The sequence below is a fragment of the Sarcophilus harrisii genome, chromosome 2 (assembly GCF_902635505.1).
Source record: "Sarcophilus harrisii chromosome 2, mSarHar1.11, whole genome shotgun sequence".
NCBI lineage: Eukaryota > Metazoa > Chordata > Mammalia > Dasyuromorphia > Dasyuridae > Sarcophilus > Sarcophilus harrisii.
In genome coordinates, this window is record NC_045427.1 from 44054622 (window position 1) to 44123250 (window position 68629).

At 36.0% G+C, this 68629-nt stretch overlaps 1 protein-coding gene across 1 annotated transcript; it reads right to left on the reverse strand.

The window, feature by feature from the left end:
• Positions 1–9029: 9029 nt before the first annotated feature.
• Positions 9030–49973, reverse strand: LOC100922607 (cytochrome b5). The gene is made up of 5 exons (XM_003758536.4): positions 49764–49973; positions 20621–20749; positions 20216–20239; positions 11082–11104; positions 9030–10380 (listed from the first exon to the last, which is right to left on the reverse strand). The coding sequence occupies exons 1-5, from the start codon at positions 49893–49895 to the stop codon at positions 10290–10292; spliced, it is 399 nt and encodes a 132-aa protein (XP_003758584.1). The 5' UTR covers positions 49896–49973; the 3' UTR covers positions 9030–10289.
• Between the last annotated feature and the right edge of the window lie 18656 nt (positions 49974–68629).

Genomic DNA, 68629 nt, shown 5'->3' on the forward strand with positions numbered 1-68629 from the left:
CAGAGAATTTCCGGAGGGATTAAGGGATTGGAGTAAAACAAGCCAGAGTCACTTCAGTGGTAGATGAGAAGGGAGGTTGTGGAGATCCTATGTCCATCCCCTTCACTTCTACCCCTAAAGACCAAGAATAAAGACCAAGGACTTTTGCTTATCCTGACTCTGGCTGATTCTAAGGCATCCAGGGTGCTAACACGGTGTTCACAATAAGTATAAGTATTAAGATCTCCCCCCATTGCCTTGGGTCCCCCCATTAGGGATGGGGCTCTGACACAATTGTCCTTGCTTCCAAGCTCTTTTCCTAACTTTGAAATTAAAATTTCTGTTGATGTCCCCACTCTCCTTTCTCTAGACAGCTTTCTTTGACTCCAGCCACCCAGAGGTTGGAAGCTGGTTCCGGTTTGAGATATATATATATATATATATATAAAAGAGAAATATATATGTGTGTGTGTGTGCATATATATATTTGTGTCTAATGTATTCATGGAGGGACTGGGAGAGAAGGAAAAAAAGCAGCTACATAACTTTATTATATGTTTAAAAGGAATAGAAGTTGTACATAACAGATCTGCAATTTCATGTATATTTTGTGCTATTCTGTTATTGAAATACTATTTTAAGTTCAGAATAATATAAATAAAATTTAAAAACAAAATCTTTATTACTGACTCAATTTTTTGACAGTACAGTAAGCACCAGTGAAAAGGTTGCTAAAAGGTAAGCAATTCCTTACCTTTAGTAAGCACTGTACAGGATGCCAGGAGGGATATGCAAGAATGAGACCAGACCTCCTGTTTTTAGAGAATTTACATTCAAGTTGGGGGGGTAGGGGGTGGGGAAGGGATGGGACATAAATCCATTGTTGTTGCTTGTCAACCTTCATGATCTCATTTGGGTTTTTCCTGGCAAAGAAACTTCCTTCTGCAACTCATTTTAGAGGCAATTGAGGTAAACAGGGTTAAATGATTGTCCAGGGACACACAAGTGTCTTAGACCAGATTTGAATTCTGGATGAGACTTCCTGGCTCCAGGCCCAATACTCTCTCCACTGTACCACCTCTAGCTGCCCTTAAGGACATATACTCACCAAATAGTTAAATAATACATGATCATTTATAGTTTACAGACTAAAGGAGTGATAAGTTCCACAAAAAGTAAAGAGTGACCTATGGTCTTTCTGAAGATAAAAAGCAATTAACAAAAATTAATTCTCTATTACATCCTGGGAACTATACTAGATGTTTAGGGAGATACAAAGTGGTATATTATAATCTCCACCATTAGGAACCTTGTGATTTAGTCAGAAAAATGGAATACAAATATACACACATATATATGTATACATACATATATATTATAAGTCAGATGGCACATGAGAAATAAATGTCTTACACCACATAAATGCTTCATAATGAGTTACTGAAATTAATCTGAGTAAAACAAAACTATGTATGTTCAGAGAAAAAAGATCACTGTGTTTGGTTTGGAATAGTCTGAGAAGTCTTCATGGAGGAAATGGAATTTGACCTGAACTCTGAAGGATGAGTAGGATTTAGATAAAATGTAAACTTCTTTATTTAATTTTTTTAAAGTTTAAATACAATTAGGCCATGTTTCTTGTTTCACAATTTTCACCTGCCTCCATAAATGATTTCCTTCACCACCTCCATCTCTTGGGATTTCAAGCTTCCTTCAAAGTACAAATCAGACTATACCTCCAGGCTTTTCCTCATTACCTTCAGTTGTTAATACTCTGATTTCTCCCTAGAATTATTGTCTCTTTTTATGGTCAAATATTTAGTATCTCACCTCTATCCCCAATATGAAACAAATTAAAGGCAAGAACCATCTTGGTTTCTATCTTTTTATACCCAGCAACCTAGTATGGAAGTAATGGGGAAATATTCGTCTAGAAATAGTCACCAGTTATTTGGATGTATAGTTTGTACTGGAAAGGAACACATTCACTGGAAAATAAGACAATCAGGGTAACAGGTTCGATGTTCCATGTCAACTTGGGAGATAATATTTTCTTTCTATCAAGTCACATTTTACATCTGAAAGCTTCTGCAATTTATATGATAAAATGTCATCATGATATAAGGCCAAAAATGCATTCCCCGATACTTTCTTTCCCCTCACCCCCATACATTTTTGAGAAAGATCTAGTATTTTTAAAAAAGGGTTGTGACTCTTTCATGTCACCCTAAACTACATGAAATTTAAAAAAAAGAAAAGATCAAGCAGTTAATGTGTGCCATAGCAAGGAAATTAGCATGCAGAAGTTGGGAAGAATTCCCAGAAGACAGAGGGGGGGAAAAAAGCAGCAGCAGATCCTGAAAAGCAATACTTCCCTTTTTCTCTGAGGGGTTAGATCCTAATACTCTCAGGGTTCTTAGGATCAGATTTTCAACTGGAAGGGGCCATAGAGGTCATTTAGTCCGACCACTTAATTCTGCAGAGGAAGTAACTGAAATACCCAAAAGTAAAGGGGTATGACCAAGGTCAAAATCTACTTTTGTTAGTGGATAAGCACTTATTAAGTGCCTGTTAGGCACCATGCTAAGTACTAAGGATATAAAATGAGGCCAAAGCCAGTCCCTGAACTCATGGAGCACATAAGTCAAACGGGATTGGGGGAAGGAGGGAGACAACACATAAACTATGTATAAATAAGCTATATATATATATAGGATAAATAGGAAATAACCAAAAGAGAAGACACTAGAATAAATAAGGGTTGGGGAAAATTTCTTGTAGAAGAAATAATTCTAGCTGGCACTTGAAGGAAACCTGTAGTTAAGGAACAGCATTCCAGAGAAGGGGGTCAGGAAAAAATGCCTGAATCTGAGAGATGGAGTATCTTGTTCCCGAAATAGAAGAATGCAACATGGAGGAATGTAAAAAGGCGGGGGGGCATGTGGTGTAGGTTATGAAGGGCCATGAATAACAAAAAGAATATATTTGATCCTGGAGGTAAATAAGAGATATTGGATTTTAATTAAGAGAATGACACCACTGGATGTGCACTTTGGGAAAATCACTTTGCTGGCTGAATGAGGAAACCCACCAGCAACTATTGCAATAATCTACTGCAAGGTGATGAAGGTCTGCACCAGGGACCAAGCAGGCAGAAGAGGCCAAGCCAGGATTTGAATACAGGTCTTTGGAATCCAAATCTAAAGCTCTTCATTGAATCCAAAATGCTCCATACAGCCCGTTGTATTATCTCTTTAGTTTTTCTTGCTTAACCTAAGTGCTCTCTATGATGTCAAAGACACAGGATTCAGCATTTCTTCACCCCAGTTCTTCCTCTGTGCAGTTCTTCCATTGAATTCTAATAGACTATCTGCTATTAATTGAACAATCACAGCAAGCTTATGACATGACTCGTTTTTGTTATGCCATTTAATCAGATACACTTTAGGTAAAATGCCCACAAGGAAAACTGGTTAAGATTCCAGGAAGGAAGATTCTAAAAGAAAGTCGACTACGGAAATGGTGAATTCCAAGCATCTGGTCCTTCTCTTTTCCCATCCATGTGGTTCTAATGTTAACATGGGCGTGTTTGAGTCACAAAGATTAGAACCAGAAACACAAGAACAATAGGAAGCTGCTTTGAGAATGGCACTATTGGGCTGAAAATGCCATTTGTTATGCTGGTTAACAAACAACATTTGTCGTTTGCGTTGTTGAGGCTGTTTATCCCGATGACCTTATCTTTTCACATTATGACCATCTCCAAAGCTGAAAATAATCCTCATGGAGGTTAAGTTCAAGGCTCTCATCTCATTCAGATTTCCACATAATATAGAAGCTATCTACCCAAAACAAAATGAGTAGAGATTTACCCCTTTTAAAAATGTTTTCTTGAGTTTCTTTAGTAAAATACCAATCAGTGGCACTGAACAAGATCTTTAGAGTATAGGGCAAATTTCATCCTACATGAGTCTAAAAAATTTTAATTCGAAGACTCCCAATTTCTCCTCCTTAACCAAAGCAAAATTTTTGTTTTATTCCAGCTTTCCTCCCCATATTTTAAGGCTTTTCCTAAAACCCTAAGAAATATATATTTTTTTAAATTTATTTTTTAGCATTTTTTAACATATTTAAACAAAACAAAGCAGAACGTCATCAAACACCCAGCAGAATGTCAGCAAGGATTCAAAATATAACAATGAATTTCCAGTTCAAGAAAGGATACATAATAAATTATATTCATGAATGTTCTTTTCTTTACTTCCTTATAGGTTGATCTTTTGTTCTCTGCAGTGCACTTTTTTACTTTGTTCTTTTTCTTCCTTTTCATCCTCCCCACAACGCCCAAGCAAGCTATATGTAATAGATACATACATACATACATACATATACATACACATTGCCGTACATATATACATATATCTCTATATACATACATACAGCCACATGCATACATGTCTACATTTACTCAAATACACACACATATACAAATACCCATATATAAATATGCATCTACAATGTACTACAATTAGTATAGCTGATACATAATATAAATTACAGGTTTTGACTGTGTCTAAGATCAATGACTACTAGCCATACTTTTTAAAAATAAATTCACTCCTGATCTATGTCTTAGTGTTTATGCAGATCTCTTCCTTCTTATCTCTGCTAAGTCTGCTCCTTAACTTGCCTTGCTATTTATCACTTAACAGAGATCCCTCGTTATCTTCTCCCTTCACCCTGTACATCCTCCTTTGCCTTTCTCTCCCCCCTCATTTCTATATAGGTTTGGCAGGGTGCTATACCCTTCATGGTAACTTTTTTTGTAAATGAATTTCAAATTCTCTCCCTCTCTCCCACTTATCCCCCACCCAGTGAGAAGACAAGCAATGTGCTCTGATATTTTAAAATCAATTTCTGTTTGGCAATATTAAGTTATATCACAAGTTTCTCAAGAGAGTGATTTCAGAGGATGTTTTATTTCAAGTAGAGATTTGTTTTTTCACTCAAAAAGCATTTGCAGAATAATTTCACTTAAAAAAAAAAAGACACTGATACATGAAGTTGAGATGTAAGCAGTTAACTTGATGTTGAAATGCATAGGGATTAATTAGAATTATTTAATTAGATTTTATTATTTATTTAATTAGATTAATTAATAATACCCAACAAAGATGGACAAAATGTAATAGACTGGGCCTTGGCTGGCATTCTTATTCTCTAACTCATGTTTTGTTTACTTAGCTGGACTTATCATGGGAGTTTAACCTGCCACACTGAACACATGGTTAGAGAAACTACTACCCTGCTACTTTACTGAAGGATCAGTAAAGGTAGAATCCTAATACCTTCTGATCACTGACGGACCCAGCAAGGATCAGAAAGTAGCTGATTATCACCAGCAGTCCTCATTTCTACACACTTAGATGCTCATTTACAGATATCCTTTTTTACACATTAAGAAATTGAAGTAATAGCAATTAGCAGAGCCAGGATTTCTCAGTGGAGTTGCTCTGCCTCCAAATCCAGAACTTGTTTCCATTCTAGAATTCATCCCATCGGCTTTGGCAACAAAAAGGGAGCAACTTGGCATCCTTAAAACCAGTCTTTCAATCTTTCTACCAGGACTAGGTAATGGTAAGGTGATTTAGTTAAGTTGACATTTTGTCTAATGTGGACTTGGGAGTTGGAAGAATTCAAACCTCACCTTGGAAGTTGCATGACAAGTCAACAAACCTTTCTTGGCTTCAGTTTTCCCACTGGTAAATTGGAGATAATAATATACCTACTATCCATCGGTGTTTCAAAGACAAATTAGAAAATATATATCATGTGCTTTGGAAGATATGAAGTACTACATAAATAGATCCAGTGCTTGTATAAACAGAACAATACTTCTGAGCAGCAAGCAAAAAACCCAAAATTGCTAAAGTGCTTATTTTTTAAAAATATGATGCTTTCTTTCAGTTACACAAGACTTTGCTACAAGGCAGTGAGGTAAGCTGTATAGGTATCGGCTCAGTTTTACCAGTAAGGAAAAGAAGGTTGAGTGGTATTATGGGACTGAGCAGCAGACCTGTCATGGAGCCCAAGTATTATCAGACCAAGCTTCATCTTCTTACTATTGTACAAGGTTATGAGATTTATTGGAAGAAAAGGTTCTGGATTCACATGGTAGGAAAAATCATTCAGTTTGAGTTTAATTAGTAGATTTACAAGATTCTCATCTCAGTATTACAAAGCCAGAAGTAATTAAAGTACACTAGTTTTCTTATTTTGATTTTATAATTACTTACAGCTTTGATCTCAGAACTGAAAATTTCCGAAAAGCATCTTCCTTGTTCATTTTTACAGAAAATATACTATTATCTTATAATGTTTTCATTTTAAAAGACCTACTTAAACATTTGGTTTACACTGTTATTGTCCAAAAAGTCTATGAGGTTTTCCTCCCCCTCTTTATCTTTATTGAGGCATTTTCTTCAGCCTGTAAGCGGCAACAGAAATCCTTCAGACCAACAGTTTCAAATCAGGAGAGTCCATTAATCAGAAATCTTAGCCTAGCCACAGATTATATTCACAGGATTCAAATGATCTCCTTCCAAAACACCTGAGAATAAAGAAATCTAACAGACTCCCAAATCTAATATTAAAAAAATGTTACCCAAGTCAGGAAAAAGGAAACAGTATCTTTATTGTTGTTCCCACTCGAACAAACATTCACTGTCTGTACATCCCATTAGAAATCATCTTTGTGCAAAATATTCTGAAATTAAAAAGGTAAACACACTCCATTACTGATTACAAAAGATGGATGCTGATGTCATACATTTACTATTGGTCAGGTAAGTATGCTGTAAAGAAGGGCAATTTAAATTATATTAATATTTTTTCTCCAGTTAGATAAATTTAAGATGTGTGTTGAAAACAAAGTTGCTAGTTAGGGAAGAAATAAGGTGCCAAACCAAGAAATAGCAGGTAATTGGAGAAACATTTCTCTTCTGCATCACCCCCGCACATTCCAAGGCTAGCTCTTGGAGAGCTGAGACAGCCAAATCCTGCTCAACTCTCCAATGGTTTTGTCATGCTGGCCAACTACAGAGGGAGATAGTTCGACAAATCAGATTCTTGTTGGGACAAGTCAGGACTGACTACCTCTTAGAGCCCTAGGAGAGTAGGAGCAGGTATTAATTTTCTGCCTATGTCATCTCCATCTCCTAAAATGGAATTTAAACTAGATAGGTATCACCTCAGATTTTAAGCATGAGGTGCTGTAATGACATACTTGGCCTGTAAAATATTTTTCATTACTCCACAACTGAATAGGAATATTCACAAGTGAATAGGAACTCAACAATGCTCTTATTTCACAATACTTACTTTTATGACTTCTGCTACAGGAAGGAACTCCAGAGGTTGAAATTATAGGTTCCAATGGATTTTGCTTCTGGTGAAGTTATTCCCCTGAGAAACACAATAATAACTTTGTTTCTACTACCTCCCTCTCTTGACAAGTAGAAAAATTACCGAAACTAATTCCTCCAGGGGTAGGATGAGAGAATTCTAGGGAGCTGGCACAAAGACTCACCAACTGGCACAGCCAACGGCGTCTATTCTTGGTAGCACCAGCCCCCCTCCCCCGCCTCTTTCCTAAGTTTATTCCCTAGACATCATGCTTCTGACTCAGTGCAGCTAGTCTATGGGAGCTAATTTTCCTCAAGAATAAACAAGAAAATGCCCCCGAGGCCAGTGCCAGTGAGCACTGGGAGCCAAAGGGGAGTTCTTCCACAGATGCCTGAGACCAGTTTTTGCCACCTACCCAAAGGTGCTGAAACTGCTGTGTATTCTGTTACCTGGGTCTCCTTGCTGCTCAGACCCATCAGAAAGGGCAGCCGTGATATGGGCTCTCCCGCTGGAGAGGTCCCTGCAACATAGGCATTTCCAACATAACATTGCAGCAAATGCACCCAACAGCAGTTTTAATAACCCAACTAAAGATGTCATATGAGCAGTCTAAAAGTCCAAAAAGGAACTCGGTTTGGGTGGGTTTTATGTGTGGTAGGGATGAGACCAAAGAATTTTCATCTGGCTCAAGGGAAGAATAATTCCAGATATAAACAGGAAAAGATGTCCTGTACAAAATAGAAAAACACATCAAAACATCATTTTTACATGAGGATAGTTTTACAAAATCTCTTGTAAGCCAGCTGGTTTGCATTCAACTGTGAATGTTGCCAATATACTTCCTCTAATGCGTCTGGGTTATCTTCTGGCTTCATTTACTTTTAATGTTTCCTTCTCTAACCCAGCATCCCCACCACCACCAAATACAAAAACAAAAACAAAAACAAAAAAACACCCTCACATTTCTAGATAAACCCATTTATCCGCATTGTCACCAATCCCTTTACTCGAGGCATTCCTGTCCTGCACAATTTAGAGGAATCAACAGACAATGTTCCTTTACAAAGAGCAACTAAACAGATTTTCTCAACCATACAGATCACATCTTAAAATAGGGGTTTGCAATAGATGCCAATACATTTTCCAAAAGAAAGGTTGCATCACACACATATCCCAGAAATCCATAAAATTTCCTCCAGAAACCTTTAGGTATCCAACAGGCAGTAACCATATGTGCATGTAAAAGTTTATAAATACTATTTAATGAATTCTGTATTCACTCATCTGCTAAATCAGAGGATGCAAGACCTTGGTTGAACTTTTTCTCAAATAGTTTGCATGGGCAGACACAGGTTTGCTGAGCAGTTTCCTGTCTCGTTGGGTCCCTGGCAAGTGAAGGAGGGGAGGAGGAAATGGTAAGAGCTGGTGGGGCTTCCCTGCTGGAAGAGGCACTAGTCCTTTAACTATATTCAGCAACAGAGTTAAGAAATTCTCAAAGGACAAGTGGGAATCATCAACAAAACGGCTCCTCAATGGGATCCAGTGTGGTGTGTACACAGGTGCTCACAAGGAGAAAGGAGAAAGTCTAGAGTTTGGGACAGTCTGCTCCTGAGAAGCCAAGTGAGCAACAGATAAAAACACCATGGCAACAAAAAAAACAAGATATCTCTTTTATTTTAAATACGTTCCAACAGGAAGAGTTACAAATACCTGGGAGCCACAGAGGTGAAAGAGAGAGGCATAAACGCAAACATTTTCTCTTCTTGTTTAATCCCACCCACAAATACCACATTATTGTACCAATTATTTCCCACCCCAAATGTCATAGATACATTTGGAGTCACAGTCTCTTAAGCAATCAGTACCCCTCCAAAATCTACTACATTAAACAAATACCCTGAGAAAGCTCAACAAACTAACCTGGAGCTTAGATTTGCTGTTAGTTTTTAACAGACCCCCCAAAAAAATAAGTATCAAGCTATAGGAATGGTTACTGTGTCTTCAAACTGTTTCTTCACTTGCCTAGAGTAGTACCTCAGAATCCTTTTCATCCAAATACACTGTCACTCCTTACCACTTTCACACCCAGCTGTCCCTCAGGGCTCCTTAAAAACTCATCAGCTCCACTAATCCACCAAAGGAAAGACGAGCTTATTTCAAACACCACTTTAAAAAAAGAAGAAATTGGGACCACAGAGGTCAAGTGTTACTGTTATGGGGAAATGAAAGTACACTATTATCCTCAAAAATGACAATTTAGAAAATTGTGTTCTAGGTGGCAGTAGTGATGCACTTGATACTTCAAATAAATAATGCAGAAACAACAAAATAAATGGAATTAAGTTAAGACTGTAATTTTTAAAAATTGGTATTTGCTTAAAAGTAGCTACCAATATAGAGAGAAAAAATAAACATTCTCTCATCCTCAGAACCAGATATTTTGCTGCCCTTCTTTTGAGAATGCTTGTTTTAAGTTCAAAGTGCCAGAGGCAGACACTTTTATTGAACAACATTATAAACCAGCATTTTCTTCTCTGTAAAAGCACAGAATTGTTTTACATATACACATTCAAATGACTTCTTCACTTTCCTGAAATGACTGACAGAAAACTGTGAAATGAAGAGCTATTTACAAAAACTTCAGGAAGAAAAGATGAGCTAGAGAATGGAATGCTCAACAATTATGGTGCCTCTTGGGGGTAAGTAAGGCATTGCAACTGTATGATGAGGCGCATGGTCCCAGTTCGGAGGTGGACAGTTGACATGCCCATTTTGACTCAGCAGGGGAGCAATAAAATTGGCAGGATTCAAAGAGGGGGGAATCCAGCAGTCCTACCAGAGCAGGACTGCACTTTTTCTCTCTCTCTCTCTAGGATGTTCTCTTTCCAGGTTCCAGCGAGGCTGGCTCAGGACAATCTGCTCTCGGCCATGTAGAAACGATACATGACAGCTAAGAGGACAGCACCCATGATGGGGATGATGCAAGTTGAGCAGCATCTAGGGAAAACAAAGTAAAACAAAATGCAATAACGTTATGCCCATTTTCCAAAATGTTTTGCACAATCAATACCTTTTTTTCCCTAGGCAAAAAACTGGGAAATTTACTTCCAAATAACAACACGCAAGTGAATAATGAACTGACATTTCTAACTGTCATAGTATCCAGTCACATTCAGTAATAATTAAGATTTCTGCAGAAGACTTTCTCCATCAAGTTATGTAAGTCTAAATAATGTTATAACATGAAAATGACTACTGAAAGGCAAAGACACACTCAGTTAAAGGGATTGCTTAGATTTTTCTGAATAAGTTTCAAAACCAGAAAGAAACTGCTTGAAAAAAGATTTCTTTTTACTAGAGCTCTATAGGTCTTAAAACCATAAGGTTCGACATAGCCTAACTGGCCCTCTTCTTGATATATATGTAGTTAATGAGGCTAAATAACTTGAACACATTCTTGTCTCATCTCAGTGAACAAATATAACATGGTGGGAATAGTACCTTTATATAGGGCAGAAAAGAAATCTAAAGGTTATGATGGACAAGTTAGACTTGTGAACTGGTGGGAACCTTCCTTTTAAAAAGCAAGATTTTTCAAAGCTGTAACTTTTTATCGTATTGTAGAAAGTAAATATTTATTATCATGACAGATGGAGTACTCGTAAAATACAAGAAAGTTTGTTAAAGTAATACTGTACCTTTTAAAAAATGAACCTGAATTCTGGAGATATGAACAAAAAGAAAGAAAGAAAATATGATTAGTACTGCTTATTTAAAACTGGAAAATGCAACATAAGTACAAATTCTATTTTATTTTTTTTATTTTTACTTTTTTCAAACTCTACTTTAGAGCAAAGCTTCTTAAACTGTGGGTCACAACTCCATATGGAGATCACAAAAAATTTGCCAACAGTAAAAGGTCTCAAATACCCCAATTTATGTAAAAATAAACAAGCACATTCAACTCAATAGCATGCAAATTTGCTTTCATCTTTAATAGATGGTTAACATTAAATGTAAACAAAGAATTATTTCAAAATAAATTTCTTTATGAGATATTATCATCGATTTGTATGTCTATTTTATATACCTACATATTCAAGGTTATATAAAAATTTCTAGGGTAAAAAAGGGTCAGAAGTGGAAAAAGTTTAAGAAACCCTGCTTTAGGCCAGCTCTAAAACTAGATACAACTTTTAAAAATCCTTAATAGTAGGTATGCAAGAGGAGGGGAGCTCAGGTATAACAATTCCAGTGAAGCGAACTTATGCTCCTACTAGGCTATCCAATCTATTGGGCTTGCCATTGACAAAAGCTCAGACCACATGTTCCTGAAACAGATCAAAATTGTTAAAGTTCTTCTGGAATACAATGGCTAGTTATGTAGTATTCCACACAATGAGAGTTTCATTACATTATTATTTTTAGGGAAAATTGATTTGCTTTCTACACTTATAACTGCATACTACAACTATGATTAAAGACTGTAAAACTTAAATGGTACCATAAAAAGAGAAGTGAAGATAAGAAAGGAGAACATCCACCTAAAACTCATATAAAATAAGAAAGATTCCATTATCAACAACCTTGAATCCAAACATCTCATTGCTTATATTTTCAAATGACAGGTAATTTCAGAAATTAACACTATCACACAAAAAGTCTGTAAAACCACTGACAGTGAGTAACAATTCACAGATATAAGGTTCTTCCTCTCAAAATATGACTGTTGCCTAAGTGTAGAAGTCTGTAAATTTCTGACAAATTAGTGAAAGGCTTCCTAGCAAATACTTCTGAATAGTGTGGAATGAAGTTTCAATCTTGCATGCCTGTTATTTAAGCCATGCAAATTAAGCCGAGTCTTTCCTTAGCACCAGAAAGAAATTAAATGCCAAAAAAAAAAAAAAAGTAAAAAATGTTCAATGGTCTATGCTAACTATGATGGTATTTGAGGTCTTTGAATCCACAACCATGGGGCACATGTCTAATGAAAACTTCACAGCCTCAACTCTTGATTCTATTTTAAGCTAATTACCTAAAATGTTGCCTAATCCTTTACTTCTTACATTTCTCAACAGCAAAAACAGATGATCTGGCTGCATCGGGAAAAGGACAATGGTCTCATTTTTAATCTAATAGTAGCATTGAGATTTTTCATATTGGTGCTTAACAGAAAAGATTTGTAAAGGGGCTATGAAACAAGATGTTTTACTAGAAATTTTGAACATAGGCCAAAAATGAAGGAATTAAAGGACAAGTTATACACTGTAGGACTCAGTCTAGAACTATGAAGGTAAAAGACATACTATCTATGTAAAAGTCTTCCCTTAAAACATTAGTTTTTTCTCTTGATTATATTGTTTAAAATTCTGAAACATGGAGAATGCAGAGGATTTTTCTGGTCATCTTCAAATATGGCCTAAAAGTAAAAGGGTCTAAAGCTAGAAAACTGGATTAAACTGTTAAAACAACTTTCTAATCAATGTTTGAAAGCATATATGCTTTTTTTTAAAAAACCAAAAGTACTTCAAAATTCCCTGATTTTAATCATAACCATCTACCCAGAAGATAAGACACATTCTTACCTAACAGATTACAGTTAAAAAAAAAAAAAAAAAAAAAAAAAAAAGGAAGGTAAAAAATTTGCTCTCCCTTAAGGATATTCACAGCCAAGTAAATGCCAGGCTACAGTGGCCCCACTTTTAATCAACTACAATGAAAGAGTTGTTTAAGGCAGTGCTCTTAGAAGCCAAGTCCCTCAGCCAAGCTTGGAAAGAAGCCAAATAAGTTATTTTTAATTTCCACAAAATAAAAAAAAAAGTAAGACATTCAGTCCTTAAATTATTCTACTAACACATATGTCTACCTTTACCTTTATCCTTCCCTCCAAATATCACTTTCCAATCTACAGCATCATCCCCAAAGTTCTGATATTCAGCCTAATGGGTTTTAAAAGAAGAACCTTAAGAGTTCCCTTTAATATATATATATATATACTTTTGGCCATGGAGGAAAATCAACTGGTTATGACCCTCCTCTGACTTAAATTTCCATACAAGGTTTTGAGGGAGCAGAACATAGCGACTCTTATAAATGTCAGGGCTTTCTACTCTGTGGTATAACAGAGTAAAAAACTAAGTGCTAGGATATGAGTACAGGGGAGTATTTTCAGCCTTCAAAAACAAGGAATTCCTTTGCATGTTTTCTTATGGATATTTTGGATATAACTTTCAACGAATATTTTGGATATAACTCTCAATGAATATTTTGGGTATAAGTGATCAAGAGTTAATAAACCCCATCACAAATGTACTGTGATTTTTAAGAAGAAAAAAAAAATTAGTTTCCAAATTTAAAAGAAAATCAGGTCTTTAATAGCTTCATTAACACATTGGGCAACAATTTTTAAAACTCATAAATTAAGACACTAGATGGTCTTGGAGAACTGAAAGGAGACATTTACTAATAACTAAGTGGCCCTTTTGGAAAGCTACTTATAATTAGAACTGGGGCCACCTCCCTCAAATCATAGTCATTTAACTTTTCTCTTTCCTCATCTCTAAGCTAAAGAGGCTATACTAGATGGTCTCTACCACTCCCCTTTTTCTCTTTAAAATTCTACTACTTCCTTCCATGTCAAATTCAATTAACCCATGTAATTTTCTTACCAAGTCATTCCTAGGAGAATTATCCTTAGCAAGCTTGACTAGAGGGTAGGCAGTGAGGGCTTTCCCTTGAGATAAAATGAGAAGGTCCTGCTTCCTTTCCAGTTTAGATTCTACCCCTATTACCCTGGGTGATAAAATCTTTTGATATGGCCCCAAAAGTTCCTTAGGATTTCCAGAATTGACAACCATGTAGGAAACCAGGTCCAATAAAACTATTTTCCCTAGGATCTCTAATCCAAGAGAGTAGCTTAAGAGAGCCCACCCCTGAAGACTAGGTGTCTCTTGCTATAGGGGCATCCTATATACTTTTATATCCTTTTATATACTTGTATATCCTATACATCTTTTATTGCAGAAGTATAAATCTAGCAAAAGATACCTAAGAATACCAGCAATCTTAAGGATATACAAGGTTATCATAGATGAGGAAAGATATTGCACATATAGAAACAACTCTACCTTCAACTGAAAAATGAACATTTAGAATTTCATAGTTAAAGTAAAATAAAAAAAAGTTTTACAAAGTATCCAGTTATACAATTTATTTTAAAAATCACAAATCAACTGGTTATGAATACAAGTATTTGAAATAGAAAGCAAAATATCCTAAGCCACAGGGAAAATTCCAGGAAAAATAATGAACATTTGGAAGCCCTAGTTGGGAGTCTTATCTTCTAATCAGAATAGAAAAATTTCAATTTTTTTTGGACAATTATTCCTGAGAAGAAACTCAGGATGTTAAGGCTTTAAATAAATGTAAAATTTTCCCCTCTCAAGTACATTAAAACCTTGCTTTGCCACAGTATTTATCCTATGGTGAGTCTCATCTTGAACTTCAATTAAAAGAAATCCTAACTCATTTTATTTTCAAATATACATCTATCTACATCAGGGCAGCTGGGTGGCGCAGCGGATAGAACTCTAGACCTGGAGCCAGGAGGATCTGAGTTTATATGAAACCTCAAGACACTTGCCTTCAAAAAACAAAAAACAAATATACATTTACCAATGTAACAGTGATATGGACATGGGGGAACTAGCATTAAATGAGTTCACAAACAACTAAAATTTCTAATCTAAAGTTATTCCATCTTATTATATAGGTAGAAAATATGAGTGATTTTGGCTGCTTTGATTACCACTTTGCAAAGCAGTGATGCTGATATCTAAGAAAAACATCCTGTTTGTTACTGTAATATGGCTCCATGGGAATAAAAGCACAATTCTCCAAATATAAATAAAAGAATATTCTTCAAAAAACTCTTAACGAAAAAAAACTCAAGAATTCAATCAACTAGATAAAAGAAAAAGATATATTTATATTTTAGTACTTCAGGTGATGTTTTTCCATCAAGGTGGATGACTGCGTCTCCTTCACCAATAATCTTTTTGACTTATTATAGCCAAAACAAAACAAAATAACAAAATTCTCAGGCCTTTACCTTCTAATGCTCAAGCTCCTTCCTATTTAACATGGTCAGTGTGTTTGGACAACAGACCATCATTGAGAATATACATTAAGTCTTTCTAAGACTTGCATTCCTGTTGCCATTGAGACGCCTGGGTCATCTCTGGACAACAATGTGACATCCAAATAGGACTTTTGTGGAGGTAATCAAAGCCATTAAAATGGAAGCATGAAATGATGTATACCAGGACCTAAGAATGACGGCTCTGAGAATGAGGTTGGGCTCTGGTGACCTTTGTTTTTAAAGATTAACTCTGAATGGAACTTGCTGTTTTACAAAAAAGTAGACTACAGAGCAATCTCAAGAACTGACATGAAGGGCACCAGCATTTTCAACAGAGTCCACTGAATCCTAAGATTCAGCACAAAAGATAATATTACAAAATGAGTGTTTAACAAATGCAAGAAGGAATCTAATTTCCTTCATAATGATGCTTCAGCAAGCAGCGATCATTATTAGACCTAAGTGCAATGGTAAAGTGAAGGTCTTCACAAAAATTCTGCCTACTTCTGAACTTGAATAATTTTATAGATATGATTTTTTAAAAAAAAAATCCTTATCATAAATGGCTCCCAAAATCACTTTGTTCAAGTTCCATATAGCTACATTTGGCCACCTTACACAGGTATTCTTATTTCATCTTGTGTCACAAAATAAAATAGCACAAAGGATTTAAAACCATGTTCCATGGTGAGCAAAATTGAAGAAAGCTCATTATCCCGGGTGAAAATAACATTCAATTTGTCTTCAAAAGCTGTTTTCAGGGAGAGTTCTATACAAAACAGGCGAGGGTCTAAATTTAAAGTTATCTCATATGCACCCTCCCCAAACTGCTAGAAACAGACCAAATAAAGCAACGAACTACAACATCTTTTAGGGATTAAAATCTTTTCAGTGTGGGAGCTCCCTCCACCAACTTAAATCAAGGCCCCATCTTATGGTTTTTACTGAGTTAGTGACCAAAAAAAGAAAAATCAAACCAGTGAGCGGCCAAGCTTCTCAAGATGAACTTTTCTGATCTTAACTGGGATGGTTGTGCACACATTATACAGATGAGATTATTCATACAATCTGGTGCCAGATTCATCAAGGTCAAAGTATTTCCAGCTTTGCAGAAGTAGCCGAAAGCTGTGCTCATTTGCCATCGTCACAGAGCCCAAGGTCTATGCCAAGGACTTTATGATGTTAGCAGAAACAGTAGGTTAACCTCTGACACCCGCATAGCAAAAGAATGGAGAAGGTTTTCTGAAGTCCACCCCTCTTGATCCATGGAGTTGACTTCCTTACACTTATACTTCCCCCCCCCTAGAAAGGCAGTGAGTTCATATCAGCTGTCTGCACACAACAGAATCCTGGTCAAATTTAACAAGAGAAATTAATAGAAACTACTGGCTAAGCCAGTTTATGGAGTTTATCTGTGTTCTTGCTCTCTAACAGATAATCCCAAATTTTTAACAGGTAATCCCAAATTAACTCTCTTGGCAAATGATTGATCAGGAGAGATTTGCTTTATGGAACATGAAAGTTCCTAATTCCAAACATGGCCAAGTGATTTTCAAGATGTCTACTGCACAAAACTGCACAGTAAGGAACATGCACTGCATGCATTGAACTATAAAGGTCCATTAGCTCAAGGGTTTGAGAGGCTTCTCAGTTCACTAAACTGACCTTGTCTAGAGCAGGTAAGAGGGTCTTACCTAGACACTAGAAACTAGGCATGAATGAAAGTGAGTTTTCTGTATCTGTCTGGTGCCCAGGCCCTTGAGCTACCTTAGTAAAGTGATCTAGATCTAACACTTAAATCACGGTAAAAAATGACCATGTCTCCTGGATAGAGGGCACTGAAAAGAACATGAAGAGGAACTCCGTTACTAACTAAAATGAGCTGTAAGTCAGAAAGGTAAACTTTAGGGAATTTCACTCTGATTACACATTAAAAAAACTAGATTAAGTTTAACCAAATAGATAGTTGTTATTTTTACATATTTTGTTTTTTTAATGTTCTAAAGAAAAACGACCTAAAGTAGAATAGCAGACTTTTCCACAGCCTCCTTCACATTTCACATTTATCCTACCTACATAAAAAGTAACAAAGAGAGTGAGAGCTCTCTTCATATTGTGAAGAGTAAAGTAAATAGAAGAGATATTGGGGGAGAGGGGAGGGAGAGAGAAACCACCTGATTTTTATCAGGCCAAAAACTCATTTATTGACAAAGACTGAAATAACCCTTATACCCAAGCGGATAAAATCCTCAAATTTTTAAAAACTGTACTTTCAACAGTCTCCCCCTCTACCCTCTTCAAAAATCAGCTAAAATAAAAAGATGTGATTATATAAGAGATTTTACCATTTTCTTTTTTTCCCCCTTTTTTCCTTTTCCCTTGATTAGTTAAGATAAGTCAGAAAGTTACCAGAAATGGCAGTTTGGCTAGCTAGCAAACAAAAGCACATATTGGAAGTTTTATCTGATAACTTGAGAGAGGAAGTACTTCTTAAGTTGCTTAAGGAACTGAAGTCCTTAAGTTCAGGTTTGGAGTCTGTTTCTCTGGGAGGTGACAGGTTCACTGAATCATAGATTTAGAATTGGAAAGGACCTTAGAGGTCACAGAGTCCAACCCCCTTGATTTACACATTAGAAAACCAAGGCCCACAGAGATCACATGACTGCTGCTACATGTCTGAGGCAGGATTTTCATGTAGGCCTTCCTGACTCCCAGTCACCAGTTGCCTTTACAAAATGTCTAAAAGGCCATCTGTTGCACATGAATCCTGAACTAAAGAGGAAGAGAACTAAAAGCAAACATGATGATCTAGTATATGTCACTTTTAGAAGAACTATGATATCTACATAATTATGTTGGACATGAGGAAAAACTGAGTCAGTAATCAAAACTTTATCTTTGGCCATCAGTAGAAACTAACTGCTAAACTGTCAGCTGGAAGAATTTATTTTTATTATTATAATAGTTATCTAGTGTTCTTTCATTAATATTCCATAGACATAACAGGGATTACAAATCATCTGCATAAGAGAGTAGAGGTGAATAATCAAACCATAAAACGCTATGGAAATGTCCATTATTATCACTTCAGTAAATCTTGTAAAAGGTATAAGGCTCTAGTCAAACTTTCACATGACATTTTTTAATAAAAACCTCTTTAGAGGGACATGTAGGATCTTTACTTCAAATGAGATTGCTTTCTTATCCCAGAAGAATATCTTCTTAAATTTCCAACTGAAAAAATAGCCATTACTAGCAGCTGCCAGACGTTATTAAATCACTGCTTCAACTCTCAACTGTCCTCAAAGCCCAGAGCTTCTTTAGCACCTGCAAGAGGGACCTAACTTCAGCACAATATCCTCTTCTTCAAGGTATGGGAAAGAAACTATAATTCCATGGGAAAAGGTGCAAGAAATAAGGCTTTCTCTATTTCAGCATTCTGAATCTATTTTAAGGGTTGAAACAAAGATGCATCTATGAAGGAAAAGCCAGGACGAATCTCCTAGGCAAACAGGGACCCACCTGCAGGAAGCATAGACCCTCATTAGACCTGTTAAGGCTTTCAGGACAACTTTGATAAACTATATAAGAACATCTGGAACTGTTCAATTCAATTTTATTGACAAGGGCTCAGAAGCACAGAACACAGGCTGAGGCTGTAGAAGTATAGTTTATAAGCCAATATTGCTCACAGCTAGTACAGACAAGTTTCTTTTTTTCTGAAAATGATTAGATGGATTAGCATAGTGAGTGTGTGGGGCACAAAGAGCAGATTGCACTCCTCAGACAAAGCCATTTTGAGGCATCTCAAGCTTCAATTCCTGTGTCTAGGCCAACATTAATTGCTGCACCAAACCTGCCTGGCAATTCAAGCCCAAGGGAATGGAAGAAAAGCCACAGTGATTTTATGATACTCCTATTCTATCATCTATAAAGGTGGGTTGGAAAAGGAGGCAGGGCTGAGAAGGAGGAAGGGGAAGAACAGGAAGTCAGTGAAGAAACAGATGTCCTGAAGCTAGAGATGCCTAAGAAAGCCCTTCATCTTTTTTGTTCTGGGCATGATAACAGTGGGAAGCATCTGCTAACTCTCAACTGTACTGAATGGTGACGGATTTCACTCTTCCTGCTAAAACATAGAGAAATGGATGAAAGGAAATATTCCTGAGCATAGCAGCTTCCACATTTTTAATTGGTAGAAGAATTAGATTACTGGATAAAGAGTAGAAAGCCCATTTCTATGTGGATTCATCCCACAACTCTTGAAAATGGAAATAAAGAGAATATGTATATATGTATATGTTTGTATTTGGAAAGGAAAAGGAGAGGATGAATGAAAGAGAAAAACCGATGCTCTAAGTCTTTGATGCCAAGAGACTTTAAAAAAAAAAAAAAAAAATCACCAGTTCATCAAGCCAGATATCATTTTTCTAGGGTCAAGCTCCAAATTTATATGCTAATTAGCTTGCAAATTGATTGTATAGGACATTTTTCCTATTATTAAAACCTCAGCTGTCCTATTCTCCTATGATGGAATTTAATTCAAAATCCTTTTAAAAAGATAGGGGAGTGCTTCTGCCTGGTTTTTAAAAACCCATAACAACACAATTTAAACTAAAAGCATACACCAAACTGGTAGGTCTATTAGATAAAAGATTCTGCTTCAGGGGACAGAAGAAACAGATGCTTTCTTACCTGGGATCCTTCTTTACGGTCACTCTGAAAGAAAAAAAAATCAAGTTTAAGGAAATTACTCAAAAAATGAAGAAATATATATATGCAGAGCTAGCTGTTCTAAGGAAGGAGAACCAAGCCTCCCCAACCACACACACAGAAGCTACCAGACAATGGCACATGGCCAAATCGCTGTAAGGAAAGGTGCTTTTCATTATAAGTGAAAAATTCACAACCTGTTCCTTTTGATTGTGAATCAACAGAAAGTGATCAGTCTTATATGAACATGAATCTGAGGGCAGGAAAAAGTTGTATCTGTCTAGTAAGCTAAAAAAAACCAAAAAACCAACCTCTAATTCATTTCACTCTTGTTTAATGTGCCTTTCTCTCCTCCCCCATCTCAGGCTCTAGCTCAAAGCCCCTTACCGGGTGAACTTCTCCAATGTAGTACTGTTTGAGCATGTCCTTGGCATCCATAGAGTGTGCTACATCTTCAAAGCTTTCAGTCGCATCCCCGCCAGCTTGTTCTACGAGAACCTCATCTCCACCTGGGTGCTGAGAGAAAAGAAAAGAAAAAGAAACCCCCTAAATCCAAGGTTCACTGGAGACAAAAGTAAGAACTCTTCTGCTGCCATGATCTTCACCTTTTTTACTTCAGTAAAGCAGTCCAAAGAGCACAAGTTTTTTATTTCAGTAAAGCAGTCCAAAGAGCACAAGTTCAAGACACTTCTGGTTAGAAATCAAGGGGTCTCCCCTAACCTTGAGGCAATCCTAAAGAAGAGGAAGGGAGAAGAATCCCTGCATTCACTCTGTAACTAACTTGAAGAGCTTCACAAGCAGCAAATCCCTTCCAGCCAAAAGGATCAATAAATAATATCATTTCACCTTTTGTCAGAAAGAACTTAGTCCACAAATCACACTTACATAATAACCTTCAGCTCAGGTGGGGAGATCCCATCTAACCTCCATTAGGGATAGAGATTAAAAAAAAAAAAAAAAAAAAAAAAGGATGATGATAAATATATATAAAGATATTAAAATAATTTTTATAAAGCTTTCTTCATGAGTTAGTATAGTATACAATTTGGGTATTAAAATTATTAGAAAGACAGAGTGGCTATCTAATTATAAAGTGGATAATTACACTACCTGAAATAGAACTACACATAGTGAAAATAAGGTTTTATATAATCTGCTGTCTATAAAAAAATCACTTCTACCACCCCTGAAATTTCAAGAGGTTCCACAGTAGAATATAAAATCCTTGAAGACAGGGACTTTTTCCCTTTTTGTACTTCTATTCCTAGCAAAGTTCTTTGCATATATTTGGATTTTTAATAAATGTTTGTTGACTTAAATTAATTTTGATTATCCATATCCTAAAAAAAAAAAAAAAAAAAGAATATCCCTCAAATTTACAAGCTTCAGAGCTAGAAAGGAGTCTTCTTTTATTAATTTACTATTATGCAGCCCAGCCCTCCTTTTTTTTTTTTTATTATAACTTTTTATTGGCAAAATACATGCATGGGTAACTTTTTATAACATTATCCCTTGCTCTCACTTCTGTTCTAACTTTTCCCTTCCCTCCTTCCACCCCCTCCCCCAGATGGCAAGCAGTCTTATACATGTTAAATATGTTATAGTATCTCCTAGATATAATATATGTGTGCAGAACCATACAGTTCTCTTGTTGAAAAGAAGAATTGGATTTAGAAGGTAAAAATAACCTGGGAAGAAAAACAAAAATGCAAGTAGTCTGCATTCATTTCCCAGTGTTCCTTCTCAGGGTGTAGCTGATTCTGTCCATCATTGATCAATTGAAACTAAATGGATCTTCTCTCTGTCGAAGACATCCACTTCCATCAGAATACATCCTCATACAGTATTGTTGTTGAAGTGTATAATGATCTCCTGCTTCTGCTCATTTCACTTAGCATCAATTCATGTAAGTCTCTCCAAGCCTCTCTGTATTCATCCTGCTGGTCATTTCTTACAGACCAATAATATTCCCTAACATTCATATACCACAATTTACCCAACCATTCTCCAATTGATGGGTATCCATTCATTTTCCAGTTTCTAGCCACTATGAAAAGGGCTACCACATTTTGGCACATATAGGTCCCTTTCCCTTCTTTAGTATCTCTTTGGGATATAAGCCCAATAGAGACACTGCTGGATCAAAGGGTATGCACAGTTTGATAACTTTGGGGGCATAATTCCAGATCGCTCTCCAGAATGCTTGGATTTGTTCACAACTCCACCAACAATGCATCGGTGTCCCAGTTTTCCCGCAACCCCTCCAATTATTTTTTCCTGTCATCTTAGCCAATCTGACAGGTGTGTAGTGATATCTCAGAGTTGTCTTAATTTGCATTTCTCTGATCAATAGTGATTTGAAACATCCTTTCCTATGAGTAGAAATAGTTTCAATTTCATCATCTGAAAATTGTCTGTTCATATCCTTTGACCATTTATCAATTGGAGAATGGCTTGATTTCTTATAAATTAGAGTCAATTCTCTATATATTTTGGAAATGACAGCCCCTTTTATTTTATAAATAGGGAAATTGACAGCCAAAAGATAGTGACTTGCCCAAAATCATATAACTCAAACTGATTTTCTGATTTCCTAGTTCAGGGCTCCATTCACACTGTGCTCTTCCCGAGATAACAATCTAAACACACCAAGACAACAATAGTCTACTAGTTAATCCTTATTACTCAAAAAAACCTTTAAGTTAGACTTTGACCAATTTTCAGGAAACAACCATAACATGTAACCAGCTCTTCTTAGTCAAAGTGGATAATTAACCAAAATAATTGTGAAGATGAGTAGACTTCCTTAATTCATCCTGATTGGTTTAGAAAAATGACTGCTGTCAGAAGCAGGGGAAATGACCTATGTCAAAGTACATCAATACTAAATGCCAAGTAATATTGCACTAAATTTTAGAAGTTAAATGAATTACAGGAATAAATAGACAGCAAAACCAAACTAGATGGGGATTTCAATTTCCCTCAATCAGAACTAGATAAATCCAACCACAAAATAAACAAGAAGTTAAAAAGGTGAATAGAATTTTAGAAAAGTTAGATATGACAAACCTATGGAGAAAATTTAATAGGGATAGTAAAGAATATACTTTTTCTCAGCAGTATATGGCACTTACACAAAAACTAACCATATATTTGGATATAAAAACTTTATAATCAAATGTAGAAAATTAGAAATATTAAATGTATCCTTTTCAGATCATGATACAATAAAAATTACATATAATAAAAGACTATGAAAAAACAGACTAATAATTAATTGGAAACTAAATAATCCAATCCTAAAGGATAAGTGGGTGAAACAACAAACCACAGAAACAATCATTTCTTCCAAGAGAGCGAAATAATGAGACAACATTATTTTATTCATGTAAGTATAAATAAAAGCAAGTAAATCAATGAACTGGGTATGCAACTAAAAAAACTAGAAAAAGAACAAAATAAAAACCTGCATTTAAATAACAAATCAGAAATTTTGAAAATCAAAGAAAAGATTAATAAAATTGAATGTAAGAAAACTACTAAACTAATAAAACTTCAGAGTTGGCTGGAAGAAAACTAAATTACCAGTATAAAAAATTAAAAGGGTGAACTTGCACCAATAAAGAACAAATTAAAGCAATAATTAGGAGCTATTTTGCCCAACTAATTGCCAATAAATCTAATAACCCAATTGAAATGGATATTTGTAAAAATTTAAATTACCCAGATTAATAGAAGAGGAAATAAAATACTTAGCCCTATTTTAGGAAAAAAAAAATTGAATACCATTAATGAATTCCCTAAGAAAATATCTCCAAGGGCAAATGGATTTACAAGTGAATTCTACCAAACAATTAATTCAAATATTATATATGAATTATTTGGAATAATGGGAGAAGCCAAATTCCTTTTATGATACAGATATAATACTGAAAGCTTAATCAGGAGGAATCCAAATAGAGAAAAATATAAACCAATTTCCCTAATATTGATGCAAAAATCTTAAATAAAACATTAACAAAGAGATAACAGAAATTTAACACCAGGATAATACACTATGCCCAATTGGGATTTATACCACGGCTGATTCAGTATCAGGAAAACTATCAGCATAATTGACCATATCAATAACAAAACTAATAGAAATTTATGATTACCTCAATAAATGCAGAAAAAGCATTTTTAAAAAATACAGCATCCATTCCTAATAAAAACACTAGAATATTTTTTCTAAAATGATTAGTATCTGTGATCATCAGCAAACAATATATATAATGAGAATAAGCTAGAAATCTTCCCAATAAGATCAGAGATGAGACAAAGATGTCCATTATTACCCGTATTATTCAATATTGTATTAGATATGTTAACTTTAGCAATAAGAGGAAAAAAAGAAATTGAAAGAATTAGAGTAGACAATGAGGAAACAAATCGATCACTCTGTAGATAAGATGATGCTATATTTAGAGAATCCTAGAGAATCAACTAAACATTAAATATTAACCACTTGAAACAAATAACTTTAGCAAAGTTGAAGACATAAAATAAATCCACATAAATCATCAGCATTTCTATGCATTATCAACAAATTTCAATAACAAAAGACAGAAAGAGAAATTCCATTTAAAATAACTTTAGAGAATATAGAATATCTGGGAATCTACCTGCCAAGAGAAACCCAGGTAACACTATTAAGTAAAATAAATAATCTTAAAAAAAATAAAAATAAAAAGACATCTGATAGCTACTGGACCATGGCTTAAAATAAACAAAGGCTGAAACTTTCTTGGCCAGGGATGGAAGGGAACTTAACAGGGTAAGATTAAGAATGGATTTGCTTAGAATCTAGAGAATCTAATCAAAAAGGCTTTAAGATGTAAAAGAAGAAGGATAAAATAATCAACATATACCTCCCTGTATGTATGTGTGTGGAGTAGCTGAAAATGTAAGGAGAATGGCAAGAGATACAACCTTAAATTCACTGCAGAATATATTCAAAATAAAAGTTAGCCATAAAACCCACAACCTCAAATACCTAGACAAAATGCATTCAGGATGACATTCAGAGTGAAATAGAAATCATAAGAGGAAGAGGCAAATTTGACATCATATCTGACATAAACTTGGTAGTTTAAAATTTTTTTATGGGAAACTCTCCAGAATGAAATTCTGACAGAAATATTGTGATGAGGAGAAAAAAGAAAGGATGCCTAAAAAAAACAATTAGCATGGATGCACAATGTTTGTTTGTCGAATGGCAATCTATAAATTCAGGTTTAAAAAATACAGGATATGGCAGAAACTAGGCATTGACCCACACTTAACACCGTACACCTAGATAAGGTCAAAATGGGTTCATGACCTAGGCATAAAGAATGAGATTATAAATAAATTGGAAGAGCATAGGATAGTTTACCTCTCAGATCTGTGGAAGAAAAAGGAATTTATGACCAAAGAAGAACTAGAGATCACTATAGCCTACAAAATAGAAAATTTTGATGCAGGCAAGATTATAAGGGAAACAATAAACTGGGAAAACATTTTTACACTCAAAGGTTCTGATAAAGGCTTCATTTCCAAAATATATAGAGAATTGATTCTAATTTATAAGAAATCAAGCCATTCTCCAATTGATAAATGGTCAAAGGATATAAACAGACAATTCTCAGACAAAGAAATTAAAACTTTCTAGCCATATGAAAATATGCTCCAAATCTTTATTAATCAGAGAAATGCAAATTAAGACAACTCTGAGATACCACTACATACCTCTCAGATTGGCTAGAATGACAGGGAAAGATAATGCGGAATGTTGGAGGGGACGTGGGAAAACAGGGACACTGATACATTATTGGTGGAATTGTGAACACATGCAGCCATTCTGGAGAGCAATTTGGAACTAAGCTCAAAAAGTGGGAGGGGAAAAATCGGAACAGAAGTGAGTGCAAGGGATAATGTTGTAAAAAATTACCCTGGCATAGGTTCTATCAATAAAAAGTTATTAAAAAAAAACAAAACACAAGAGCAGTGGGACTTAGCTGCCCTCAGAGTATCCAAGTTAATAGCTCTGGTATCAAGTTCTATCTTAGAGGAAGGAGCAGGTAACCCTACTAACTGGCTCTTAGTGACTTCTGAAACATCTTGAAAAAAAAGAGAAAAGCCACATAAATGGAAAAATGTGAACGAAGAAAAGGGAAGTCCCATATGTCAACTGACTTCCATTCCTACAAAATTCTAGAACACATTTTTAAGGCAATGATTCGTAAGGACTTAGGAAGGAATATAATGAACAATAAAAGCCATAACTCCTTAAAGAATGGGATCATGCCAGATTAATTTTATTTTTGAGAGGATGACTAGACTGGTCAATGTGAGAAGTGTCAAAAATATAGTATACTTAAAGCAAAGCATTTGACAAAGAATTAGATGCTGTTGGTAGAACAGAAATACATGGACTGGACAATAGTATAGTGAAGTGCACTGGTGCTGGCTAAATGTAGATACAAAGACTAATGGGACAATGCTAATGTTAATGGTACAAAAGAAATAGTGAGTGGAAACATCCCAAGAATTTGTCACCAGCTCTGTAACATTCAATATTTGTATCATGCCTGTCAAATTTGCATCTGGTACAAAGCTTAGCTAACAGCTTAGCTAGATGACAGGATCCAGAACCAAAAATATCTTGACAGGCAAATAAAAGGCCAAATTAAATAAGATAAAATACAATTAGGGACAAATGTAAAATTCTGTATGAGTTCCAAAAATTAATTTTACAAATATGAAATTTGGTTAGACAACAGTTTCTGTGTTTAAAAAAAATATTCTGGTTAGTGCCTCAGAAGCACATAAGTCAAAAATAATAAGCTAGCATTTTATATAGTACCTTAAGTTTACAAAGTACTCTGATCCTTACAAGAGGTCTTGGAGGAAACAGATGCTATTATTATCCCCATTTTACAGATGAAGAAACTGAGGTTGAGGAAGCCTAGTGACTTCCTTATTGACACATGACTATGAAATGTCTGAAGTAGAAATTGAACTAAAGAGTCTTCTCGACTCCAAGACTAACACTTCCCAGAGCAACCATCCCAGAGAGCTGAACTGGGGAGTCTGTAAATCCAGTGTGTAATCCCTACCTCCAGTATACCCCATGTCACTCTAACCTTTTTGAGCCTAAATTTCTTAGTCTGTAAAAAGGGGCTATCTCCAAAACTGTGAAACTCAAAAGAAGCAAGGTAGATAAGATTCTTGGTACACCTCAAAGAAGAGGTCCAAATATAGACACAGTGACCCAATATTCCAGATCAGATTAAAGTGAAATTTGGAAACATTTAACAAAATACATTTTTAAAATACTAAATATATATATATAAAACATTATACTTTAAAACTCATAAATTACCAGTAAGGATTGGATTAGTGGTCCCCTTTTCAACTAAAGTATACCACTATATTCTTAAAGCACTATGCAAATATCTATTATCATGGTCAATTCTCATTCACGATCTTAAGGGGAGGAGGGGTCCAAAAGGAAGATATTGATTTGTTCATTCAGCCCCAAAGAGCAGAACTGTAACTGTTCAATCAGTCTAGATTTATATTGAGAAAGAAGGAACTGATATTATGTTGTAAGAAAAAAATTGAACACTAAGGGAGTAGTTTCCTACTGTTTCCCAATGTGAGAACAATTAAGCAACAGTATATAAATTTGGTATATGAATATATAATGGTATATAAATGCAAGTGAATCATCTTGCATAAGAAACTAAAAGGGACAGAAAGTAAAAATCCTGATAGAAACCCAAAAGATTTTTATGAACTAATGCAAAACCAGGTAAACAATTTATAAAATAATCACAATCCCTTAAAGGAAAACAACTATGAAAAACAAGAATTCTGATCAATGAACAGCCACCATTTTAGAAGACCAATGGTGAATTACACTTAATAATAACAACTAGCATTTACATAATGCTTTATGGTTTGCAAAGTGCTTTTATGTACATTATCTTATTTGGTGTTTATAGCAATCCTATGGGAGTGTATTAACAGATCCACTTTATAGCACAGGAAACTGAAGTAGAAGGAAGTTACATAACTTGCTCAGTCACATGGCTACTATGTGTCTGAAGCAGAATTAGAACACAGAGCTTCTGACTTTTCCTTCACTACACTTATTCCTAAACTTATTCCAAGGCATAGTGGCTTATTTCATTTTGTTTTTTATTTAGTGAGCTATGGAGGAAGTAAGTAATAGAGATATCCCCCCCCCCCAAAAAAAAAGATGAAAAGAAAGAAAAAAACATCAAGTATTATAAAATATAAAGAGAGCATAAGGAAGCTTAGAAAGAGGACAGGATTAGAATTACATAATTTATTACACACTTTTAAAAAATAAACTGCATGATTGGCTAAGATGACAGGAAAAGATACTGCAGAATGTTGGAGGAGGGGGAGGAGGAAAACTGGAACACTGATACATTGTTGGTGAAACTGTGAACAAATCCAGCTGTTCTGAAGAACAATTTGGAATTGTGCTCAAAAAGTTCTCAAACTGTGCATACCCTTGATCCAGCAGTGTTACTACTGGGCTTATATCCCAAAGAGATCTTAAAGGAGGGAAAAGGACCCATATGTGCAAAATTGTTTGTGGCAGTCCTTTTTGTAGTGGCTAGAAACTGGAAACTGAGTGGATGCCCATCAGTTGGGAATGGCTGAATAAGTTATGGTATATGAATGTTGTGGAATATTATTGTTCTGTAAGAAATGACCATTAGGATGATTTCAGAAAGGCCTGGAGAGACTTGCATGAATTGATGTTAAGTGAAATGAGCAAAACCAGGAGATCATATACACAGCAACAAGACTATACAAAGATCAATTCTGGTGGACATGGCTCTCTTCAACAATAAGATGACTCAAACCAGTTCCAATAGTTCAGTAATGAAGAGAATCAGCCACACCCAGAGAGAGAACTATGGGAAATGAGTGTGGACAACATAGCATTTCCACTCTTTCTGTTATTGTTTGCTTGCATTTTTGTTTTCCTTCTCAGTTTTTTTCTTTCTAGATCCGATTTTTCTTGTGCAGCAAGAATATAAATATGTATACATATATTGTATTTAACATATACTTTAACATATTTAACATGTACTAGACTGCCATCTAGGCGAGAGGATGGGGGGAAGGAGGGGAAAAGTTGAAACAGAAGGTTTTGCAAGGGTCAATGTTGAAAAATAACCCATGCATATGTTTTGTAAATAAAAAGCTATTTTTAAAAATTACATTTTAATATATATTATATATATATAATATAAAATAAAATAAAAAAATTTTTAAAAATAAAAAATAAATAAAATGCATAACTGAGATTGCATTTTATGCACAATTTTTTTTCTGGTCTTTGTATATGAAAGTGATGTTTGCTGACAACTGTCAAGTATACGCACGTACACACAAATGCAATCCTAAAAAGTGTCTAAAATAGATATGTAAAACTGCCTACCATTTAGAAATTAAGAGCAATAATTTTAATTAAGATTTTGCCTTTTCAGTATGGAATTATGCTAATAATGTGGGAAAAAAAAAATCCACACCCTCTATCCCAGGAATTCTGGTAATATATACATCAAGGTTTTCAATTATTTAAAAGAAAAAAAAGTCCCATATATAGCACAATATTCATAATGGTACTTTTTTGGTAGCAAAAAAAGTAGATAGATGCCTATCAATTAGGGAATGATTACACAAATTCCAAGCTCAGAAAGTACAGGCAAAGGCATGGAGGTGGAGAAAGACCACCTTTTGGATCATTCACTATAAACAACTGGCATATAGGACGAGATAGAACAATGTTTAATGCTTGAAAGATAGGTTAAAATCAGGATGTAAAGGGCTTTAAATGCAAAATTCAATTTATATTTTATGCCAGAGTTAATAAGAAACTACTCAAATTTTCTGAAAAGGGGAGTGACAGGGGCAGATCTGTGCTTGGGACTCTTATCAATATGGCAATTGTGGTGCACTGCAGGCTGAACTCAACACTGGACTAGGGACGGCAGCATTGTTGCAATAGTGCAGGCAAGCCAAGATGAGGGACCTGCATTACAGCAGCTGCAATGAGCTGAGAGAGAGGGATAAATGTCAGAGATGTGGATACAAAATCTACAAGTCTGGGGGCTGGTTATGAGATTAAGATGAGCTTTGTTTTAGCTACCTACTCTGAGACTGGGATGCCTATAGGGCTATCAAGATGAAGCCATCAAGCAAGGCAGTGTGGAACTCAGAAAAGATCTGAGGGCTATTAGTGGAGATTTGGGAATCATCTGCTTAGAGCTGATAGTAGAAGCCCCAGCAGCTGAAGAGACCACCTACAGAGATCAGACATCAAGCTGATTGAAAGGGATCTGGGAGTCTGAAAGTAAGACCATGGCAAAGCAACTGACATAAAAATCCAGGAAAAAAACAGAATCCAGAAGAAAGGTGGTCAACAGATTCAATCCCTGTAAAGAGGTCAAGGTAAACACAGAGAAAAGTCCATTGTATTTAGTAATAAAGATATATCAAAGTTGAAGGGAACACTGTGGTCATCAAGGTTGGCCAATCACTCCCTATTTGTCCTTGACCCTACTACTACTTCACTGCAGGAATGAATTTTCTCAGTATAAACATTCTTCCAAACCAGGAAATAGAATCAAAATGTATCATTTATTTTTGTGTTAGTTGAGGCCCCAGCCAGATACAGTGCGCTTCAAGTAACACAGTTCAGTGTTAAACTTAGATATCTTTTCTCTTCTCCCTCAATTCCTTCTCCCAAATCTATTTCCACTAAATACAAATGTAACAATCAAAGTATATTAAGACCAAAGTAAAGTAAGCAAATTCCTTTCCCTCCCTATGCCCAGAAGAAAAGGTCTTGGACTTCCATGAAGGAACTCAAGGAGAAAAAGGAAAAAACAGGATTGCTATTTGGAAGTTTCAGCTGCAGTTCAGACAAATAACTCCACCTGTGCTACTGTTCTCTCAACTCCATTTGGCTTCCTTCCCCTTCTCTTTCTCTAGCTCCATGTTCTTCTGCTCCTCCCTTCAGGAGTTAGGTTCTTTTTCTGGGCTGTCTCAGTGAACTAACTTTTAAATTTACTGAAGCACTAATGTGCTTGTCACATTACTTGGCATGGCCTTAATCTTCAGCTATACCTCTTATTATCTGGTCCCTTTTTTATGATTACATTACTGAAAAACCTATTCTAATAGAAATCACTGGTGACCTTAAAAAGCCTAATTCCTGTCAAAGGCCACTGAAAACAGCTGAAAAATAAATGGGAGGCGAGAAAGTAGAGGCAAGAATTAAAACAAATTTTGCTGTGAAACTGAAGAATGAGGCCAAGTTTTCTCGAGAAGGGGGAAAGGATGACAGAGGTGACTTAAGAATAGAAAATTTTTTTTTGCTATTCAATATAAAAGAGTAGATGTACTGATGTGCAACAGGATATTCCTTGATTTTACTTTTAACTTAATTTCTTCATTTTATCTTAGTTCTTACCTTTCTTGTTTGCCATTCATTTATAGTTTTTTTCCATGCTTAAATGTACCTAGATTTAAGCCTAGAACCCTTGAAATCAACTTTTGATAGGTCAAACGAATTCCCACTTCACTTCCTCAGATCACAAGCATTGAGAATAGGCCGGAGTTCACTTTCATGTCTCCTTCTATACAAAGGAGCAGCACAGATCCTTCTGCATTAGGGCCTTGCTTAAACATTACTAGAAACAAGGGAAGAATGGTTTCAGATAAAATTCTTTCTCCTAGCCTAACCTTAAGACTCTTCAAAGAATGAATATAGTATATATTTAACTAAAAGCAACCATCCATATCATACCAGCTAAGCCAGATAGAGCAGTAAAGCACTACAGTGACAGGTAAAATATTTGCCCACAGTGCAGCATGACAGTTTCAAGACAAAGAAGAACACTTATGAACACCACATCACCCGTCACCAATGAGTTAAGAATAATGCATTTTCTTCCAAAGGCAAAAAAGGTAAAAGATTTTAAAAAACAAAATCCACTGCTCTAATTGATATATGTCTTCCATTTGAAAATTTAAACTTCTATAATTTGCTGCTTCTGGCAGGAAACTCCTCAAAAGTTGGTAGAAAAAATATATGTCACAATACTATCAATATGGAAGGAACTAAGTAAAATATTGCACTCTCATATAAACTTACTACCAAATTCTAGGAAAATATTTTCTAATAGTCAAATCCAAAGATTCCATTGTTTCTTCAATTAAAAGTCAAGGTGATTCACCTAAGGTTTTTTTTTTCCCCCTAAAATTTCATTAGGCTACCACATATATACATACATAGTATGGTTATAAAGTATAGAGACCCATTTTATGGTTTGTTTTATAAAAAAACCTTTTTCCTTTACAGCTTTATATATAGCTTGCATTGAAGGCAAGGGCTGACTAGTATCCAAAGCTCCCAGCACAGGGCCTAACATGTAGCAGGCACTTAATAAATGCTTATAGAATTGAATGGGGACCATCCAATCTGCAACAACTTTGTGGGCTTCCTTCCAGAGGAATTCTTTTATGTCTGTCCTAATTAAAGAGCACAGCCAAGGGTTAGCCTACCTAAATTTTGAATAGCTCATCACCAGGTGAATTTCTCTGGCCCCAGCACTGTATAAAACTACCTCCTGTGGTTGGCAGAGATTGTGACCAGTTAGTAGAAATAAAACCCACAGGAAAAAAAAAAAAGCCAGCTCTTTGGAAATAGCGACATAATTAAATCCATCATTTAAAAAGAAAATGAAAATTTTAAAATCCAGCTAGTTAAAATTGCTTTTGTAAAGTAAATGAGAATTATTTGGGGAAAGGAGAAGGGGAAGGAGAGGGGAAAAGGACACTGAAGGGACAATAAGAATAGAAGGGGCTTGGACCAGTGCCTCATTGGGGGAGGGAACTCCCTGGAGAGGAATCTCACTCTACTACAGCCAGATCAGCACCTGCTAGACCACTTCAGAGAGTCTGAAAGAGCTGCCCAGAGCCCTGAGGATTAAGTAACTCATCAAGAGTCTCAGAGAATGGATTTAAGAGGCAAAATTTGAACCCTGATCTTCCCAACTCCCAAAAGAGAAGCTAGCTTCTCCTCAACAAAGTCATGCTACCCCAAAGGTACCAGCATAGATACTACTAAATCTTCTACCTTATTTACAATAATTAAATATTGTTCTAATTAATAACTTTAAGAAATCTAGACCACAAAAGAATAAAATCAAATTTGTTTAAGGAAATAAAGTTTACAAAGCACTGTCTTCCCAACAATTCTACAAATTGATAAAAGGAGTTATTAGCACATGCTACCTTGCATATAAGATGTCCTTTACACCGAATCATCAAAGTGTTAAAAACCCTACTTTGCAGATAAGTCACTGCATGGAGACTCAGGGAGGTTGGCCAGACTAACACAACTAATGGCTGTCTGACCAGGAATTGAGCCTCAGATCTTCTAACTAAAACAATCACTTTTCCCACTACACAATGGCATTATTTTCTTCTCATCCCCACCATCTATTAATAATAATATCCAAACTGTACTGCAGTTAACTCTATATTTAGGATGCAGGATGACAAAGAGTGGCCATCTTGACTACAGGTGGATCAGTCAGGAACCTACAATTAACATGGCACACGTAAGTACCTAATAAATGTTTTGCCTGTCAACTATTACATCTAAGGATCTGCACAAGAGAAGACTATGGAGAAAAAAGGGGAGCTGATGCTTTTAAAAAAAAAAAAAAAGGACAAAACTTAAAAAATGATTTCATGTGGAGGTTTAGAAAAGGAGAAATTAGAAATGATTTTGAGATTTCAAAGCTAGAAGATTATCAACAGTGACACTTTTTACAGAAAGAGGAAACTTAAGGATAGGAACTGTTTCCACAGGGATGGTTAAGTGGTCTACACTTAGAAGTGATGGCAGGATTCCAATGGAAAAAGAGAAGATAAAAGAAATGGGCCTCAGAAAGGGCTTTAAGAGGAGCCATGAGAAAAGGTCAATGGGCAAGATGCTTAAGAAAGCCTACAACTGGTTTCCCAGGTGAGATCACAGGAATAGAGGGATCAGAGAGCACAAGACTAAGATGGCACAATAACCTATCATGAGGGTAAAGGTGGCAGAAAGTTAGAATTTACAATGGTGGGTTGTAGAGATGAGAAAAGTTTGTCTTACATAGGAAAAAAAAATCCACCAAGAGACTCTAATACCGTCTCCATCCTTTCAAATGTTCCATGCTGCGGATTCCTGCCACAAGCCCTCTTTGGCAGCCTCGTGGCCCTGGCATGGAGGGAAGGAGTGAAAAGGCACTTCTATTTGTGCCATGCTACCCAATAAACTTTAGCTCTCCTGTGGCTCAAGTGACCCATCTGGAGCGGTCTCCCCTAGTCCCAGAATTTACAGGAAATGTGCCAGCATTTCCACCCATGCTAAAAGATTAATCCAAAACTAAGACTTTTGCAGAGACTATTTGCATTTTAATAGCCAAGGACAAGAACAAGGAAAGAAAGAAGAATGTGGTGGCATCCGTCCTACATCCCAATGTCCCATTCACTCATGTAATGCCTGAAGCCACCTCTGCCAGCAGCACCAATAGTCATCTCTGCCTCCCAAATAAGAACCTGAGGTGTCAGTCTGGAGAGGGGCCACTGCTTAAAAGAGGCCAAAGAAAAAGTGAAGACTAAGAAAATCACATTCGATTGGGAAGCAGATTCAGGTTTGAGGGCAGACAGGGGGATTAAGGAGATGATGATGTCACCCCTGGGGACCCCAAGGAGAAGGGACACCTGTTTCATTTTTCAAATCAGGAAAAGACTAGGTCAATGCCTCTATACGACTGTTGTGTACTGGAAGTTAATGTTTTGTGATAGAATCCTTTAAAAATATCCAATGGCTGAAAAGCCCTTCCTCATTTTTTGCCTCTAACAAGTCCTGTAAGCCCCAGTTCAAATCCCATCTTTTCTCTTCTCTAAGCCTCCAGATAGGTTTCAATGGAGAAGAATGGTGCAAGGAAAACAATGTTGGAAAAGACAATGCCTGAGAACTTGTAGAATATCCGACACTGAGCAAAAGGGGGTTTTCTTAGCCCCTTCAAGCCATTCTCTTTCTATTCAGTCACCAAAATGATTTTTCTGAACGTGGCCATGTGACTATGTCACCCGCTCCCTCAATAAACCCCAGTGACTTCCCATCTCTTCAGGTTCAAATACAAAATTTGGTTAGACATTCAAAGTCCTTCATAACTTAGCTACACACACACACACACACACACACACATACACACCCACACCCTTTTACAATCTTCTTATACCTTACACCCCCCACCCTCTCAATCCCATATCCTTTTCTCTAATGACATTGGTCTCCTTCTTGTTCCACTTCCCTAGGGATATTTCTAGCTGTCCCCCATGTCTGGAATGTTCTCCTACATAATTTCTTTCTCATGGATTCCTTCAAATCCCAGCTAAAATCCCACCTTCTGCAGGAAGTTTTTCTCAGTTCATTATTTCCTATTTATCCTGCATAGAGCTTGTTTGTACATATCTGTTTATTTGTAATCTTCCCTCATTAATTGTGGGCTCCTTATAGGAAGATCTGTTGTCTGCCTCAGTTTCAAAACTGGAAAATGGGGATAATAACAGCACTTATTTCCTAGGGTTGTTGTGAAGTTCAAATAAGTTAATTGTAAAGCGTTTTTCACAGTGCCTGGCACATAGAAAATTCTGAGTCTTTACTGACTGAGATTCTGTGGCATATCCATAATGACAGTACTAAATCACAACAAAAGATGTATTTCTATTATTATAACAACAGCTCGTTTTTATACTACAATTAAAGATTTTACAGCACTTTTCCCACAACCCCATGGGGCAGAAAGGACAAGCATTATTTTCACTTTATAGATGAGGGAATGGCAACTTTAAAAAGTTAAAAGACTTGCCCATGGTTACATGACAGAAGAAGGATTTGAATCCAGGTTTCTTGAATCTAAATCCAAAATTCTTTTTACTACATAAATCATAATGTATATTGATTTTAAAAAGCAGATATATAACATTAAATTCTATTCAAAAATTAATTGCCTGCTGTGTAAAGCACAATATACTGAGAAAGGTAGCTGGCAGGATAACATAATAAACTTTAGACATAGTCCTTACCCTCAAGGAGCTTACAGTCTAATAGTAGGCATGATCCATATTCAAAAACTAAAACAAGCAATACATATTTTACTATTTATTTAATATTTTATTTTTCTCAATTACATGTAAAACAATTAATTTTTTTTTTTAAACTTTGGGTTCCAACTTCTCTTTTCTTCCCCACTCCCCCCCCCCCCACTGAGAAGTTAGGCAAAAAATTTCCATAAAAGTCATATTGCAAAGAAAATAGATTCTACCCCTCCTCCCCCCCAAAAAAGAAGTTAAAAAAAAATGCTTTAATCTTAATTCTTTCTCTAGGTAAGGATAACATTTTTCATGATAAGTCCTTCAGAGTACTCTTGGACCATTTTATTGTTGAGAATAGTAAAGTCATTCACAGCGGGTCATCCCACACACCATTGCTATTACTTGTACACAATACATTTCACACTGCATAAGCTCATGAAGGGCTCTCAAGGTTTCTCTCAGAGCATCCTGCTTGTCATTTCTTATAGAACAATTATTCCATCATAATCACATACCACAATTTATTCAACCATTCCCCAATTACTGGGCATCCAACTCAATTTCCAATTTTTTGCCTTGGGAAAAGAGTTGCTAATAAAATTTGTACACCGAGATCTTTCTTTTTTTTTTTTAAATCTCTCTAAACAATACACATCTGTCTGAAACAATATTCTTATACTATATACCTCAACAAAACTAATCTACTTTTTCTTTTAAAAGATTTTCGAATCAACCTTAAGCCAACAAAACAATATGGTCCTTTGTCACAGCTTCCTTCTGTACAAGTCAATTCCTCCTTCAAGCTTCTGAGTACTAGACAGAGACAGGGAAAGAGCCAATGCTGTCTGTCTCCTTGCTTAAGTATTCTTGCCTAGCCATGACTAAGGAAACTTTTATGTCAGATATGCTACAAGTATCTAAGGTGTCAATTCTTATTTCAAACCTGAGTCAAAGCTTTCTTTTACAACATGGTTTCAATGGAGAAAGTACAAGGAAAACAATATGAAAGCTCAGAGAAGAGAAAAAAATGGGGTTTGAGCTGGGTCTTTAAAGGATTGTTAGGAATCCAATAGGCAAAATATGAAAAAGGGCTTTCCATACATTTTTAAATAAATGCACCCAAAAAAAGTTAACTTTTTTTTTTTTAATTCTGGCACCTAAAAAACTTAAGCTTCACTCAACTGGAAAATTTACTCAAATAGACTATCACATTCCCTTTTGATCCTAGATGTTTGAGAAATGACTAGTTCAAAAGTTGTTACTTGGAATGTCTTCACTCTAATTTAAGGAAAATATTTTACATTGGATTTAACAAAGCAAAGGGTAGGAGAGAAATTGACTTTAAAAGAGACAAACCTTTTCACTCTTAGTTCCCATGAATAAAATAAAGGCACAATAGGAAGAAATAAACTATGTAATAAGTTTAGCAAGAGTCCAAAGAAAAGCGCTGGGACACACCCAGATGTCTCCTCATTTCCCAACATTTGCCTTGTAGCAGGTGATTTGCCATTTCAAGCACTTAATTAACATATATGATTTAAGCTTTGAAGTTTCTCCAAGGTATGTAACAGGATACATAAGACCAAGAGAATTTTAACTATTTATTTACCTTATTCCATGGAAGATTGTACTAACAATTTGGATTAAAAACTTAACTGGTCAAATCAAAATACTATAAAATTTTCCAGGACAGACCTTTTTGCAAAACAAATAGAAAATATCAAATTCTTCAAATAACAATCTAATGGGTCCCAATACTTGAAGACTTGAAGAAAGTCTATTCAGTGAATTCTAGTACACAACCTTTTTTTTTTTTTTTTTTTTTTTTTGCTGAGGCAATTGGCATTAAGTGACTTGCCCAGGGTCACAGTTAGGAAGTGTTAAGTGACTTGAGACCAGATTTGAACTCAGGTCCTCCTAACTTCAGGGCTGGTGCTCTATCCACTGGTTGGATTCCTTTTTTAAAAATTTTGTTCTTATCTTTTGCTTTTATATTACAATCATTTCCAATCAACTATTCTCTCTGACTACTGGTCTGGCCCTCACTATGAACATTCCCTCACAGCAAAGAAAAAAGAATAAAGCAAAACAACTTGGGGGAGGGAGGGAGGAGAGAAAAGAAGGGGAGAATGATCCCTTGTGATAACATATGCAACATTCTGTTCTGATAGTCTTTTACCTCACTTCTTCAACTATTTTCCAGGTTTCAAATTAGTTACTGTAATTAATCTAAGTTTGGCTGTCTTTTAGCATTGGTTTTCATTTATATTTCAACAGTAAGTGTAACAGGCATATTCTTGGGAAAAGAATGCTGAGAAAGAAAAAATTCAATTTTACTGAAAATACCAAATACTTTGCTGTCCTAGAAAATTCTCTTTCTTTATTTTGCATTTAGAGGGAATAGACATTATGACATAACATACAAACCTGCATATGCACTAGAATAGAAATTAAATAAAAGGTGACCTGTAAATGACATTTTTACATATTTAAGTTTTAGATAAAGTTTTAAAAATATAAGCCCACTTGTTACTATTTTTAACTTTCTAAAATCTATTATCTACTAATAATTTCTACCAAACAGAATGTCTATAGAGCCATCATGCTGACTTCGTTGCTGAATGCCTGTGAAACCTGGACGGTCTACCAGCAACATGTCATCTCAATTGCTTCCATTTCAATTGTCTCAGGAAGATTCTGAGGCTCACCTGGCAGGATAAGGTCCTTTCTCAAACTAACCTGCCAAGCTTTAGAACTCTACTAGCCATGTTGTTTGAATGCCAAACATACATCTGCCTAAAAGACTATCTTAGGGAGAACCCACATATGGCAAATGCTCCCATGAAAATCAGAAACAACAATACAAGGAAACTCTCAAGATCTCTCTTAAGAAATTTGGAATTAATTGTGATACATGGAAGACACTGACACAAGAACGCCCACGATGGAGTGCCCTAACCAAAGATAACCGTGTCTCAAAGTATGAGACAAATCCTCTCCAAAGCTGTGCCCCACTCTGCCACCCCCAAGCACTGCGGGATCACTAAGACAAACCATGAAAGACTAGTTGCAGGCCTTCACTGGGGGAAGGATGGGGGGCAAGATACCTTCCTCCCTCGCATCCACCAAGGAACCAAGGTATCAAAAACAGCATGTGCCCAGAAGATGCAAGTCAGGCAATCCTATCACTGATAAATGTATTAATTAGAGATAGAAGGAACCACAGACATCATCTAGAGCAACTCATTCATTTTACAAATGAGGAAATGGACTTACTGAGAAGTCATGATATACCACCTCTGTTTTACAAATGCAGAAACTGAGATTTGGAAAAGGACTATTTGTGGTCACTCAAGGTTTCTTAAACTGTGGGTCATGACCCCATATGGGCTTGTTGCAAAAAATTTGGCAAGAGTAAAAGGTATCAAATATTCCTCGAAGATTTAATTCTTTATGTAAAAATGAAGTCATCTCGTTAGTATGCAAATATGTTTTCATCTTTAATACATGGGCCATTAACAATTACAAATTTGGATTCAAAGAAACATACAAACAGAAATAAAAATGATGCCAAGTAGAGAAAACAGATTCAGGAAAAGTATGTACACTATCATATACATATATGTGATTTATAGTTACTTTTATATACCAAAATATGTCACATAGAAAGACAATGAATAGAACACAAAGAAATAACAGAAAATTTGTTTTCAAAGATACTTAAAATGTTTTTATCTTGTTAAGCTTAAAAATTAAATTTTAGTGATTTAAAAATTTTTTGATGGTTTTTAATATGCAATGGTATTTCTTTCCAATATTTCTAAAAATAAAGGTGAGTTTAGAAACCTATCATTACTATGATAATATAAGGGGAAAAGAAAGGCAATAGTAACAAAAACCCGAATTTTTGGATGAATCCCTCGGAAAAAACAAACCTTGGGGGATGGCAACAATGATTCAGTCTTTCCAGAAATTTTCAAGTCTAAGCAACTATGTAAAAGCATTAAAGGTCATTTAGTACCATGCACACTGAATATAAGATACTTTTTTCTCTAAAATCTTGGTCAATCGGTAAACATTTTTATAACTTGATGGTCTCTGTGATGTAAGGCTGGTGACCTTGTCTCATCTTACATTACGTAACAAGTTATACAAAAGCAAAAAATTTCAGAAAAAAATTATTTTGTAATCAAGACTGATAATTGTGAAAGACCAAAAAGTCGCTAACCTATGACCTATTCATTACTAACTCATTGAATAAAGAGGTCAAAGAGATTATAAAACAACTCTTGGGATAACAGTTTATTTAGTTCAGCAACCTTGTACAAAGGACATGTGGGAATTGAGGACTACCCCTAATTTTTTCATAAGTGATCAAGAAACTAAAAAAACCATAATAACAATAAATGGGATTAGCATTTTAAGTCTGACATAATCCTAGAATAAACTTCTTTCTTACTAGAAAAATAAAAGGCCACAAAAATTTCTGTGTAAATTCTATACTTTTACCTATACAAACCCTGCTTCACAGCACCATCTATTGGTCACCTTCTGTCTCTACGTACAAACTGTCTCTCCAGAACTACAATACTCAGATTTGACAATTAGGATTCAGAGACTTTCCCTATTCACAGGGAAAGTCTGAATATCTGGGTTCAAAAATAAAATAAGACTGAAAGTGCAAGATCAAATACATTCAAATGTTTAAAATGTTATAGACCTGATCAACAAACCAGAAACTTATCCAAGCATCAAATGGCAAGCACTCAAGTGCCTCAAAGAAACTCAGGATGAAAATGTTGAAATGTGGGCCAAAATGTATAACTTGTCATCCCAAATGAGCACTCTGTAGGAAGACAGGTAGATTGCCAAAAAGACTGTGGGAATGCTAGAAGAAGCTGGCAAAAATCCTTCTAAAAGGGATGGGGGAGGAAGAAAATAGGCTAAGTACTTAATCTATTGGGAGAAAGACATGATTTATGGATAAAAATAACACTTGACCAATTTATTCAAATGTCTTTGATGCAAGAAATGTTTAGAGGAATACAGAACAAGTGACTATAATCAGTTTTATGTTTTAAAAAAAAAAAAACTTTTAAAAATCTGGCAAGTTTCCACACGCAAGATGAAGCATCACCTTTGAGGAAAAAGCGGAAATCTCTAAACAAGAATATAGAAATGGCAGAAGCTGGGTGCAGTGGAATGATGGGCAGTGAATCCCCAGCTTTGCCTCTTTCCTACCTTGGTGACTACAAGGAAATCATCTCATGTAGCTGTATCTAGATTCCCTCATCCTTAATAAGAGCTAAACAAGGTGCCTTCAAGTCCTTTTCAGCTCTAAATCTATGGGTCCAGGAGGATGCTGAAGTTTCTAGTACCCTTTAATCCTTGGAGTACCATGGAGAAGAATTTTGCAACTCAGTAGAATTTCTTACAATAGAGAGTGGACCCAGAGAGCTTTTGATGCAGTATGTTACTATTATAGCCTCCAAAGAATTCCAGAGCAGCTCAGCCAAAGGACAACAGAAAGTGCTTGTGGGTGGCCATAAGCAGTGTCTAGCACATTATCAAGGAGGAACTCCAAGTTAGAAAAGGTGTCAGAGAGACATATAATGAAGGGGAAAAAAAGATGAAAGAAAAAACAGACTCTACTGGCATCCATGAATTGTCAAGAGAACTTAAGGTCCCATACACACTGAATAGGCCTCCCCCCAACAGAGGATCATGGGAAGCCTAGGACAAGAGATGTACAAAATGGGCAGGTATGGATTGATTGCAATTTTGCATTTTTTACAGAGTACTAGAATGATGAAAAGTTCTAATTCATTTGAAAAGTAGAATGATGTTATAATATAGTGTCACCAAAAAAATGTAATTTTGGGCTTTAATAATTTTAGAAGTATAAATGCTACAAAATTGTATCAATAGGAAGTTTAATTATTTACATTTCTTTTACACGTTTACTTGTCAATTTTGAAGAAATTTTAATTTTAACAACACAGCACCTTGTCATTAAGCTTTGAATTGGGAAAATCACTGGAGAATACAGTATTATTAAAAGATGGATTTGGGAATCACAAAGGAGCTCAGTCTCACTGAAAAAGTGGTATTTGCTATCTTCATACTTTCATCAAGGATAACAATAAAGATACAGACCATTTTCATAAAGTTCTTTGTTAGAGAGATGAGAAGGCAGGTATGTGAATCAGTTTTACTAACAGTAATGAAAATACCAAAATTAACATTATCTCTAATTTCTACATTATAAGTTGAACTGATTTTGTGCTGTATTAATTTAAACGTGAGTCAACTTTTCCTAAGTTAATGTTACAAGTTAACTTGTTAGCAAATCCCAAAGGTAAATTGTCTGTTATGCAATTAAGTAGAGTGTGATCTCCCTACAAACCCTTTTAGATACTAAGGAGACAAGAATTTAGATAAGTACCAAAAAAGGAAAAAAATTACCATGCCTTAATTGTCAGAGAAGGGTGTCACTAGCCCCTTTTCTTTACTATAAACAATCATCTTTTTTTCATCCTTAGGAAGCTGTTTATGCTGTAACCAGTTGTACTCTTCCTCACCTACCTGTTCTGTACTCCCTGAAACTATTAAAACCTTAGGGTCTCTGATCTTGATCACACTCAGACCATTGTCTCTCAGTATCCCTTTGTCTTCAAATATAACAGCACATTCTCAGTTACCTTTGGGGGAGGGGAATAGTACAGTACACAATTTCCCCCATTCTCTTGCTATCTTCCTTTCTTTCAGCTATACTAAAAATCAAATTTGTGTCAGGTTCGGTCACTCTTCTCAACTTAAACTTTTCAAGTGCTATTTTCACCTCCTCAAACAGCACACAAGAGTGATTCCATTGTCAGTACTGAGAATCCTACTAGTAAGATCCTGTCACTTCTGCTTCCCCCAGACTCTTGTTAGCCTCCTTCCAGCTATCACTTCCTGTGCGAAAACTTTGAGGAGAACAGCTCCCTCTTCGAAGTTTTCTGCAAATCTGCTTTCTCTTCCACCACTTCCTGAACTTCTTTCAAAATTATATTCTGCCTCCAAGATTTTTTTTTGCAAAGAGCTCACCCTCAAACCAGCACTCCTTGTGGCTGCCAGGCCTCCTGGCTAGAGGAGCTCGAGTGTCTGCTGGCTGAGGCCCTTTCTGGGTTCTTTAGGCCTACTCAGTGTCACTTCTATTTTTAAGGCAGATGAACTCCTGGTGCCCCAAAATGAGTGCTTGCTTTGCTTGCTAGATGTGAAGACAGGACTGAGTTCCACAGGATGGTTTCCACATCTTCAGCAGGAAGAGGACAGGGCTAAAAACCAAATGACCTCAAAGGTCACTTCTATCTCAAAAATCTATAATCCTGACCTTTAGTAAGAAACAGTTATAATCAAATTCCATGTCTCTTCTTCGATGCACTTCCTATTTCTCCGTGTCAAGTTTGTTCAAACAGGCGGGACCAACCTGGCAACGGTAAGCAATTCAAGCTCATCCTCTTTCCTTCTAAGCTGCCGTTCCTTTGCCCTTTCCTCTCACTTATTAAGAGCCCGACTGCACACAAAGAAAGGATTCTGAAATGGCTCCTAAGTCAATAACCAATCATTTCAATCTGTTGAGACATGGTGATTGCATTTTGTGACATTGCTTGGTACTTGCTGTGTTCAGCTTCTTTAGACTTTCTTATGAAATATTAAAAACTAAAGTTTCTTTAAAAAACAAAACAAAACTGAAATTTCAATTCCTGGAGGGCTTGTTTTCAGCAAATAGAATACAAGACCATCATAGATGGTTTATCAAGGGTTCTTAGGTGGGGGTTCATGAGATTGGCTTTTAAAAAATATTTTGATAAGTATATTTTAATACAATTCTCTTCTTTTGTAATTCTATGTATTTTAATACCTATTTAAAAATACAATTCAGAGAAATTTCCATAATTTGCAACCAGACTGATTGCCAGAGAGGTCTGACATAAAAAAGATAAAGAACATCTGTCTCTGCAAGTCTGGGAAATAGAGAACTAGTTAATAGACATGCAGTTATTAAGTGCCTACTACATGACAGTTATCAGACTGGGTGCTAGGAAAACCAATCCAAAAGTGAGATTAACCTACTGAGTCTGTATCCCAAAAAGATCATAAAAAAGAAAAAAGGATCCACACGTGCAAAAACTGTTTGTGGCATCCCTTTTTGTAGGGGCAAGGAACTGGAAACTGAGTGGATGCTCACCAGCTGGAGAATGACTGAATAAGTTATGGTATGGAAAGTTATGGAATATATTGTTCTATAAGAAATGATCAGTAGGATGATTTCAGAGAGGTCTGGAGAGACTTACATGAACTGATGCTGAGTGAAATGAGTAGAACCAGGAGATAACTGTACATAATAACAGCAAGATTATGTGATGATCAATTCTGATGGACAAGGCTCTTTTCAACAAGGTGATTCAGGCCAGTTCCAATAGACTTGTGATGCAGAGAGTCATCTGTATCCAGAGAGAGGACTATGGGGACTGAATGTAGATCACAACATGTTATTTTCAACTTTTTTATTGTTTGCCTGCTTTTTTTTCCTTTTGCAGCATGATAATTATGGAAATATGTATAGAGGAATCGTACATGTTTAACATATATTGGATTACTTGCTGTCTAAGGGAGAAGGGGAGAGGGAAGGAAGAGAGAAAATTTTGAAATACAAGGTTTTACAAGAGTGAATGCTGAAAATTATCTTTGCATGTATTTTGAAAATAAAAAATGAAAAATAAAAAATTTAAAAATACATTGGGGTTGAGAAGGAAGTGAGATAAATAGTCCCTGCTCTCAAGGACCTTGAATTCTACTGGGTAATAACAGTATGTTCAAGGATAGGTAAATGTAAACTATGTACAAAAAATACAAAGCATTGGGGAGAACACCACCTAAGAGAATCAGGAGAGTCTCTTGGAGGAGGTGGCACTAGGGCCAAGTCTTGAAAGGGTCTAAAGATTCTACCAAAGAAGTAACAGTGAGAAGACAGAGCACTGCAGGCTTGGGGAACAGCCTGAGCAAAGAAAAGGAAGTCAGAGGTAGAATGCTGCATGTGATAAATGATGGCTGTAATAGAGATTCCGGTATAATAAATCTCTATATAAAGGCTGGAATTCAATCAGGAAGGGTTTAAAATTCTAAAAGAGTAATTTGTACCTTATCCCAAAGGTAATAGAGTACCTTCCTGGGAAGAAGGGTGGAGGCTAGGACCTATATTTTAGGACTGCTCATTTGATAGCTGTGTGAAGAAGAATCAGGAGGAGATGACCTGGATGCTAGAGGCCACTGAGGACACTCCCGACAAATCAGGTAAAAGGTGGTGAGGATCACCTCTAGGAGAGTTGTGGCCTTAGAGATGCTGAGGAGTTAGCCCTGATGAGACTTAAAAGGACGGGCCTAAAAAGCAGATCACCTCAAAGGTCCCTTCCATCTCAAAAATCTACAATCCTGTGACTTTTGATAAGAAATAGTTACAATGAATGAATGTAGGAGTTGAATACTGATTGGATGCAAGAGGTGAATGAAAGCGTGAAGGATGATTTTTAGGTTAGAAATCTGAGTGAAAGGAAGCATGGTCATATCTACCTCTGAATCGCAGGTTTCCTTCAACACACATACAGTTCAAACACTGCCTTCTACCCAGAATTTTCCTTGATCCTCTCCCTCCCAAAACTAGCTGGTACTAATTTTGAATATATTAATTAGGTACATGCTTGTATTAATATAGAAGCCTCCTTCAGAGCAGGAGCTTTTCCTTTTGACTTTGTATTGCTAGTGCTTTACACAGTGTCAGGCACATACTAAGTGCTTACCAAATGTTTAGCAATTGGAAGAAAGTTTAGGTTTGCACAGCTTATATTAGAAATGCCCATGGAAAACCCCAATGGAAATGTCAAACAGACAGCTGGAGATGTGGATTCAGAACTCGGAAAAGAGATGAAGGCTGAATATTTTGATTTGGGAATTACCTGCATAAATGTCACAGATGAATCCTTAGGATTTAGTAAATTCACCAAGAAAAAGTGTAGAGAGAAAACAAGAAGGTTCAAGACATAGACCTGGTATACATCCACACATGAGGAAGGGACAAATAAAACTGAGAACAATCCAAAAGACAGAAATAGAACCATGACAGAATAGTGTCACAAACATTCCATAGAAGATTTAAGAGTTCCTTCTCCAATCACATAATCAATCAATGCAGGAATAACTCTAATAGCTCTAAGATTCAGAAATTATAGTTATCTATAGTCATTAAAAAAAAAACTGTTAAATCACTACTGATTAGAGAAATGCAAATTAAGACAACTCTGAAGTACCACCTCCCATCTATCAGATGGACTAATATGATAGAAAAGGAAAATAACAAATGTTGGGAAAGCTGTGGGAAAATTGAAATGAAAATGTATTGTTGCTAGGTATTGTGAATTGACTCAACCATTCTGAAAAGTAATCTAGACCTAAGCCCAAAGAACTATAAAACTCTCTAAACCAGTGGTTCTCAAACTTTTGTTCTCAGTATCTTCATGCTGTTAAAAAACTATCGAGGATCTGTTCAAAGAGTTTTTGTTCACATGGGTTATATTTATAGCTATTTACTATATTAGAAATAAAAAAATAATTTTGAATTTGTAGACCCTCTGAAAGGATCTCAGAGACCCCAACAATTCTTTGGACTACACTTTGAGGACCACTGCTCTATACCCTTTGAAACAGCAATGCTACTACTAGGTCTGCATCCCAAAGAGAGCATAAAAAAGAAAACTGTTTATAGCAACCTTTTTTGTGATGACTAAGAACTGGTAATCGAGAGGGTACCCATGGTTAACAAATTAGGTATATGAATGTAATGGAATATTATCATGCTACATGAAAGGATGAGCAGGTAGGTTTAAAAAAAAAAACCTGACTTAAATGAAGTGATGCTGAGTGAAGTGAACAGAACAAAGAGAACACTCCCCATAATAACAACATTGTGTGATGATCATCTGTGATATACTATCTCTTCTCAGGGATACAATGATCTAAGACAATTCCAAAAGACTCATGATGGAAAATGCTATCTTTATTCAGAGAAAGATCTATGAAGTCTGAAATTGTACTGATGTATATTATTTTCAGATTGATGTATATTATTTTCATTTTTTCCTTTCTCAGGATTTTCAACTTTTGTTATGCTTCTTCTTTAACAACTTGACTTATGTGGAAATGTTAACATGTTTGTACATAAATAACTAAATTAGATTGATTTCTGTCTTGAAGAGGGGGGAAAGAGGAGGGAAAAAATGAAAACCAAAATCTTATAAAAGTAAATGTTGAAAATTATATTTAAATTTGTTGGGAAAAATAAAATACTATTAAGTGGGAGGCAGGGGATGGAGTAGGGGGGAGGAATAGATCTAAAGAAAGCTAAACCACAAAGGGAAAAAGTGATTCCACAGCCATTATTAATCATTCTTCAACCTATAAGACATACAGTAAATGAGGTCCCTTGCACCAAGAAAGACAGGAAAAGAACTACCAGGATTTTGCACCTTTGGAGGAACCTTATATTAGTTTAAAGTTATTCAAGTTTGTTAAAATCATCTATGAAAGCTGCTATACTTTCACTAAATGTATATATCACTGAATATATAATCACTAAGGGTAAATTAGAAGACTTATCTAACCCAGCTTTTACATTAACCAGCTATATGACCTCAACTCATTTCATCTATCAAAATGGGAATAAATCTGCTCCCTAGATTACTACAAAAATGAAATAATGTAAAAATATTTTTGAGAAAAGGACATTTACACAAATATGTTAAATGGTACTAAAAACTAAGAGTTAAGTTCAAAAAGTTAAGTATTCACAAACTATGAATAAAATATTCAGTGTTCTTTACTGTAAAAAGTATTGAAACTTTTCTAGAATAAGATACTGGAAAGTCCATTCCCAAAGCTTAACCAAATTACCAGGAATATTTCAAATATGCCTGCTACAGAAAGAAAGAAGATACTAATAGTGGAGCCTTTCATTATAGAATAATGAATCAAATTAACCTCCAAAAATGCTGTTACTCTCAATTACATCTCTCATCTTTTCAACTAAAAATTATCCCTCCAATTTTTTTTTCAGAGTAATATCTGATCTTGCTTGCCATCTAGGGGAGGGGGTGGAGGGAAGGAGAGGAAAAATCGGAACAGAAGTGAGTGCAAGGGATAATGTTGTAAAAAAAATTACCCTGGCATGGGTTCTGTCAATAAAAAGTTACTATAATTAAAAAAAAAAAAAAAAAAAGAGTAATATCTGATCTTTTTCCTCTCCGGTAAAATGGGATAATAGCACCTACTTAGCAAAGTTGCCCTGAGGACCAATTGCAATTTGCAATTGCAAAGGATTTAGCACAGCCCTAGACTAATTCTCTTAAGAGTCAAGATTTTCCTTTTAAAAAAAAAAAAAAAAGTATGTATCTCCAACTTTCAGCATAGTGCCTTTCTTACACACTATGGGGGCTGAGGAAATGTTTTTTAAATGTCGAATTGTTGATATTATTAATAGCCACATCCATATAGCACTTCTTCATTTACTCTTCACAATAACCCTGTAAGGTAGGTAAATTACACTTACAATTATTTCCATCCTACTGGGTAATGAAAGAAGGGACCGGGGAAAGTATTTGTTCACGGGCACAGAGAGAGTAAATCAGTTGGAAGAAACAAGACCAATGCGCGCTGCTCCCAGGTAGGTCGGCTGAAGAGAGTGTTGTTACCCCATTAGATACTTGCCCAAGAAAGTACTATTGCTACTAAGTGTCTGACGCTGAATTTCAATTCAAACTCTTATTAACCCACAATCTACAGACAAGGAAACTGAGTAACTTGTCCGTAGCAACGAGGTGCCAGAGGCGGGATTTGAACTCGTACCCTGATTCTACAGAGGGGGGAAAGGTCAGATTTGCCAAGGTCATGACCTTAGCCAACTGTGTCTGAAGCAGGGTTTGCACTGAGCCCAGAGGCTGGGTCTGGAATCGGAAAGACTGAGGTCAAACACTCCCTGGCTGTATGACCCTGGACAAGTCACCTGCCCCGGGCGCCTCGACTTCCTCCCTCGTAGAAACGGGAATGTAAAAGCCCCGGGAGGTCCCGAGGCTGGCGGGAGGCCGTCGGCAGGGGCGGCTGCCGGGCGCAGACCCCCGAGCACGTGTCCGCCCAAGTCCGGCGCGGCCCCGCGAGCCTCGAGCGCTCCCCGCTCCGCCCGCGCCCCCCGGCCCTCCCCGGCGCCCACCTCGCCCAGGAAGGGGGTGACGTCGTAGACGCGCTCGTGGATCACCATCCACATGTCCTTCTCCGAGTTGTGCTTTGCCACCTCCTGGAGCCGGTAGTAGGCGATCTCGGCCTCGGGCTTTTCCCCCGCCATGCTGCCGCTGCCGCTGCCGCTGCCGCTGCTGTGGCTGCCACCTGGGACCGCGCAGCGACCAGAGGCGCCTCCTCCCGGCCGCGAGCCCGACTTCAGGTGTCAGCCTGCGCCCAGTTCCGCCGCGCCGGCTTCCGTATCCGACCGACCATTCCGACGTGGAGGGCCCGGGGAAGAGCCAATGGACGCGGCGTGGAGGCGGTGGTCCGTTTTGTCTCCGCCAATGAAATGTGAAAGTAAGCTTTCGCCGCGAATGGGGGCGGGTCGAGAAATAGCGCCGTCAAACCTCGGCTTTCGAGCGAATTTCTGGCTCCACTTTTAGATGACCAATCAGGAGCGCCCCAGTGTCTCCCATCCAACCAATAAGAAGCCGTGATTTTGAGGCAGAGTAGAATCTCCGGGAATAAGGGATGGAGCCGAAGAGCCCACCTGTTCTGACTGCTCTGCGGTCTCAATCGGAACCAATAAGAACGTCCGTAGTCTTCCTTCGGACCAATGAAAAGCCGTGATTCTGAGACAGTGTAGAATAGATTGGGATGAGGGATGAGGGATGAGGGATGAGGGATGAGGGATGAGGGATGAGGGATGAGGGATGAGGGATGAGGGATGAGGGATGAAGGATGAGGGATGCAGGGCGAGTAAGTACCAGCTCCACCGGAGGCGGTCCTTTGTCAGCAAAGTGGCTTCTCCCCCAGGCCGGTTCCCGGTGAGCCTGTGCGAGGGGTCTTCCTCAGCTGCCTCACGCCCCCGTTCCCCGACTTTCCCACTCTTCAGCCCCGGCAAAGTGATGCCCATATTTCACCCCAAGAAAACACTTGTGACTGACACCCTGGAGGATAGCGGGTGGAAGGAGGGCTGCCCCCATGAAGGGAGAACCCTTGCTGCGCCGGGCTTCAGCCTCCTCCTTCAATTGGGAGTTTTCCTTTGGTTCCCGTCCCCCGGAGACATTTTTAAGTGACCCCAGATATATATAAAATAGATTGTATGTATTATTTACATTATATCTAGAAATATACATATATCTAAATCAAACATTTCCCAATAATATTTCATAAAGAAATTTAATTTAAAACAGTTCTTTGATAAGCATATAATTTTACTTTTAAAGATAAAAAAGGAAATTACATAATAATGAGACGGATGTGATTGTTTATTTTTACATAAAGAATTAAAGCTTAGCAGAATATTATTTGATGTCTTTTATTGTTGCTCTGTTTTAGAATAATATACCAATTAATATACAACAATACATATATTTAATAATATAATTCACTTGATTATTAATACATATTAATTAGTATAAGTAATATAATTTAATAATGTGATATACTAAATAATAATGAGGTGCCAAGACCTAGTGGATAGGCACCTGGAGAAATCTGGTTTCAAAGTGTCCCCTTTCATCCTGGTGTGTGTTTTGTTTTGAACAAAGACCAATATTCATGACTTGACATCCATGAGGTCCAAATATGTGATTAGATTTCAGGGAGTCCATACACTTAGAGAAAAAAAAAATACAATCTAATTTTCACAAATCTCTAATTGAAATTTATCATTTCCTCCAATTAAAAATGCAAGTTACAAACCACGACTCTAAAAAGGAGTCTGTGGGCTTCACTAGACTGTCAGACATTAATGATATTCAAAATAATAAAATGCTGCTCTGGGTTGATGACTTACACACACTCAACCTGGAGCCTTTTCTTCCACTCCTCCCACTTCATTTAAATCGGTGCTTTAAGTCTTACTTTGTGCTTTTTTACAACTCTATGAAGTTGTTTTTTGTCAAGTCATTTTAAGTCATGTCTGATTCTTCTTGACCCTAAAGGGTTCCTAAGTAGATGAGTGCAAATATTATTATCTCTATTTTGCAGACTGGTGAAATTAGGTGACTTGTCCAGTTTCACAGCTTGTATTAACACTGAGATTTGTGCTCCCTTCATTATACCTTGATCATAACTTCTAAAGGAAGAAGACAACTTATAATTTTTTTTTGTTCCGTTGGTTACTGGAGAATTGCTTGCCCAAAAACATACAAGTCATAAGAATCCAAGCCTTTTGACTAGAACATTGTGTTTCTTGCTTCCTCTATTTCTTCCAGCTGGAGGCCTGAGGTCAACATTTTGGAATTTAAAGTTTACTAACTTCATTGGGTTGACTTAGGCAATTCATTTAAGCTTCATGATACCTCTGACTTCCCACAATTTAAGGACATTAATAAGCAGACATTCCAGAGGAAGATGGTAAAGGGCCTTAAATCTAAGTCATAAATGGATCAGTGAAAGGAACTGGGAATGGAAGAAAATGGAAGAAAACAATGAAGAAAAAATATGAAAGAAAAATGAAAACTGAAAAAATAAAAGATAAAGAAAAAAAATCTCATGAATAAAAGTCTTAGGAGGTCATGAGAATTGCAAGTGGCTTTGGATATTTACATACATATTTGCAAATAATAGTTGCCCATCCACAATTTTTGTTTTCTCTTATTTAAAAAAAATGTACCTCTTGGGAAGAAAAAACTTTGCATATTAAATATTGGTTGACTTTGATTCATAATGATATTGCTAATGCAAATATTAAATTCTTTGAAATTACTCAATTAATGTTAATGTGCTCAACTCATCATTCAGGTATCCAGTCTAGAGTTATTTGTTTTTTGATCCCTCCACAATTTTCTGTCATTTTTAAACTATGGATTTATAGAACCAAAGTTTTGGGGTTTTTTTAAAGGCAGTCTTACAGATTATTAACTCAACTTCCCCAATAATATGAAATAATCTTTTCCACAGTGTTTAGGATGATATAGGCCATGCTTTGAATAAATCCAATGACAGGAAGCTCATAATCTCACAAAGCAGTCTACAATATTTCTGTGAATCTCTTAATTGTTAGAAAGCTCTTTGTCAAAATGAGCCAGCAATCCATATTCCTGTAGCTTTGACCTATTGGTCTTATGTATCTTTACCCTTTGGAATAACACAGAATAAACCTAATCTCTTTTCCATGTGATAGCTTTTCAATTATATAAAGATCAGTTATCATGTTCCACTTAAGCCCTCTTTTTTTTCCAGGCCAAATTCAAAAATTCAACAAACATTTTTCTAAGAGGCATAGAGTTGTGCCTTACAATGCTAGAAGCTGAGGATACAAAATAAAATTATTCTTTGCAATCAAAGATCTTGCATTTTATTTGAGAATACAACATATACACAGATAAGAAAATACAAAAAAAACTAATAATGAATTACTGAAGTCTGAAAAGAGAAGTTAGTACCTAACTTAAGCCTGGAAAAAGGGCAAGGATTCTGAGATTCTGAGCTGAGAGTGAATTTCAGGCACAGTAGATCACATTTCTAAATGCTCAAAGGTAGGAACTGATGTGGTAAGTTCAGGTAAGCTATTATATGTGTTTGCCTGGTCTGTGAGGTGTATGGAGGGGAACTGTAATGTTCTCTGTTGAGGTTTTCTTGGGGTCTCTGGAGGCAACCTTCATTTCAGTTCAATAATCGCCACAAGTGTAGCCAGGTGTTAAAGTCCAAATCCTTCATTGTCTCCTTCAAAATCTTGTCTCCTTTCCTGAGGCCCAGTTAGCTTTCTTAGAGATCTATCTCTCTCCTTGATTCTGAGAACGTGAGCTCCTGCTGCCAGTCCTTTGTGTTCTCTGCCTCTGCCAGCTTCTTGAGGTCCTCCTGAATGTGTCTTGGTTTCTGTGGGGGAGACAGGAGGACCACCACCACCGTCTCTGTCTTCCAGTTCTGATTCTGGCTGAGTTTGTCTGAGCTTATATGGTCTCTTATCATAGGTGTGAATCTTGTGGAACTATAGTAAGTACTAAGTACATGTTACTGTAATGGGCTGAGGCTTGAGTTGATGCACTGAGGTCCCAAGCACGTGAGGCTAAATAGTAATTGGACTACACTCTATTAATATACATGCTTGGATAAAGAATGGTCCCCCGCCCACTCTCTGTGCAAGTCCTGATGTGTTGTATAGGAAATGGGTGGAGGCAGAGAGAGGGACAGGAAGAGAAGCTGGGAGAGATTGGCCTGGGTTCCATGCTTTTAGCTGCTGGTCGTGTGGCTGCTGGTCTCGCTAGCTTCTTGACTCAGCTACACACATTGCTATTGCCCATTCTCTTCCACCTCCGATCTTTCTTCACTGAGAATAAAGACTGACGATTTTCCCCTAACCTGAATTCCTGACTCCGGCTGATTTTAAAATACGCGGTCTTCACAATGTACTGAACTACCATTGTCTTTATCAATTCCACTGACTTAACACCTTGTAAGAATCCTTTGTTTCAAGTTCAGAGTTCTGGCCCATAACAGGGAACAGTGTAAAATAAGACAGCCAAGGTAGTTTGGAGTCACACTATGGAAAGTCCTAAATGGTTAACTGGTAAGTATATAGTTTATCTTAGAAGTTAAGTTATCTTAGTTATCTTAGAAGTTACTTTAAAAGAGGACCAATAACATCATGGAGTGATATCTTGATTTAAATTAAATTGGATTTAAGATTAAAGTGGATTTAAGTGAGATAGAGTTGTACAAAGTTGTCAGTTTCACTCTCTCTTCCAGAGTCATAATCTAGTGGCAAGACAAAATGTGGGACAACTGGCTGTGGTCCAGGATGTAAAGAATGACCTTGGTATCTGTCTTATAAATAAAAAAAAGAGCAGCTAGTGTCCAAGTGGACCATCAGGCCTGGAGTCAGGAAAACCTGAGTTAAAATCCAGCCTTAGACATTAATAGCTGTGTGACCCTAGGAAAGTCACTTAGCTCTGTTTGCTTCACTTTCCTCAATTGTAAAATGAGCTGGAAAAGGAAATGGCAAACCACTCCACTTATCTTAGCCAAGAAAACCCCAAATGGGATTACAAAGAGTCAGATTAAATAACAACAAAAAGAACCAGCTGAAGCAGTGTAACAACAAAAGACTGATGGCTTAGGAAGATTATTTTAATAGCAGTGAATTGTGGTTTAGGGAGGAGACAGACTAGAATCAGGGAGACAAACTAGAAGGCTATTACAATGTTCCAGGTGAGTGGTTAAAGGTCTATACTAGAAATATGGCAACATGAATACAAAAAAAGGGATGGATGCAAGAGGGGGCAGGTAGGACTTGGCATCTAATTGGACATATGAAGGGAAAAAGTAGTAATAGTCCAAGAGAGTCAACTCCAGAGTTTGAAACCAAGAATGGTAGTGTCTTTGAGAGTGGTTTGTTCCTGGAAGGGCTATTTAGGAAGACAGATGACAGTTTTGAATGTGTTAAGCTGGAGGTGCCAGGGAAATTTTCAGCTAGATAATGTATGGAAGTTGGCACATTTGGCAATGGTGCTCAAATATAGATTTGGTAAACACTTTTGTAAAGATAATAATGGGACTAGGTGAGAATCATCAAAAGAGAAAGTTTAGAGGGAGTAGGGAAGGTAGGTTACTATCAGGGAAGGATATGAGTTAGTTCAATTCTAGATCTCCAGGAATGAAAATGTAGCTCCATACTCCTTAAATGAAATTGTAGTGTTTTTTGACACCATACAAACCACTAGTGGTACATACATATATGAACAAGATATAAGAATATGTTTGCCAGTCAGCTTCTCTGGACACTTAACTTAGTTGAACTCTCCGGTGTCTGAGAGACATAGCAGCACATATGGTGGTATCCACCATGCTCAGAACTACAGAATAGTTTCAAGTAGCAATTGAAATTAGAGGTAATATGATTTTATACTTAGTAAGGCAAACAAGGCTAAATGTCTTCTCCAATTTACCAACCTAGGGATGGCAGATACTAAATATCTTCTGATTAAACTAATTACAAATAATCCAAATAAGGCTGCATGAATAAAATTTTGTCTCTATCCGGATATTTATCAGATCTGTGTATCTCTCCTCTTTGAAGGATCTGGTCTGGCTTAAATGCCTTAGGATAGCGGAGTGTAATGAAGACCTATGCCCCAATTCAGAGATTCTTAACATGGTTTGTGTCATTAAGCCCTTTGGCAATATGGTGAAACCTTGTAAATCATATCCCAGAATACTGGTTTGTTGCCTACATTTATTATAGTTCATAGATTCCCTGAAATCTACCCATGTCCAGGTTAAGAACTTTCCTTTTATCTTTTTCTTACAAAATGATTTCCAGGTTATTTACCATCCTGGTTCTTTGATTCTTCTCTTTTGTTACCATCCATTTAGTAGGAAAGAAGCAAGAATCATAGAGTTAGAAGGAAACAGAAACCATCTAATATTCCCAATTAAGACAATTTGGTATAGTCAAAAATAGCATGCCAGTCTTGGAAATCAGAAGTCCTGGGCTCATGAACTCAGAAGCTGTATAAGCCCATTAACTTCTTAAGCCTCAATTTCCCCTTTTATAAAGAGGAAATAATCATACATTTGCTATCTATTTCATAGAGTTGTTGCAAGGGAAATACTTTGTAAATTTTAAATTACTAAATAAATCTTGGTTATTATTGGGACCTACCACACAAATTATTGTAAGAAGACTTTTTATAAACCTTAAAGTATTTTGTAAATATCATTCATTACTATTGTTATTACTTTTTAATGTCTTTTAAATCACTGCTGGTCTGGGGTCTTGTTGACTAATATGTAGATTATGATAACATTCCAATTAGTCTTCCCATATCCAGTCTCTTCAGGGAGACTTTCTAATTCACTTTGTATAGCACTTTCAGATTTATCTTCCTAAAATATGGTTTTGTATAAGTAACAAACACTCTCCCTAAGACAAAAACTTCCTAATTGCCTTTAGGTTAAAATCCAGATTTCTTGCCTGATATTTAAGATTCTCCATAGTGCAGTTCTTAAAGGTCAGTACCCTTCCAACTTTTTCCTCTTTTTAGGAACCCTCTAGTCAGACTAGTTCACCAACTCATAGAGGCCATAGGTTCCTTTTTTCCTCCATTATACCATTGTGTGTTAGGCATGTTCTCCACCATCCTTTTTTCACCTAATCAACTCCTATACTTTCTCCTAGCATAACTAGATAAAGAAAGGATTTATTAAGCATTTATTTTGAGGCTGCAGGCACACAAAAAGGGGAGGGGTTTTGAAGGGTGAAATCATGGGCTTCTTTGTGACTGCAGAACTTTCAAGGCCTTTAGTAAGAAGAATCTCCCTACCTTTCCCCAGTTTGCAGAAATTTATGTAATTGCAAACTAATTAGAGACTAAATTTGTGACTGAAATATAATTTCTCTACTGTGAATTTTCAAACTGAAGTTTGAGTATTTCATATGAGTTTATATGAATTTTGGGATACTTTTCTGTAGAATTTGTTTCAAAAGGATTTTTTAAAATGAGTTTGCAGTTTAAATTTATCTGCTACATTAGAACTGCCTATTATTAATTTTTTCCTAGAAATTTGTTTAAATCAGGGAACAACTTAAAAGTAAAAAGAAAAATTGCTCTTCTATCTTCTTCTCCTCAGCCCATCCCAGCTGCTGCTATCATTGCTTAAGGATCTAGGTTCACCAATTCTTTCTTCCATCTCTTATCCTTTTGCCCACATGGCTGAGATGAAGCTAATGTTAAGTTCTGCAACAACCTCTAGGTCTCTCTAGGTACCAATGAGAATGAGTGGAAGAAGGTTAATAAAAAGTTGCTCAAGGGTCCCCAATTGATAAATGGTTAAAGAATATGAACAAGCAATTTTCTGATGAAGAAATTAAAGTTATGTATAGTTATATGGAAAAAAAAGCTTTAAATCACCATTGATTAGAGAAATACAAATTAAAACAACTCCGAGGTACCACCTCATATCTATCAGATTGGCTAATATGACAGAAAAGGAAAATGATAAATTTTGGAAAAAGCTGTGGGAAAACTGGAATAGTAATGCATTGTTGGTGAAGTTGTAAATTAATCCAGTCTTTCTAGAGAGAATTTGGAGCTATGTCCAAAGGGCAATCAAACTGTGCATATCCTTTGAAACAGCAATACCACTACTAGGTCTATATCCCAAAAAGATCATTAAAAAAGGGAAAGGACCTACATGTACAAAAATATTTATATCAGCTCTTTTTGTGGTAACAAAGATTTGGAAATTGAAGGAATGCTCACGTGGGCAATGGCTGAACAAATTATGGTATACGAATGTAATGGAATATTATTAAGCTATAAGAAATGATGAACAGGTTGATTTCAGAAAAACCTGGAAAGGCACATGAAACACATACTGATAAGAGTAAAATAAGCAGAAGCAGGAAAAAGAATAATAGACATAGTAATAGCAAAATTGTGTGATGACCAACTATGAATGAATTAGATCTTTGCAGAAAAACAGTAATCCAAGATGTGAGGATTGAGTGGTGATTTAATTTCCACAGAGTTTTGAAAAATTGCATTGGAGAAATGAAACTTAAGTTAGAAAATTGAAACCTAAAAAATGGTAGACTGGGAGCCACAAGGAAATCAAACAATGTATTCAGAGGTGGAGGTTTTAGTTTTAAAAAGGAATCTTCAAGACTTTGCCCCCTTCCCTTTCTTTGGTTATCTTTCCCCAAAAGAATATAAGCTCCTTAGGGACAGTAACTGACTTGTGTAATAAGGGTGGAGATTCATACTTTTGTTAACACTAAGTGGGAATTCTGGGGAGACATATTTGCTTCAGGATAGGAAATAAAAGACTGCCTTTGCAGTTTCAAAAACTTTATCTACTAGCTTAGGCACCCATTCTTGCAAGGATATAAAATAAAATCTTTTCCAGCATTCATCAGTGAGTCAGTGAAGTTCTTGGTAAGATATTTTGTTTTTTACAAAGACAGTTTCAAAAGATTCATAATGGAAAATGTTAGAGAAATAAGAATCTGAATGCAAATAATTTCACTTTGGCTTTTTTTTAATTCTTTCTTGTTTTTCCCTTTTGTTCTGATTCTTCTTTCACAATATGACTAATGAAAAAATATGTTTAAATGATTGCACATGTATAGTCTTTATTAGATTTCTTACTGTCTTGGGGAAGGAGAATGAGAAGGAAAGAGGAAGAAATAATTTGGAATTCAAAATCTTATAAAAATGAATATTGAAAACTATTTTTACATGTAATTGAGAAAAAAATACTACTTAAAAACATTTAAAAGTTGGCCAAGAAATAACAGGATGATAAGAACCCAAATGCAGAGGACAAGTTCAAAGAAATAAGTTTTATACATAAATTTTTATGAAACCCCGAGAAATGGGAGATACATGATCAATAATGGAAAGTAAGGCCTTTAAGAATATAATGGTAAGGATGGCGATATGGATGATATTTTTTCTCATATTTTTGGTGGAGTATTCTTCAGTTTTTTGCATAATCAATAGAAATTGAAATGTTAGAGGAAGAGGGGAGGACCAATGCATACACTCAAGGTGTCTATGGAAGATTTTTATAATGGAAAGACCACCAAAATACAACTTGGCAAAAATGTTCCTTGTGGTACATCCAGCAGCCAAGGTAGCATGATAATAGGAAGTTGTTCACAAATGTAGTACATGTTGGGGTTAAAGTGTACAAATATAATAAGACAGAAGGCTCCTGAAATGATAAAGCAGATGGACTCTATGTATTCTAATTGTAATGAAGAAAGAGAAATAATGAGAAGGATTGTTGCAAAAAATGTTAAGGAAAGAAGGTGATAAAAGAAGTAAGATTCTTAAATTGTACATGTTTAACCCAGATTGGATTGTTTGCTCTCAAAGAGAGGGGAGAAGAAAGGAGGTTTGGAGAAAATTTTGGAACACAAGGGGGTTTTGCTTTGTTTTTTTTAAAACATTTCCATATTTGTCATTTTATTCAAGAAAAATCAGACTAAAAGAAGGGAAGATCATGAGAAAGAAAAAGCAAACAAACAGAGGTGAAAATAGTATGTTTTGATGAACATTCAGTCTCCATAGTACTCTCTCTGGATACAGGTGGAACTCTCCATCATAAGTCTATTGGAATTAGCCTGAATCATCTCATTGTTGGAAAGAACCATGTCCATCAGAATTGATCATCACATAATCTTCTTGTTGCTATGTACAATGTTCTCTTGGTTCTACTCACTTTACTTAGCATCAGTTCATACAAGTCTTTCCAGACCTTTCTGAAATCATGCTGCTGATCGTTTGTTATAGAACAGTAATATTCCATAAAATTCATATACCATAACCTATTTAGTCATTCCCCAACTGATGGGCATCCACTCAGTTTCCCTTCCTTACCATTATAAAAAGAGCTGTTACAAACATTTTTGCACCTGTGGGTTGTTTTCCTTTTTTATGACCTTGGGATACAGGCCTAGTAGAAATACTACTGGATCAAAGGGTATGCACATTTTCATAGCCTTTTGGGCATAATCCCAAATTGCCCTCCAGAATGGTAAGATCAGTAGTGTGCCAGTTTTCCCATATTCCCTCCAACATTCCTCATTATCTTTTCCTGTCATTTTAGCCAATCTGAGAGATGTGTAGTGGTATCTCAGAGTTGTCTTAATTTGCATTTCTCTGATCAATAATGATTTAGAGCATTTTTTCATACCATTTTTCAACCATAGAAATGGTTTTAATTTCTTCATCTGAAAATTATCTGTTCATATCCTTTGACCATTTATCAATTGGAGAATAGCTTATGATATTCTTATAAATTTGAGTCAATCCTCTCTAGGTTTTAGAAATGAGGCCTTTATCAGAACCTTTGGATGTAAAATTTTTCCCAGCTTTCTGCTTCTCTCCAAATCTTGACTGCATTGGTTTTGTTTGTACAAAACCTTTTTAATTTAATATAATCAGTTATACATTTTGCATTTCATAATATACTCTAGCTCTTCTTTGGCCATAATTTTCTTCCTTTTCCATAATTCTGAGAGGTAGACTATCCTTTGTTCTCCTAATTTCCTTATAGTATGCCTCTTTATGTCTAAATCATGACTCCATTTCAACCATATTTTGCTATATAGGGTGTTAGGTGCTGGTCAATCTAGAGCAGTTTTTCATATGAGTATAAATGGCTTTAATTTCTTCACCTGAAAAGTGTCTGGGACACAAGGTTTTGTAAAGGTGAATATTGAAAACTATCTTTGCATATATTTGGAAAAATAAAAAAACTATTTAAAAAAGAGAGAAAGAGAAGTAAGATTCTTAAAGTCCATATAGATAAAGTCATGAAACATGGACAGGGAACTACATTTGCTGGAGTTGCAGAACAAGTCCCAGAAGTGGACCCAAAAGACATTGTTCTTCTGCCAAAAGAAAAAGGGCATGAGATATTCCAAAGAGATGGAAATAATTTATGTATGGAAGCTCTATATGGATTTCAGTTCACACTCAGATATCTGTCAGATTGTGGTAAAATATCTACCTGACAAAATAATGGAACCAGGCTGTGTCCATGTAGTTTGAAGAAAAGGAATGGTACAATATTGTAATCCCTTTGAAAAAGGTGATCTTTACATTATGTTTGATGAACAGTTTCCTAAAAACTGGATGAGGTTAAGGAATCTTTCTGAAGGTAGACCCAAAGTTTCTAGTGTGCTTAATAGCTCCCAAGGCTCCACAAGTGGTCAGAAGAGGGAGGCTTACAATAATAGCTCTGATGAGGAAAGTAGCCATCATGGACCTGGAGTACAATGTGCTCACCAGAAAACATTGTGTAAAAAACAAAAAAGGAAAGAAAAAGTTACATAAGAGGAAATGCTGTCCAGTTTTGCTTGATTTGTTCTCAGTAATCCAGATAGATCCAGACCTGTAATATGTGTAACTTTTAAATGACTATATAGTATCTACAGAGTATATCATTTAATATGTAACTAAATTTATATTTAATTTAATCACTTTTTTGTAATTGTAAATTATATTATAAATACAAATTACATTTACATTTGTAAAACTCCACATCTTCATTTTGACTTTTCTGGAACAGAATAAAGCACTCAAAAGGACAACAAGATTCCCTTTCACATGAATCTTTAATTTCAGTACTGGTACCTATGCTTGATTTTTATAGTTGCTAAGAATTTTTTTTTCCTGTTTTAAATTCAAATCGTACATTGTAAAGTTTGTGTACAATTTGTCCTGAGGGTTTGTATTTGGTTGCACTTGTATAAGTTGCTACAAATAAAATTAAAAATTTCATAATCTGTATCTATCATTTAGATACCTGGACAATGGACTTTGCACACGATGTTTTGGGAGTGGAAAAAGAACAATGAAAAACTACATTGGAAGTGGTAAAATTTTAGGGTAAAATATTTGTTTTGTTTTGTTTTATACCATCTTGTATAAGTTTCTGAAATAAGTAATAGAAACAGTTGGTGGAAATTATTCCCACATGTCACATTTTTAGAGGGCTGCATACTCATTGAGAAGGGGACAAAACAAATTGTTCTGTTTCTTAAACAATTCTTTAAAAAAAAAAAACTCATTGGTATAAAATTTTTTTGTGCTTTAAGCACCTGCCCATTTTGTATTTATAAATGACATAAGGTGGAAGTTGTTTTATTGATATAAAAAAATGAAAGTTTGTAGTGTGCGTCAGCCAAGGAAATCTAAGTTATATAACTACTAAGTCTTGATCCTCTTGCTGAGGTGTAGACCAAATGTTGAGGTCTAGATTTGGGGTGCCTAAATGAAATTAGGGTTTAGTTAAGGTCTAGTGGCAGGTTTGGGGTACAGGGAGTCAGAATTCCCTGCAACCCCCTTGGATTCGGCCCAAGGATACTGCAGTATAAGGTCTAGTAGCAGTGCGAATTCCCAATAAAAGCATTTATTGGCACGGAGAGCTAGATTGATAAGAGAGGTTTATTATTGACTTTAGAAGTAGGAGATAGGTGAAAGTATAGATAAGGGCACTGGACAGAGAGTCCAGTGGACAGAGGGTCCTCACATGGCTACCATGTTTGGAATCTCTGCAAAGAGGGGTTCCCAGCCCTTTTAAGTCGGAGACTTAGCTCGAGCAGCTTTTGGGTGTAGCCCCAAAGTTGGCTCAGATCCGGGTGGGGCTGGGACAGGTCCCGATCTTCTATTGGAATTCAAAGGGACCAGGATTTTTGAGTCAAAGGGTAATTTACATTAACTAGGGGGGGGTTGGGAATCAAAGATTGGAATCTTTCCGGCATCACTCTCAGTAATGCTGGCCAGGTTAATGCCTTCTTTTACTCCCTTTTCATAGGGCTCAACTAAAGTTACAGCAAATCACTAGTAGAACCATGTCTACAAAGAATCTGTTACAGCTGTATTCATCAATGTTCCATACGTTAATAATGCTCTGTCTTGACCTTTTTTCCACTGAATATTTAAAACAGGAGGAGCAATGATTGTTCCTAGTATTTCAGAAAAGTAAGAAAGTTTAAGTAAGAGAAATTGGGTAAAACTATATGACATGAAGGTATAAAAAAAAGTTTTGAAGTTATTACCTTTCTGTTCTTTGATCCAGCCCAAGTAGAAAATCCCCCAGGAACTTCACAGATAAGGATAACTTAATATGTACTGTCCTTCATGGTACATTATTTTCATTATTATTATCCACTTTAAAGACAATCTAACCCTATTCCTTTAATAGTTGAATTCATAATATAACAACATCCAGATTAAAAGAAAAAAAGTTTTAAAGAAAAGGTTTTACTTTTTTCCCCAAGTAGATATTGTAATGCCAAAGGTCACTTTTAATGGGGTGACCAGTTCCTCCATTTGTCCTATTTCGTATTCTGCCTTAAGGTTATGACCATCCCCTCTTAATGGTTGAGATAAAGGTGTTAGAGACATTCCTTAATATCATTAGAATATCAGTAACCTCCATTTATGAGGCTATCCCCACCTAGGTCTCTGCATTATGTCAATGTTCTTGTAATTCCATAAAAGGCTTGCTGTCCCTATACTTGGGGCTAGACTCTTTGAGATGATAGTCTCCTCTAGCCCTGGGATCCATTGGTCCCAGGATTTCTCTCCATTTAATAAACTATTGAATTGGTCTCTAATCTCTGTTTTGCTCAGTTTCTTTTGACATTACAATCTTTGCTAAAAATCCTAACAGGATTCTTTGCCCACCAAGAAAGCTATCTTCTTAGTATAAATAAATCCTCTTTTGCCACAAACTTCGGGTTTGTGAATTATTTCCCAAAGAATCTGCAACATTGACCAAAGGGGATCTCTTACCCTCAATTCTTGCACCTCATCAATTTAAGACTGAGCTGTTTTTTCTGTAAAATGAGACTACCTCATAGGTTGTTATATGGATTAAATGAGTTAAAGTATAGAATATTATAGAATACTTAAATATTTGTAAATATTAAAAATCTACCTATTGAATTTTATTTCCCAGAGATTCTCAATGCAAATCTTGAAGCCAGTTAAGACAATCTCTTCTGATGACCAGTTCTGATGGATCAGGCCATCCTCAGCAACGAGATCAACCAAATCATTTCAAATGGAGCAGTAATGAACTGAACTAGCTATACCCAGAAAAAGAACTCTGGGAGATGACTAAAAACCATTACATTGAATTCCCAATCCCTATATTTATGCACACCTGCATTTTTGATTTCCTTCACAAGCTAATTGTACAATATTTCAGAGTCTGATTCTTTTTGTACAGCAAAATAACGTTTTGGTCATGTATACTTATTGTGTATCTAATTTATATTTTAATATATTTAACATCTACTGGTCATCCTGCCATCTAGGGGAGGGGGTGGGGGGGTAAGAGGTGAAAAATTGGAACAAGAGGTTTGGCAATTGTTAATGCTGTAAAATTACCCATGTATATATCCTGTAAATAAAAGGCTATTAAATTAAAAATAAAAAATAAATGAAAATGTCTAGGAAAAAAAAAAAAAAAAGACAATCTCTTCACTGCTTTTCATCTATGTCATGTTCATTTTCTCTACTGCCTATTTTCTACATTCTATTCATATGAAATCAGAATTTAAGAGGGAAAAAGAATTCTGAAGATCATATTGTCAAGGCTATCAACATATGGAATCATAAAGGAAGATAGTATTTTTAAAGCTTTACTACATTCATAGTGTATTAAGCTCTGGGAGTACAAAAGTCTCAGTCCTAAAAGAGTTTACAGGTGGAAATAGGAGTCAGGAACAATCACTTTGGGTCAGAAAGTTACAAAGGTGATGAACAGAACCATAAAGGAGAAGACTGACCTCTCCAGTCCAGAAAAATGGCAGTTTTGATTTGATCTTAGTTCATGGTTTCAGAACTGGGGGATTTAGGGATAGGCAGTATTAAAGCAGCTGGCTAAGATTTTGTGAAAGAGGTGATTAGAGAGGCAGGAGCAAAGTGAAGCATGTTTAGAGTTTTTCTGCAACCTTGTTTTCTAAGAGTCATCAATTAGAAGAAGAAACCCCAGAAAATTTCCTCTAGAACATAGTCTTTGGTGTGGATAAATAGGAGGTCAAGTTGAGAAGTTATGGTTATATGGAGTATGGAAGGGGTGGCCTGCCAACAAGCATTTATTAAGCACGATGCCAGATGCTATTGATAGAAATAAATAAAGGAGAAAAATGTAAATAAATATGTACGTACAAAATGTGTACAGAGAAGGTGAAAGAAAGATAATTTTTAAAAAGAATGTGCTACGAATGTTTGTGGCAGCCCTTTTTGTAGTGGCTAGAAACTGGAAACTGAATGGATGTCCATCAGTTGGAGAATGGCTGAATAAATTGTGGTATATGAAAATTATGGAATATTACTGTTCTGTAAGAAATGACCAACAGGATGATTTCAGAAAGGCCTGGAGAGACTTACACGAACTGATGCTGAGTGAAATGAGCAGGACCAGGAGATCATTATATACTTCAACAACAATACTATATGATGACCAGTTCTGATGGACCACCATCCTCAGCAACGAGATCAACCAAATCATTTCTAATGGAGCAGTAATGAACTGAACTAGCTATTCCCAGAAAAAGAACTCTGGGAGATGACTAAAAACCATTACATTGAATTCCCAATCCCTATATTTATGCACACCTGCATCTTTTAATTCCTTCACAAGCTAATTGTACAATAATTCAGAGTCTGATTCTTTTTGTACAGCAAAATAATGTTTTGGTCATGTATACTTATTGTGTATCTAAGTTATATTTAAATATATTTAACATCTACTGTTCATCCTGCCATTTAGGGGAGGGGGTGGGGGGGGTAAGAGGTGAAAAATTGGAACAAGAGGTTTGGCAATTGTTAATGCTGTAAAGTTACCCATGTATATATCCTGTAAATAAAAGGCTATTAAATAATAAATAAATAAATAAATAAAAATAAAAAGAATGTGCTAGCAATTGAGGGGACCAGGAAAGTCTTCTTAAAGAACATGATTTTTGAATTGAAACTTGAAGGAAATCAAGAATTCTAAGAGGAGAGAACAGGAAAGGTATCAGGTAGAAAGACCTGGCAAAAGGATTTTTTAAAATTGGATTGAAGGAATATAAAGAAGGCCAGTAAGGCTAGAATATAGAGGGGAAGTAATTTGTTTAAGAAGACTAGAAAGATTGGAAGGGATTAGATAGTGTAGAACTTTAAATGTTAAAGAGATGATAATGATCCTAGAGCATATAAAATAGGCAGCTAGAATCAGCAAGACATGAACCTGTGATGAATGAAAAGTCTGAGAGACATAATTTCTGGATATTAATCACTTTATTAATTATGGTTAGTAAATAATTAATACAAGGATGATCATTTGGCTTTCTCTTATAAACCAAAGGGGAATCATGAAGGTTTTTAAATCTGTATATGTTATGCCACAGTTTCCTTTTATTGTCCTGCCTCAGTTCCTTGAATTGGTCTGCCTCAATCCCCTTTGGTTGCAAACCCCTTCCTGACCATTAGGACTGAGATAATTAGGGCTGGGAGCCCTGACTATTAGCATTTCAGAGCCAGATAAGTTTCTTAGAGATATGCTTATATATTTTTTGTTCCAAACTTTCTGTCTCTAGTGAATACCTCCTTCATTCCCAATTTATCAGAATTTACGGTCATACCCCCAACCTGTCAGAACCAAATTGATGGTCTCTGCCTGGAAATTCCCATGCTAACCAGTGTTCAGACTCTGCCCCTTGCCTGTGACTCCCCTGATCTCTAGAGCCATATAAAAATCATTAGAATCTCATATTGGATGCTGAATTCTTTGAGACGAAAGTCCAATTCCGCCCTGGGGCGGGGGGGATGGATTCTAATCTGCCTTCCAGAAAATCTCTCCCTCTCAGAAACTCTCTAATATTAAATATTAAAAACTCTCTAATCTCCATCTTGCCTGAGTTTCTCCAGCATTACATATATGCCCTTGCACAAGTGGGTGTCCCCAACAAGCAGAAATCAACTCTGAATAGTTAATAATTAATGAGAGAATGAATATTATAATAAGAGGTGGATCTATTATAGTAAGGAGCTGGGAAATGAGGCTTTGATTATGTCACTTTTATTCCTCTTTGGCCCAATTCACCCCCAGTCTTGGTTAAGCCAGTCCTGTCTAAGTAGAACATGATAGGCTAGAATTCATTTAGATTAGATTCACTTTGTATGGTTTTCTAGTTGGATGGAATAAGAATCCCATTTATATAAGATGGTTTAGGTGGAGAAAATTGGGGTGGGGGGGAATGTCAGAAGTCTTTTTAAGAGACTGGATTTTGAATGAGGAAATAAGAAGGGGAAAAAAACCTGGATTCCACATACCCCCATACCAATTGGTTACTAATATGAGACAAATAATCCTCTCTCTCAAGTTCAAACTCAGCATCACACATACTAGCTGTGTGACCCTGGATAAGTCATTTAACCTCTGTCTGCCTTAGTTTCCTCATTTGTAAAATAAAGATAATAACAGTTACCTCCTAAGATTGTTGTGATAATTAAATGAGATAATATTTATAAAGCTTTTTACTTAAACTTTAAAGTACTATACAAAAGAATACAGTACAATAATCTATCATGCAAAATATTGAGTCCTATATTTCCACAGGATTATAAATAATGTATCCAGAAATATCCATACTCTTTGACCACAGATTCCACAGCCAGGAATGTATCCTAAGCAGATCATTGCCAAAAATACACTAAAATATAAATCATAGTATTTTTTTGTGGTATCAAAAATTGAAAAGAAAGTAGTTTTTGACCTAGGGGACCATCAGCTATTCCAGTTTTAGAGATGAAATTAGGGAAGAACACAATGTAGAAGTTTTTTAAAAATTGAAACCACTTTCTCCAGGGTCTGAAGTAAGTATGTCTCAGGTATTAGAGAGAAATGTTTGTAACATTTGTTTTTTTCTATGTCTTCACAGCAAATATCCATTTAATTGATATTAATTGATTTAGTGAAACTGTAGCATTAATCACTGGTGGATAATAGTGGGTAATGGTATTAGAGAATAATCACCTCAGAATTTCAAATGTACTGAAGAGCCCTGAGAGGAAGATATAGTAGGACTCACTCTGGAAAAAGAATGGCTAAATTTGGGGACATTTTTATTGTTGCATCTCTAATACTCATAGCGGTATCTTGCATGATAGATTTAAATATGGATGATAAAAACTGGTCTACAATCCTGAAAATTAATTAATATAGTTTCTGATAATTTGTGAATTCTATTTTAAAAGACATAGTTTCAGCAAAATGGCAGAGTAAAAAGTCCTTGGTTTTCTACCCACCCTGTATAGGTTTTTAAATACCCCAAAATAAATTAAAAAGTAAAGGAAGGGGAAAAAAGATTAGTCAAAGACCTATAAAAAAATA

Coding starts and splice junctions, on each gene's coding strand:
- LOC100922607 (XM_003758536.4), bottom strand. CDS start 49,895: ATGGCGGGGGAAAAGCCCGAGGCCGAGATCGCCTACTACCGGCTCCAG. Junction 20,240..20,620: donor ACATTGGAGAAGTTCACCCG/GTAAGGGGCTTT, acceptor TTTTTCTTTCAG/AGTGACCGTAAAGAAGGATC. Junction 11,105..20,215: donor ACCGTAAAGAAGGATCCCAG/GTAAGAAAGCAT, acceptor TCATATCTCCAG/AATTCAGGTTCATTTTTTAA.